Source organism: Hibiscus syriacus, unplaced genomic scaffold (genome assembly GCF_006381635.1).
Source record: "Hibiscus syriacus cultivar Baekdansim isolate YM2019G1 unplaced genomic scaffold, ASM638163v2 tig00112912_pilon, whole genome shotgun sequence".
In the NCBI taxonomy this organism is placed as follows: Eukaryota; Viridiplantae; Streptophyta; class Magnoliopsida; order Malvales; family Malvaceae; genus Hibiscus; species Hibiscus syriacus.
In genome coordinates, this window is record NW_024063418.1 from 850,676 (window position 1) to 922,764 (window position 72,089).

Below are 72,089 nucleotides of genomic sequence, written 5' to 3' on the forward strand. Positions count from 1 at the left end.
ATAATCAAGTGCCTTGGAAATATGAGTACCAGGTGGAAGCTATAAGCGAGGTGGGGCACTTAACTAGAAATGGGAGGTGTTACTCTAAAAAATCCAATCCACCACAAAAGAGAACTTGAGTCATTCAAAGGAGATGAACCAGTTATTAACAAGCTTATAAAGGAAGACAAAGCTATGGAGTTCTTGAGGTTTCTAAAGCACAGTGGATATAGCATCGTGGAACAACTACACAAATTGTCAGCTCATATTTCAATGCTGACATTATTGCTGAGTTCGGAGTCACATAGAGAGACATTGCTAAAGGTCTTGAATCAGACATTTATGCCAAAATACATACCAATTAACAAGCTAGATCGATTGGTTAACAATATCCAGGCATATAATATCATCTCATTTTTTACCATGAGATTATGGTCAAGGGTAGAACCAGAGACAAGGCATTCCATATCACTACCCATTGCAAATGACATGTCTTTCCCAATGTGATAATCGATAATGGCTTCGCCCTTAACGTGATGCCCCTGGTCACTCTTAAGATGCTGCCAGTAGATACCTCACACATGAGATCATGTTAAAATATGATATGAGCATTCAATAGGATGAAAAAAGGAGGTGTTCAGCAAGATTGAGACATCATTAACTATTGGAACTACTACGTATAATATAGAATTCCTTATAATGGATACAATGCATTCATACAACTGTCTCTTAGGAAGGCATTCGATCCATTAAGTTAGAGCAGTGCCATCAATGCTGAACCAAAAGTAAAGTTTGTTATCGATAGAACTCTCGTGATTATTAATTCTGAAGAAGATACAGTGGTAAGTGTGTCCACTGATGTACTATGCATTGTCGTAGACGAATAAGCTCTGTAATGCTCATTTCATTCATTGGAATTATTCAATGCCACTTTTTTAGTTGAAAGGGGTAAGATCTCTATGCCCCTGCTATCAAATTACACCAAGATGGGGATCAAACTGACCTTGGGAAGAGGTGCCATGATAGGGAGTGGTTCAGAAGACGTCTACAAGGATGGAACAATCTCATTTTCCCTACTAACAAGCTGGATTATTTTGGACTTGGCTATCAACTGAGTCCTCAACAAACAAGGAAAAAGATCCAAAAGAGCCAATACAAAATGAGCCAAGTTTGGTTGGTGAAGAGGTAAAATGGGAACCAAGGTCTTCATTTTTTATAAAACCTTCATGTCTGGGGTTATATGTTTGTAGGTTATATGTTTGAGGGGAAGCCAGTGATGACCCTACCTATTGTGGAAGATGCTTTGAATTATTTGGATATTAATGCTATAATAGAGGATACTTCCAAAGAGATAGATAGATCTGGGATCCATCTATTACCGTCGGGGTCCGTGCTTAACAAGACTGCTGAAGAACTATATGTGGTTTTCAAATATTTTTCAGAGTAATGCTCAAACTTTCCCATTTTTTCATACTCAAGGCAATAGGTGATCCTTTGTAAGGGTAAATGAACTAAATTTATTTACTTTCAATAAAAAGATGCATTCCATGTTTTTATTTTGGCAAACATATTTTCCATTTATTTTTCTTTATGTGCATATGTGTGTGTATATATTATTTGTTTCTACTTCCTATGTGAGATGTTTCTCTCACATATATATGTATATATCTCCCCCCCCCCCGCTTTTCTTTAAGGTATATAGATACCAATGGTATGGATGACAATGACTCTAACCCGAAGATTGATTTCAAGCAATTCACGTGTATCGGGGAATCAATGAGTATGACAATACAGAAAAATGTGACTTGTCTTTTGAGTTATTAGGGGTGGTGAAAAGAGAAGACAAATAAATTATGTCCCATAAAGAAAAGATTGAAGTTTTAAATTTGGGGTCTGAGGAAGAGAAGAAAGAGATTAAGACCATCACAACACTTTCTATTGAAGCATGACAAAGCTTTGGTAGAATTGTTCCAAGAATATAAAAACGTGTTCTCATTGTCATACCAAGATATGACAAGACTGTAGACAGATATTGTAGTCCATAAATTATCAATCAAGCCAGAATACAAACTCGTGCAACATAAATTGAGGAGGATGAGATCGAAAATGCTTCTAAAGATGAAAGAGGAAGTCAAAAAATAGTTCAATGTTGATTTTCTCCAAGTGAAAAAATATCCAGAATGAGTGGCTAACATAGTGTCGGTACCAAAAAAGGAAAGGTGCATATGTGTTTCAACTACAGAGACCTTAATAGAGCAAGCCCAAAAGATAATTCCCGCTGCCACACATAAACACTTTGGTGGATAACACGGTTGAAAATTCTTTGTTCTCATTTATGAATGGCTTCTCATAATACAATTAAATAAAAAATTCATCTTGAAGACATAGAAAATACCACATTTTTTATAATGTGGGGAACATTCTGTTTCAAGGTGATGCCATTTAGGCTAAAGAATGTCGAGGCAACATACTAAAGAGCCATGGTGACCTTGTTTCATGACATGATGTATAAGGAGATTGAGGTGTATGATGGAGACTTGACTTTTAATGCTCAAACAGAAGAAGAGCACATCAAGAATCTAAGAAAACTTTTCCAAATATTAAATAAGTTTCAATTGAAACTAAATCATAGCAAATGCACTTTTGTAGTAACATCTGGAAAGTTGTTGGGCTTTGTGGTCAGCAAGAAGGGAATTGAAATTGATCCAGACAAGGTCAAAGCCATATGGAACTTACCTCCCCAACGCACAACAAAACAAGTTAGAGGTTTTCTAGGTATGTTAAACTACATTGCTCGGTTCATCTCATAATAGACTGATAAATACGACTTGATTTTTGTCTCCTCAAAAAAATAATTATGCGACATCAGACGATGATTTCCACGTATTCGAGAAGATAAAAAAGTACTTATCCCGTACTCTATCCTAATATCACTCATTCCATGCAAACCATTATTTCTCTATTTATTAATTTTTGAGAACTCAATGGGATGTGTTTTGGGACAACATGACAAATCAAGAAAGAAAAAAGAGCCACTTACCACCTTAATAAGAAGTTTATCGATTGCGAGGCTAGATATCCACCAATCGAGAAGGTATGTTGTGCTTTATTATGGGCTACTTGAAGACTCAGATAATACATGTTATACATACCACATGGAAGATTTTCAAACTAGACCTATTAAAATTCATGATGGGTGTGCCTGCTCTTTTTGGAAGATTAGCCCTATCAAATTTTGACATTCAGTATGTGAGCTAAAGGCCATAAAGAGATCATCTGTCAGTACGATTTTCAAAAAGAATCATTACTAATAATGCATCCAACTTGAACAATAAAATGATAGAAGCCACATGTGAGCAATTCAACATAAAGCACCACAACTCCACTACTTACCAACCAAAGATGAAATAAGCGGTAGAAGAAGCAAAAAAGAACATCAAGAAAATAATGGAAAAATGATCGAGATGTACAAAGATTAGCATGAGGAGCTACATTTTTCTTTGTTTGCCTATCGAACTTCAGTGTGAACTTCGACTACGGCAACAACATTTTCTTTGGGATATAGAATTAAGATCAACATCACATCACTCTGAGTATTTTCATAGGTAAAATTGGATGATACAAAACGGAAAAAAGCTTGATATGATCAATTGAACTTAATCGAAGATAACAGGTTGAAGGCCATTTACCATGATTAGATGTATCAAACACTAATGATTCAAGCACATAATAAGAAGTAAGCCAGAAAAGAGTTTTATGAGTGAGATTTTGTGTTGAAAAAAATCTTATGTATTCATAAATATTTCCGAGGGAAATGGATGTTAATTTGGGAAGGACCTTATGTAGTGAAAAAGGCATTTTTTGGGGGAGCATTAATCTTGAATGAGATATATGAACCAGCACTACCCAACCCGGTGAAATCAGATTTTGTCAAAAGATATTTTGCCTAAAGACATCCAAAAAAGAGGGAATCAGAGTTAAACCCCGAAAGGGCTCTCTAAGAAAAAATATTTGAAAGTATTAAGGGAAAACCCAAAAAAAGGCACACTGGGTACAAAAGAAGAGAGAAATAAAAAAAGGTGAGAAAAAAAGATGGTTCAAGATGAAAACCAGCAAAGAGCGTCTTGAAACTAAAGGAGGTCTCACGTTGAAAACTCGAAAGGGCGACTTGAATAATGATTCAGGATTTGCACATGGGAAGGTCCTGAGTTAAGATTGCGTCATTGGTAAAGACATTAGATTTAATTATGGCATCTAGAATCTTAGAAGACTTGATGATTTGGGATAAAATTTACACCCTTCATGCATTGTCACAACCTTTGAGGTCACATCGACAGAAGCTATACTCCAGTCATTTTGTGATATGCCAGTTCAAAGGATTCCAAATCATTGATATCTAGGGCACTTATTTGCTTTTTATTATTCTTTTTTCAAATGTTTTCTATGTACTTTTCGAAGACTCATTTCACTTATATAAAAATGATCATTTTTCTTTGGGAACTTGATTTCTTTAGCATCTTGCAATAAATTTTAATACAAATGGTTTATTCATTTTGAAAAAAGATCATTGTGAATTACTATACAATTTTTTGTTGTTGAAAAGTATAAGCACTTGGGGGCTAATCTGGGTTCTGGCACGAAATTAAAAGGAATGGATTGGACACCATTTTGAAAACCTTTTTCAACTTTCAAAAGAAAAGGAATGCATTGATTGGAGTCAATCACGAGACGTCATAGGGTCTAAAAATGGGAGAATATCAAGATTGGCAAAAGAAGATCGTGACTTATCTTTGAAATAAAAAATCCCAAAATAAAATATTTGCGTATACATTTCAGTCATACCTAATGACATCACATTCATAGCATTACACACATGTGTACAATTTGTCAAATTTTTTGGAGTCAATTTTAACTTCATAATGAAGGATATTGAACTTGAAAGATACTCGAGACCGAATTAATATAGCTTAACTCAACGACGAGGAGCTATATTCTAGCCAACTTGACCCACAGAGGGTCGACATATTATTCGAGTCATATTTCAACTATAAGAAGAAGGATATCAGGCTTAGATAACATCCAACCTTAACATAACTTCAAGACAAAGGAGTCATCCACAACATAGCTCAACTCAACAGAGAGGAACTATTTTCAAACCAAGGTCTGCAAGTCAAATTTAAACTTCACGACGAAGGATATTGAATTAGAAGAATACCCAAAATCGACTGTGATTTAGCTTAACTCAACAACGAAGAGTTATTTCCAACCTAAATTTTAAGTTAGATTTTAACTTCAGGATGAAGGATTTCAAGCTCGAGTCATCCAAGATCGAATTAAATTCATGATGAATGAGTCATCCACAACATATTTTAACTCAACAACGGACATGTATTTTCTAACCAAGGTCTTCAAGTCAAATATCAACTTCTCAAATAAGGATATCAGGTTAGAAGAAAACCCAAAATCGACTGCGATTAAGCTTACTCAACAACGAGGAGCTACTTCCCAACCCAGATTTCGAGCTAGATTTCAACTTCATAAAGAATGATATCATGCTCAAGTCATCCAAGATTGACTTAACTCGCAAGGGATGAGTCAACAACAAAGAGCTATTCACATCCATAGTAACCCGAAAAGGGATTGCTAGTCTTAGGAGTTGTTTGTTTACTGCTGAATGTTAAACCGTTCAGCATTCAATGTATTTGATTCTCACCTCTGAATGAAGATTGTGTTGAATGATTCAGCAAAACACTGCTGAATGATTCAACATTAAAATACATTCTGAATGATTCAGAACCATTATCAAACAGCGTATCACATTCAGAGCTAATTCATACAGAGCCTTTGAATCATTCAGGCCATTGAATCATTCAACGCTTAATCATTCTGATTTAATCAAACAACCCTTTAATTTCAACTCCACAACAGAGGATATTAGATGAATAAGTCATCTACAACATCGATTCAAATTTCAACTTCACAATTAAATATATCAGACTCAGAGAACATCCAACCTTAACCCATGACAATGAACAAGCATTCACTCGACATCATAGGAGCAGACTTGCTTTCAAAGTCCATTTAATTTAAATGTCAAACAAAAATTTATTTTTTATCTCTTCCCTATTTCGTTACACGATAATGGACAAAGAGGGACAACTATAGACACTCGTTTTTGTATGGGACTTGTTTTGAAAATTTCATATTATATGTATTATATTATTATTATTATTATTGTTATTATATATTATATATTTAGCATATATTATATAGTAGTAGGTGTTATTATATGTATTATTATATTATATAATATTTTATAGTATATGTTATATATATAATATTTACATTATATATTATATAGTATTTATATTTTATTAGTATATTTATATTTTATTTATTATTAGCATTATTTAAAAAATGGTTGTCCCTTTTTTCCCATATGTATGGGGGTAAGGGGGAGGTAAGATAGTAGGCTGCCCCCAACATCAGGTTGAGAGCAGCTTCCGTAGGAGACCTCCAAATTATGAAATGCCCTCCGTAGGACTTGATCCCACGACCTCAAGGTTTAGAACCTTGTGCTCTACCAACTGAGCTGGATGGTCATTTTATTATTAGCATTATTTAGTACCAATATTATTATTATTATTATTTTTTAATTTTTTAGGTCCAAATCTTATCTAATAGTCTAGATGAAGTCAAAAAAGAAGTCCAAAGGATTGATAGGCAAACCTAACCCAGCAAGCCTTAGAACTAAAAGCATCTAGATCCGATCTATCAAGGGTGTATGAATGAATCCCCAAATGGAACAAGCTTGCCTGACCCAACATGCAAGCCAGACAATTAAAGCCCTTGTGTTCAGTAGATTAGGGTTTGAAACTTTAGCATCAACACCACACGACATATGATCGTTGGATCGAGCCTTGATATGATGATTTATATTATAAAAGATTAGGGTTTTAAATCCTATAAGTTATGCCATCATTGTGCAGCCCCACGAGAGTCATTGGATATGGCTCTTTGATCCAATGGCTGAAAGAGAACCCAAACTCAACGTTTGACCGATTTATAATCTGGCGTAGTTTTAACGTACCGACAAAAATAGATCACACGTACTGGACAGAAGCAATTACAAAACCTTTCCAGATGATTTTCCTTTCCCAAACAACAATAAAATTGAACCAGAAAAGGAAAACATTTGATATTAATTGCAAATCAAAAGCAAAAGGGAAGTTAATCCCTTATCAATAACCCAAATCAGCGAAAAATGACAACAGAACCAAACAACATGCAACCGAATCAAATTAGAAGGGAAAGGGAATAATCCCCTGAATCAATAATCAAATTTCGAAGGTTTTGGGATAATAAAATCTCTGGATAAAAAGAAAATGGTCCCCTCACCATGTTATATAAACCCCTACAAATAAGAAAAAGAGGCATCAAGTTTTTGAAACCCATTCAAAAATTCACAAAAAAAGTGAGAAGAGGTAGCTTAGTTTTTTTTTCTTCGGGAAAGTGAACGGTCACCAGGAACTCGAAACGTCGCTGGTTAAAGGTAAAGCCATGACCTTTTTTGTCGATAGGTCGTTTGTTTTGGGTTTTGGGTAGTAGATTTAGTTTAAGGTTGCGATAATTCTTTTTTGAGCTAGAGTTTAGGTCTCCTACCACCATGGGAAGTGGATGGAGAAGCGTCGGACGGTGGGGCTTAGTCGAGGCTCATGGTCAGTTTTAGGAGACGGGGAGAGCGTTTTGAGAAAGTTGAGAGTTTTTTAAGGGTCGTGAATGAAAATTAATTGAAAAAGGGAGTAATGGTTATTTATAAGAGGGGCATGAGTGTAATTAATAAATATTTAAATTATTTATGCAGTCCCTATAATTATGATACGTAATTTATTTTGGTCACTACTTGTAATTTCACCCTTAAATTTAAATTTTAATTCAAGTTAATTTTTTTTTATTCTATTTTATAAATTGGTACCCTGACTCATTTGTTGTTTTGCAATTTTTATTTATTTATTTATTTAATATTAATTTTATTTTTAAAGGAATCCTTTTAAATTCCAAAAATTCATCAAAAGTAAGTAATTTGAATCGAATATTTAAATTTTCATCTAAATTTAAAATTTCGTAATTAAGACAATCGATTAATCATGTTGGTACCAAAAGGATGTACGATGGTGCTTATCCTTCTTCAATTGTAATTGGCTCCAGAATCTAATTAATTTCTGGTAAGATGTAGATACGGTAAATTATAAGTTTAAGGTGTTGATCGACTTAACTTAAAAAGATCGCTGGCAACTTCATCACATCAGCCAAGTCAATATGTGAACCTAAGACCACTCGAAGAACCATTGCGACAGAATGTCTCCGTGAGAAACCACGGAGATACTCCTAGCTCAGGTGCTTAGAAAAATCACCTGTTATGATATCTTATAATGTTTGAGCAACTAATACATGCATGTATTGGAATTTTGATACCACTGCTTCAGGGTCGAGCCCTAGGTATATTTATATTATTCACCGTTGTGTTGCCAGAATGAACATGCCTCCATTGTCTTGCCATAGTAGGGATGCCTCTTTTTTGTCCAAGAGCATTGAGTTGCCTCCGCTCTAAGTTAAGATGACTCCACTCAGTTGCCAAAAAAGTAAAGATGCCTTCAAACACGAAGAAGCTTCCGCGCACCAACTATAGAACCATTGTGTTGCCTTCGCACCTACAGAACGGTGAGTTGTATCCAAGGGCATTGATTTGCTTTTTGTAACACTCCAAAATCCGGTTTAATATTTTTTTTAAATAATATTTTCCAATATTAATTAGTTTGAAATTTTATAATTATTTTTTATCAAAATGAGATTAAATTTGAATAAGTGTTAGTTTAAAGGAATCAAGATTTAATTTTAAAAAATTAAGTTGAGAGAATTAAAAATTGGGTAGTTGGTAATCATTTTGCGAAGACAATAAAAATTAAGATTTGCAGGGTTAATAAACCAATTTTCATTAGGTGAGAGTCGACTATAGAAGTGTCACCATATTTGAATTTATGGTAATTTCTAAATAGGAAAAATGAGTGAAGTATTAGCTAACTTTGGGGGTAAACCAACGCTGAGAGAGTTGGGAGGAAAGAGATAATTAGGAAGCTTCCTTCAACCTCCTACCCCGGCTGTGAAGCTTTGTCCTTGGAAGCTTATCCATTTGTTTGACTTTTAAACATCATTAAATTGTTTTTAATCAGTGTGTAAATGAAGGTGGAACTAGGGTGCGTAAAAAAATACGACGATTAGCCTGAACCGTTGATATGGTGATCCGATTAAAATTTTTGGATAACCGATATATTTTTTTATTTTTTTGGATAATTTGAATATTTGAAAAAAATCGAAAAATCGGATCAGATATGGATCAGATAAATTTTTAATTTTGAATTATCCAAAAATTCGAAAAAAATGAGTTTTTAGATTTTAGATACCTTTAGCCCCAACAAATGAGTAATCCATTAACCCATTAAAGTCCTAACCCATTAAAGTCCTAACCCAATAAAAATTAAAATATTTAATTATTTATTGTATATGAGTAATTATATATATAGAGAGAGAGTAGAGGTATCCAATAAGTTACATTAAATTATAAAAATAATTTTTTTGTCAAATTAAGTTTTAGATTCAAATCTGGATATCCGATCCAAAAATTCATATATTTGATATTTCTGATCAGATATGGATTAGATCCAAATTTGCACGCCTGAGTGGAATTACAGATTGATGTAAAATAGAAGCTAAATCAGCAACATGAAGCCAATGTATACCGAATTATGGTTTAAAACGCATTGAAGCTGATAGAAACACAAAAGTATTTGCTTAAAATCACATTCAGTAATAGATTTGCAAAGGGAGTTAAAGTTAAGGCTATAAAAATGTTTCATGGAATTTAAGGTACCTTACAAACCGAAAAGGGAAATCAAATGCATATGAGAACGGTGTAGTGATTCGAGCCACACCATGAACTAAGGATTCCGGTGAGTATATTTGCATGATTAATGTTGTAATAATATTTTGGTGCATTTATATGATTACATGATGTGTATTCATGTCTTTTATTGAGCTCATTTAGAGCAATGGAAAACATATTTCAATATTAAAGTAAGTTATTTTGAACTATGATTCATTTATGTTATGTGATATGCTAAAGTCCAAGTAATAATTTTGTAAGTTATGTTGCAATGTGAAAGTATGAAACAAGTTAAAATATGATATAAAGGCATGAATAAGTATGTTATGATATGATAAGGAGCAAAGATTCAATAATATTACTTTGAAGCCACGATAAGTTTTCTATGTGTGACAAGGTTGTCGAAGTCCTGCAAGAAAAAAATTAGTTTTTACTAAATTAACTTGTAGTAACAGTGAGATCAGATCAAATCCCAAGAAAGCTGAAATTAGAATCTCAAAGTTTAGGCAACAAAAGTAAAATGAGGGTTTTGGTTTATCAAAATAAAATTGAGAAATAGAACTAAAAATAAAAATAACAAAAATCAATTCTTACCGAACTTCCAATTCAAAGGTGTGTACTTTGTCCAACTATAATTTTGATCATAGGCTTAAAGATCGATTTTCAATATCCAAGTAATTAGTCACTAAACTCGGAGTAGTAACAATTATGGTTATCTTTTTATAATTGATTAGCTTACTCATTTGCAACAAATATTCAAATCAAATCTTACCATTAATTATAGCATTAAGAATCGTGGGAACAACTAAATCAAAATCAATTAATTTTGTACCTTTATTTCCCCGCAGACTATCATGTGCGATGCAAAGTTCAAAAAATAGACCGTAACAAACACAAATCATGAGACTTACCCCTTTATTTTTGTATCAATCGTTCATTATAATTACATATCACAAACTTACGAATAGATAGAAAACTCAATATTGAATTAAGGCATCAATTTAATCAATATCAAGAATTCATAAAAATAAGAAGAAATAAAAATTACTTGGATTAAAGGAGAAAAACTAGTTTAGCAGAAGCCTCACAAAATTAAAGCAGAATCGTTTCACGCTTGAATCGAAAATAAAAGCTTAGCCACTCTAGGTGGAATGAAAACAAAAAAGTTGTGTTGTAGAAGATATCCTAAAAGATGGCTAAGAGGCTCTTTATATAGAGAGACAAAACCAAAAAAGAAAAGTTAATATCCTTTAAATGAGTCTAAATCAAATAAGGAAAACTAGAATAAAGAAAAATCAAAATAAATAAAGTCCTAATTGAAATGAGATTGATTCTTGGTTATATACATTCAAAATAAATGAAAGCATCCATAAAGGTGAGCTTCATCCGGATTTGACTCCAAAAGTTCGAATTCTTCTTAACAGCAAACAGTTGCGTGTTAGTCACAAGGCGTGGTCACGCCTTGTCGATGATGCTCTTCTGTCCAGTTCCACATTCTTCCAAAAGACTTGATTCTCACTTAGAATTCTAAAAATATGCTTTTGAGCTGATTTTCACCATTTCACCATATTTCACCTTCTAAATCAAAATAAACATAATTTCTACAATTATGCTCAAATTCTAATAAAAATATGAAAGAATTAATCATAAAAAGATGTATATAATTACAACTTATCAATGTGACAAGTTAAAATTAATATGCACTTGGATGTTAAGTTAGTTTGGATACAATTGACATACCATAAAGTCTATTTGAGCTCATGTTAGGGTTTGGATTAGTTTGAGTTAATCGATCAAGGGAAGTAGCCAAGAGGCGGGTGAATTGGCAATAAAAAAATTGTTGGAAGCTTTTGCAAGAAGTAAGAAAATTGACACAAGAAATTTAGAGTGGTTCAATTTCCTAAATGAAGTCTGCATCCACTACTTAGCTTACACACTAAGGATTTCAACAAATGCATTAATTTGTTCTAACCTTTTAGGACAAAGTGTAACCTTACAATACACTTAGACTTATACCCCAAAGTCTCAAGTGTACAACCCTTTTCAAGAAGAAATTACAAAGAAGAAAACTTTGAATATCCTCACAAAGATAGATTTATTTCAAAATGAATCTCTCACACACCCAAGAACAATAGAATAAAAATTACAATGAATGCAGTAGTGTTAAAAGAAAAAAAATGTTGAATTGAATACAAATTTGACTCTAATAGTTCTTTGATTTTTGGAATACGTTTTTATCTTTTCTTGGCTGTTTGCAGACCTCTTTTATATGTTGTCATTGATTTCTAGCCGTTTGAGGTTGTTAGAGGGAGTTTGGAGCTATTTGAAGCATTAAATTCGTGTATTAAAGGCTACCTACAGAGGAAGTTTCGAAGCCTTGAGGAAAGTTTTAAAACCCTTAAAAATAGGAAAAAAATGTTTTTGTCACACCCCAATTTAGGGCCTAAGTTTTAGAAATTATAAGTATCGAAATAAAGTGGTATTTTGGAAGAAATTGAGGATTAAAGTGTAAAATCGCAAAGCTAGCAGACTATTTTTGGAAGTGAAGGAAAATTCAGGGACTTGATCTTGAATTTTCCCATTTTCTAGACTCGGCGAAAAATATATTACCCAATTGGGTAAACTCAAATTATTTTTCCCCCAAATTTAACCAAATCCCTCTCCCCGTCGACCTCCCTTCGTAGCCTCGATCCACCGCCATCCGACCACCGTTCGCCACTCTGACGCCACATATAGACATGTCGTCGACCGAACGAACAAAGCCCAACCCCAAATTCACCATAAAACGACATTTAACACAGTGAAATCCGAAATAAAGCTTCAAATTTTCCTGATGCGCCTCGATTTATTTGGCGATTCTGCTCGAACCGACGAGCGTCTAGTCTCACCGTCCTTTCCCTTGTGTTCTCCGATCAGTTTTGCTCAAAACCCGACCGGTGGGTCGAAGCATTGCCTCCATTTTCACCGACCACTGGCGAGGGTAAGTATTTCGAATCTTTTCTTCTAATTACATTGGTTTTGGTTGATGTTTAAGGTTGTTTTGGATTGATTATGGTAAATATTGAACCAGGGAGTAATCGATAGCCCAGAACAGCATTGCCGCCGTCTTACGCGCCACCACGCGTCGTCGCGAGCACGTGGGGCTTGTCACGCTCTAGGGAAGTCTCCAAGACCAGCCCGAACCGAGTCAACTCGTATGCCCAATTCGTCTACCCGACCCAAACTGTTGACATGAACCGAATCGTTAACTTTGACCTAACCTGTTGACTTTGGTCAGAGTTGACCATTGACCGGTCAGACCGTTGACTTTGACCGTTCAGACCATTGACTGTTGACTTTGATCGAAGAGTTAAAATTTCTAAAAAGCCCTATTTTATGTTTTTCAACGTCCTGAATCCGAATCTGAAGTCTGTTTTACCAAATTCGCATCCGGTAAGCCATTTTCAATGTTTTTTATTCAGATTCAATATGGTTTCTCAATTAAATTTAGTTTCTGACGTAAATTTGGTTGCTATGTATTCGAGGAATTATTGGATGTTGAATTCAAGTTCGAGGGTGATCTAATGGAGTTTAAATGGTAGATCGATATGTCACGAAAATCGAGGTAATACAAAACTACATGTTTCATTCTTTTGGAACATGTTAGTATTGATTCCTACATGGATAAGTATAATTGGTCATATGTATGTAGTGATTATTTCCTAACTCGATCCAAATACTATAAAATGTCGGTAACCAGATAATGCTTTAATGGCTCGCTTAAGAAAGTGAAAAATCAATCGGAAATAATAATAAGCTCGGTGATTCAATAATGAATAAATTTACTTCAAGATCTATAAATTTTGATTAATTTCTTTTAAGGTTAAATACCGGAAATATCTAGATAATATGTTACCTTAAAGAGCCCTAAGGGATAAAATTATGAAAATACCCTTGTACTGAAAAAGGATCAAGACTTTCCTTAGTGGTGAAATTAACCTCTAGTGAGCAAATGAGCAAAGTAGTCTGAACTTTAATGGCACTGGAATACTTTAAAGTTGAAGTTATCTGAAGTAATGCCAATGACAGAATTGAATGAAATTACGATAACACTCTTAAAGAGTAAAAAGCAATAAATGGCTATTGATAATGGAGGCGACCTGAGAGCTCATGTCTTGATTCACTTGAACCTTAGAATCATCGATTGAAATTTCAGATCTATATTGGATTTATAAAAATGTCATAAAGTGTAAAATGACCAAAATGCCGCTAAAGTGTAAAATGACCTAAAGTATTTCCAAGACCTGGAATGACTATGCCCTTAAGCTCTGAAATGAATAAATCAACCTCGAATACCTATATGACTATATTATTTGACCAAGTTAAATGGAATGGAAGTATTGTGTGTATTCAAATTTACGGAAACGACCGAATTACTCAGGAAACTCATAAGCGATCAGGATAGCTTTAAATACTAATTGAATTAAGTACCTCGATGACCTTGAATTAAGTGAATAACTTGGATAAGTCTAGAAACACTATCGATCTTACATGATGTATTGTCCCTATGGGTTATGAACCACGACTTATAGTACTTTGACAATTCCTGATATTGTTGCAATATGAAAATGAGATAAAGACCATTAGAACATATGTTCCTCTCCTTAAGATATATTCAACTATGATTCTAAAGGTGATCAATGGACAAGAATTCTTGGTATTAAAGAGTGAATACCATTGAAGGGCAACGAATGGACCAGTCGACATGCATTAGTTCCGGGAGTTGTTAACCTTTAGTTATTTCGATAATCTGACAGATCGACATAGATTTTAAATGTCTTGAACCTTCATTTCTCCCTTATTAGCTAAAACCACTCAGGTCATATATGAACACTCAAGAGTAATGCAGATGCAAAGGATACTAAATACCCATTTGGTTAAATTGGACTTAAAAATCCTGATAATTCAATGCATAATCTCGAATATCCCTGATTGTTTGGATAATGAAATCACTCTCAGTAAATCTGAATATAGAATTATTATGTATAAAGGTCTCTAAACACCTTCCTAATTCACCTGAATCCTAGCTGAATTCTAAAGTATCAACTTTAAATGTCTGATTAGTTCCATTAATAATAAATTCCTTTCAATAAGACCTCATCCCTGGAATCCGATTAAAGTATATAAGTTTCACATTTTCCTAATAACTATTCAATGCTTTGAAAAAAAAATACTTGGATCCTCTAGTGTGTTCCATATGTACTGCATGCCGGTTTTATATGCTTTGAAATGAGTTTTAACAAAATTATTGATTTACTAGTTTATGAACCATGGCAACATGGTATGTGTTCTCCGATTTCGATTTTCACCGAAAAATATGAATTGTTTCTGATTTATGGAATCATGAAATTTACTGAGTTATGAACTATGGTTTCCTATTTCATTGGTTATTACTTGAATAGTTTTATTGGGACATTATCTTGGTAGACTAGAGTATGGAGGTATAGCTCTGATCAAGCTGGCAAATCCTTACGGACTAAGGTGATTCTTGGGTAGGCTCTCAGGCCCCAAGGTACTCCCTTGGGTTAATCATGGGACTACTTATGGTGTACAAGTGGAGATCAATTATATAGTTTATTTCATTATTACGGTTATGAGATATTACTGGATCACAATCCAGATATTACAGGTTATGGTTAAAACTGGTTTCTACTGGATTTTTATATGGGTAGGATTCTGGAGTATGGAGGTACAACCCTGATCCAATTAGTAAATCCTTACGGACCTAAGGATACCCTTGGGTAGGCCCCAAGGCATACCCTTAGGTTGGCTCCCTTTGATGTGTGCTTAGGGTAAGCCCTTATGGATGCAGTTCTGGGGAACTGCATAATGGAGTTTGGTTGGAGGGTTCCATTATGGTTTTAAAAGATTTATATCTTTTCACTGGTTTTGATTGAAACACACTAGAAATCCTATTCGATCTTTTAAAAATTTGATACTATAAATGTTTCCTATGAACTGAGATCTTCATGGCTTCTATTCGATGAACTACCAGTGAAACACATGTTTATCCCGAAAACCTATATATGTATGTTAAATAAGAAAATTTTATGGTTTTTCATTTATCTGTATGCCATGTAGCATCAATAGGTAGTTATTTATTACTGAGCTTCCTAAAGCTCACTCTGTTAATCACCATTTCAGGTTAAAAGAATCGTACCAATAAAGCTTTCGACATCAGTAAGGGAGTTCCACTGGCGTTGCTTGCGGAGTACGGTGCATGTGATTAGGGGGTATGTAGGTTATAATTTGTTTTACATATGAGTCTGAAATTTGTTTTACTTTTGAATACTGTAAAATTTTACTTTCGTATTTATAAATAATTTTATGATTATACATGTTTAAATAAAAATAATAATAATTTTTTTGAGATTTACTACAGTGGGTCGCTTCGGTGGCCCTAATGTGATACCCTAGATCGGATCGAGCGACCCGTATCGGTCTGAAGGGGTTACATTTAGTGGTATCAGAGCCTAGGTTGAGTCAAATATTTCTAGATAGACCGACCGGTCGAATGTCAAAAGATGTCTGGTCAGTACATGCCCCTAGACTATAACCGTACTTCTCTAAGGCGGAAATCCAAGGTCGAGTCCCTCTTTGTAACTAGCCAACCTAAGTTTTCTATCCGTTAGAGCTCAACCTATGCATATATGAACACCAGTAACGTTTGTCGAAATTCTGTAAAGTGTCTCATGAGTAATGTGAGAGTTACTCATTCGAGAAATTCTGACCCGACTCTAGAAGTGAATTGGGTTATGTTACCACTCTATGAACCTAACCCCATTACTAAGGTCAAATTGATTCCACAAGGATAATTTCGTTTGATTCTTTTAATAGAATGAAGAAGAGTCTTGACGAGAAGGTATACTCAGTTGATTAAATATTAGTAGAGGATTCGTACTTCTGTAAAAGCTATTGGAAGATATGGAAGAACTGATGGAAGCCTCATTTCTATATTTTTGTGACTTGAATAAATTTCGAGGATGAAATTCTTTTAAGGATGGGATAATTGCCATACCCTAATTTAGGGGCTAAGTTTTAGAAATGATAAGTATCGAATTAAAGTGGTATTTTGAAATAAATGGAGGATTAAAGTGTAAAATTACAAAGCTAGCAGACCATTTTTGGAAGTAAAGGAAAATTCAGGGACTTGAACCCAAATTTGCCCATTTTCTAGACTCTGTGAAAGAATATATTACCCGATTGGGTAAACTCAAATTATTTCCCCCCAAATTTAACCATATACGTCTCCACGTCGATCGACGAACAAAGCCCAACCCCTAATTCGTTATGAAACGACATCTAACACTGCGAAATCGCATCGTAAAGCTTCAAAATTTTCCCCGGTGTACCTAGATTTTTCGACGATTTTGGCCGAACCGACGTGCGTCGAGTCTCACCGCCCTTCACCTTGTGTTCTCCGGTTGGTTCCACTCAAAACCCGACTGGTGGGTCGAAGCATTGCCGCCGTTTTCACCGACCGCCAAAGAGGGTAAGTGTTTTGAATCTTTCATTATAATTTTGTTGGTTTTGGTTGATGTTTAAGGTGGTTTAGATTGATTATGGTAATTATTGAACCAGGGAGTAATCGGCCGCCTGGAACAGCCCTTGTCGCCATCTCAGGTGCCACTACGTGCCACCGCGTACGCGTAGTTCTTGTCCACGCTCCAGGGAAGTCTCCAGAACCAGTCCAGCCGGTCTGGATCGGCCCGAATCGGTCAACCTGATTTGAACCGAACCGAGTCAACCCACCTGCCGACCCGTCTACCCGACCCAAACTGTTGACCTAACCCGAACCGTTAACTTTGACCCAACCCGTTGACTTTGGTCAGAGTTTACCGTTGACCGGTCAGACCGTTGACTTTGACCAGTCAGACCGTTGATCGTTAACTTTGACCAAAAAAGTCAAAATTTCCAAAAAAAAGGTTCTATTTTATGTTTATCGATGTCCCGAGTCCGAATCCAAAGTCTGTTGTTCCAAATTCACACCTGGTAAGCCATTTTTCAATGTTTTATCTTAAGATTTAATATGGTTTCTCAATTAAGTTCAGTTTTTCACGTAAATTTGATTGTTATGTATTCGAGGAATTATTGGACGTTGAATTCGAGTTCGAGGCTGATCGAATGGAGTTTAAATAGTTGATCGGTATGGCACAGAAATCGAGGTGATACAATACTACTTGTTTCATGCTTTATAGAACATATTAGTATTGATTCCTGAATGGATAACTATAATTGGTCACATGTATGTAGTGATTATTTCCTAACTCGATCCAAATACTATAAAATATTGGTAACCGAATATGACTTATATGGCTCGCTTAAGAAAATGGCAAAATTAATCAAAAATAATAATAAGCTCGGTGATTCAATAATGAATAAATTGACTTTAAGAATTTTTAATTTTGATTAATTTCGTTTAAGATTAAATAACGAAAAATATATGGATAATACGTTACCAAAAATAGCCCTAAGCGGTAAAATTACGAAAATGACATTGTACTGAAAAATGATCAATACTTTCCTTAGTAACATCAAGTGAGAAAATGAGAAGAGTACTCTGAACTTTAATGGAACTGGAATACTTTCAAGCTTAAGTTATCCAAAGTAATGCCAATGACGCAATTGAATGAAATTACGATAATACCCTTAAAGAGTAAAAAGCATTTGATGGCTATTGATAATGGAGGCGACCTGAGAGCGCATGTTTTAATTTACTTGAACCTTAGAATCATCAATTTAAATTATGGATCTATATTGGATTTATAAAAACGTCCTAAAATGTAAAATGACAAAAATGCCCCTAAAGTGTAAAATGACCTAAAGTATTTCCAAGACCTGGAATGAGTAATGCCCTCAAGCTCTGAAATGAATAAATCAACCTTGAATACCTACATGACTATATTATTTGACCAAGTTAAACGGAATGGAAGTATTGTATGTATTCAAATTTACAGAAACGACCGAATTACTCAGGAAACTCCTAAGGGATCAAGATAGCTTTAAATACTAATTGAATTAAGTACCTCGATGACCTTTAATTAAGTGAATAACTTGAATAATTCTGGAAACATCGCTAATCTTACATGATGTATTGTCGCTATGGGTTATGAACCACAAATTATAGTACTTTGATAATTCCTGATATTGTTACAATGTGGAAATGAGATAAATACCATTGGAATATATGTTCCTCTTCTTAAGATATATTCAACTATGATTATGAAGTGATCAATGGATAAGAATTCTTGGTATTAAAAAGTGAATACCCTGTAAGGGCAACAAATGGACCAGTCGACATGCATTAGTTCCTAGAGTTGTTCAGCTTGAGTTATTTCAATAATTTGATAGATCGACACAGATTGTAAATGTCTTGAACCTTTATTTCTCCCTTATTAGCTCAAATCACTCCGTTCATATATGAACACTCAAGAGTAACTCAGATGCAAAGCAACCTGAATACCCATTTGGTTTAATTACACTTAAAAATCCTGATAATTCAACGCATAATCCCAAATATCCCTGATTGTTTGGAATCACTCTCAGTAAATTCGAATATAGAATTTTTCTATATAAAAGTCCCTGAACACCTTCCTGATTCTCTTGAATCCTAGCTGGATTCTAAAGTTTCAACTTTAAATGTCTGATTAGTTCTATTAATAATCAATTCCTTTTAATATGACCTCGTTCCTGGAATCCGATTAAAGTATATAAGTTTCACGTTTTCTTAATAACTATTCAGTGCTTCTGAAAAATACTTGGATCCTCTAATATGTTCTACATGTACTACATGACAGTTTTATATGTTTTGAAATGAGTTTTAACGAAATTATTGATTTACTAGTTTATGAACCATGGCAACATGGTATGTGTTCTCCGGTTTTGAATTTCACCAAAAAATATGAATTGTTCCTGATTTATGGAATCATGAATTTTATTGAGATATGAACTATGGTTTCTTGTTTCATTGGTTATTACTTGAACTGTTTTATTGGGAAATTATCTGGGTAGATTAGAGTATGGAGGTACAGCTCTGATCAAGCTAGTAAATCCTTTCGACCTAAGGTGGTCCTTGGGTAGGCTCTGAGGCTCCAAGGCACTCCCTTGGGTTATTCATGAGACTACTTATGGTGTACAAGTAGACATCAGTTATATGGTTTATTTCATTATTACGGTTATGAGATATTACTAGATCACGATTCATATATTATGGGTTACGGTTAAAACTAATTTCTACTGGATTTTTATATGGTAGGATTTTAGAGTATGGAGGTACAGTCTTGATCCAGCTAGTAAATCCTTACGGACCTAAGGATACCCTTGGGTAGGCCTATAGGCCCCAAGGCATACCCTTAGGTTAGCTCCCTTTGTTGTGTGCTTAGTGTAAGCCCTTATGGATGCAGTTATGGGGAACTGCATAATGGAGTTTGGTTGGAGAGTTCCATTATGGTTTTAAAAGATTTATATCTTTTCACTGGTTTTTATTCAAACACACTAGACATCCTATTCGATCTTCTGAAAATTTTATACTATGAATGTTTCCTATGTACTAAGATCTTCATGGCTTCTATTCGATGAACTACCAGTGAAACACCTGTTTATCCCGAAAGTCTATATATGTCTGTTTAAATAGAGAAATTTTATGGCTTTTCATTTATCTGTATTTTCTATAGCATTAATAGGTAGTTCTGTATTACTGAGTTTCCCAAAGCTCACTCTGTTACTCACCATTTCAGGTTAAAAGAATCGTACCAGTGAAGATTTCTATATCAGTAAGGGAGTTCCACCGGCGTCGCTTGCGGTGTATGGTGCATGTGATTAGGGGCCATGTAGGTTGTAATTTGTTTTACATATGAGTCTGAAATTTGTTTTACTTTTGAATACTGTAAAATTTTACCTTTTTATTTATAAATGATTTTATGATTTTACATGTTTTAATAAAATTTTTAATTTTATGAGATTTTCTACGGTGGGTCACTCCAGTAGTCCTAATGTGACACCCCGGATCGGATCAGGCCACCCGCATCGCTCTGATGGGGTTACAGTTTTGACCGTTGCAACCCAAAGTTTCAAAGTTTTAGGGAGAGTTTTAAAACTTCTGAGATAGTTTTAAAACTATTGAAAAGTATTAAAACTTTAAAGGATTATTTTTTGCAAGTTTCGAAACTTTTGATATTTAAAAAAAATCTAACTTTGAAAATTGTTCTAAATAGTTTGAATGTTATTTTTGACACAATTTGAACTTAGAAAACTTATTTTAGGGATCGGATAAATTTTAGGGACTTAAAATGAATTTTATAAAAACTATATGTAAAAATATATATTAAGTTATATAAAAATAAATAACTTTTTTGTAAAAATTTCATAATTTAAAAACTTATCATTAATTTATCAAATTATATATCATTCAAAATTAATGAAAATGAGGTTTCAATTGGCTCCCCTTTCAAAAAAAGATTTTAAGGCTAAAAAATTAATCAAAAATTATATAAAAAACAAAGGTTTAACCAAAAGTGTTTTTGATATTTTTCTCCCCCTTTTTGTTACGTCAAAATCATTTAGCTACAAGAGAGAATAAAAGATTATAGCATAAAAAATAATAAAGCTAATATATAATTCGACATAATATAAAGCAATGTAGTCAAAGTAAATATCCAAAATAAGCATCCAACATCAATAAAACAAAAAAGAGAAACATCCAAAGTATAATAATATCCCAAAAGAAAGTCTAATTATGCCAAATGTATCACGAAATACTAAATGATATGAGATAATCAATCCTTATCATCCAGATGAAAAGAGGGACTCAGTGGAGGATAAAGATCTGTAAAACGAGACCCCAAGGAATTAAAAAAGTTAATAACATTATGAAGAACCTCATCAAAGCGAGTCACGTGTAGTCATAGAGAGAATCCAAAGTGACAGGAGGAGGAGAAGAAACATCTTCATGAGTACTATGCTTGGCATCACCTCCAGGAACTTCTCTGAATTGACCTTGGAGGGTACAAATCCATTCACAGTTGATGAATTCATATTCGGACTTGTGATAATAGGTAAGGTCGATAGTGCTCGTGAGGGGTACGGAGGTGTCATGAGCAAGGGTGATCCTATACTTGGTGAAGATGTAGATAAGCACACAAGCATACGGTAAGGAACGTGTTAGATTATTGCCTTTGGTCTTGAAATTGACAAGCTCGGTGAAGATAATGTGAGCGAGGTGAGGAAAATTTCAAGATCGAAAATAATAAATCAACCAATAATCAATGTCCCACATATGAGTGGTTTTTCAACCCTGAAGGGCGGAGAAACCAAGTAAAAAGAAGATCCAGCTTCTCAAAAGGTTTAAGACAGTATCCATAAGGGATACCTAAATCATTTGCAATGGATTCTATGGTAATATTTAAGACAATATCCATAAGGTACAATTGAATATCTATGACTTTTTTGTTGTATCATAAAGTAATACGACAATGTAAAAGAAAGCTCAGACAAGATTAGGATATATTTTATCGGGAATGCACAAAATATTAAGTCATCTCCAAGTGGTAAAGAGCTCAAGAAAACTAAATTTGTAAATGGCAGAGAGAATGAAATTAATATCAAATTTCCTTTTCAATCGAATGACTCTATTATGGTAATGGTTACGGAACCTACAACGATCATCGTCATATTCAAAACAAAAGGACTCAAAGGGATTTGAAGTGGTGGTTAATTTGTTGACTGTATGACGTTTGTTGGATGTTTTAGGAGCCATTTAGGTGACAAAAATAGTGTCTAAAGAGGGTGAATTTTTTTGGGTAATTTTTTTATCGAATAGTTTGTGGGAAACCTAAAAAAAGGTTACGAGTGAATTTAACAAATGGTAAAACCTTATACAACAAGAAAAAATATATTTGGCATAATAAACCAACCCAATTTTAGCAATTTCATTCAAATTTTTGCACAAACTAAAGAAAATTTTAAACCCTAGTGGCAAACTTTTTAAATATTTTTTTAGTAAAACCTTAAGATTTAATGATTATAAAGAGTGAAATAAAGTTTCGATACATTTTAGCAAAGAAATCATTCCTAAACTGGATTCAAAACTTGCTTTTAAAAGAGAAATTATATGATGTGGGGTTTTAGCGTTCATCAAAAATACCTTAAAATGACTAAAGAGAAAGCAAAGAGGATGGAAGGTGGTCAGTGACGAGACGATGCCCGGAGAGCGAGGCTAGCCTCCTTGGATCAACAAAAGGAAGATTTGGTCGAATGATTATGGTAAGGGTCGAACAGTGCAAGAATAAAATAAGAAATGGTTTTTGAAAAAAAATAGAGTTTAAAACCCATTTGAAACGGTTGCTGCACAACGAGTTTCAAAACTTTACAAGGAGTTTCGAAACTTTGGCAAAGTATGGAAACTCTTGGAAAAGTATTGAAACTCCAAAACACATTGTTTTTGGAAGTTTTGAAACTATTATGAGAGTATCAAAACTATGGGTGCAGAAAAGGCAATTGTGCTGATTTTGAGTCCTAAATGCATTCAACATATTATTCTAAAATGTATGAATGTATTGCAAGGTAGAAATCCTATAAAAATAAGATTGAAATTACATGGAACTGAATTAAACACATTTTCTATATATATGAACATAGAAAGTCACATTTAAGCATACTTGACAATTTTAAAGGTTCAAAACTAGTCTAAAATGGCATGAAATTACATATATATCTCCCCTCACTTTTGCAATGGAAAACCATATAGAACTATTTAAGCATGCATATCAATCAAATTTAAGCTAGCAAATAATTCAAAAGCATAAAAGTTCAAAATTTTGGACTAAGGCTTAGGGAATGCTAGAAAGTCCTAACTCTCTCCTAAGTGTCCAAAACCTTTCTTTGTCTAAAGGCTTAGTAAAGATATTAGTTATTTGATGCAAAGTATCAACATATTCTAGAACTACATCTTTCTTAAGGATATTATATTTAATGAAATGTTGCCTAATTTTAATGTGTTTAGTCCAAGAGTGTTGGATTGGATTCTTAGTGAGACAAATTGCACTTGTGTTGTCACACTTAATTGGAATGGCACCAACATCAATTCCATAATCTAAAATATTTTGTTTCATCCATAAAACTTGTGCACAACAACTATCGACCGAATTATATTCCACTTCGGTGGTAGATAATGTGACACCATTTTTTTTGAAAAACATTAAATTAGCATATCTCCTAGAAATTGACATGTACCAGAGCTGCTTTTTCCATCTAATTTGCAACCTCCAAAATCTGCATCCAAGAAAGTATGCAAGCTAAAGTTTGAGTCTCTAGAATACCAAAGGCCTAAACAAGGAGTGTCTCTAAGGTATATAAAGATCCTTTTAATGACATGTAAATGAGATTCCTCAGGACAAGATTGATATCTAGCACAAAATCAAACACTAAACATAATATACGGTCAACTTGCGGTAAGATAAAGCAAAGAAACAATAATTGACCTATATAATTTAACATATACACATTTTCCTTCCTCATATTTTTTCAAGCTTTGTTGAAGTTCTCATATAACTTAAGGTTTGACGTTCTCTAAGCCAAACATCTTGGGCATGTCCTTTATGTATTTAGGTTAATTGATGAAGATGTCATCCTTCCTTTGGTTGATTTGGAGTCCCAAAAAGAATGAGACATCCCCCATCATGCTCATCTCAAATTCACCTTACATCAACTTAGAAAATTCTTGGCAAAGAACATCATTACTAGTACTAATTATAATATAATCAACATAAATTTGTACTACTAACATGTCATTTTCTTTTCTTTTAATGAAAAGTGCAATGTCTACCTTCTCTTTAGAAAAAGCTTTTTCAATTAAAAAAGTTGACAATATTTCATACCAAGCTCTAGGAGCTTGTATAAGACCATACAAAGCTTTTGAATGTTTGAAAACATGGTTTAGAAATTTTGAATCTTCAAAATAGAGATGTTGTACAACATACACTTCTTCATTAATAAAGCCATTTAGAAAATAACTTTTAACATCCATTTAATAAAGCTTATAATTATTAAAACATGCAAAAGTAAGTAATAACGTAATGGTTTCCATCCTAGCTATGAATCATATGTCTCATCAAAATCAATTCCTTCTTCTTTAGTGTAACCTTGAGCAACTAATCTAGCATTATTTCTCACTATGTTATCACTCTCATCTAGTTTGTTTTGATAAACACATTTAGTACCCATAATAGACTTATTACTAGGCCTTTCAACTAATATCCACACTTGACCTCTGTCAAATTGATTTAAATATTCTCGCATAGTCATAATGTTCATCATTTAATTATTTCTTGATATTCTTAGGCTCTATGCACGAGATAAATACAATATAATTACAAATATTTTTAAGAGAAGAACTAGTGGTTACCCCTTTGGATGGATCACCCAAAATTTCATCATCCTTGACATAGTTATACTCCTTGGGTATGAGACCTCCATTTCCTCTAGAGTTAGATTATTGAATGCATCTTGAGTTTCCTCATCCTTTATTTCTTTCAATGATAATTCACAAGATTCATTTGGATTTATGATACCTACGTCATCATCAACACAATAATCCTTCGTCGAAAGGGGAATATCATCGAAAACAACATGACTCTTCTACCATTAGATTTATTTATTAAAGACATGATAAGCTTTAGAATTTAAAGAGTAACCAAGAAAAATCCCTTCATAACTTTTGCATCAAATTTGTCAAGATTGTCTTTTTCATTATTTAAAACAAAACACTTGCATCTGAAGGATGAAAATAACTTATGTTAGCCTTTTATTTTTGAAAAGTTCATATGGAGTTTTTTTTTTAAATATGCCTAATAATTTCTTGTAAAGTTCTATTTTTTCTCCCAACAACTCCATTTTGTTGAGGGGTTATAGGGGATAAAAAATTATGGTTAATTCTATTAGAGTTACAAATTTTTCAAAAACCTAAGATTTTCAAATTTGGTTCTATGGTCACTCCTAACACTTCAAATTGAATAACTTTTTTCATTTTGGTTTATTTTAGAGAAAGTGATGAAATTTTCTAAAGCTTCATATTTTGTACTTAAGAAAAAAACCCAAGTAAATCTAGAGTAGTCATCTACCAATACAAACACATATTGTTTTCCACCCAAGCTTGTAGTTCTAATAGGCCTAAAATGATCTATATAGATTGCTCAAGTTTTTGTAAAACACTCATGCTAACATGTCTAACTTTCCTATACGACAACCAATAATCATTCTCATCTATAGCAACCAAACATACATTAGATGCACCATATAAATATTTCCTATCTTATGACCAACAAGAATAATATATCATATTAGATGCAATGTCAACAATTTTGTAACCATTAGACTCAAATAAGGCATTGTATCCCTTATCACATATTAATTGATACTAAGAAGATTATGATTCAAACCATTAAAATATTAAACATTTTCAATAAGAATGGAAGAGTTGTTACCAGTAGAATCATTTCCTTCAATGTGACCTTTTGAGTTGTCACCAAAGGTTACTGCTCCACCACATTTAACTTTAAGCTCCAAGAACTGGCTCTTATCATTGGTCGTGTGTCTTGAGCATCCACTATCAAAGTACCATGGATTTGAACTTTTTTTATGCATTTTAGTAATGCTCCTCCACCTACAAACATAGATCAAGTTTTGATTTTTAGTACCTAAATTCTTTTGGGTCCATAATCTTGTCACCTTTGGTAGTAGTAAGTCTTTTGAAGACCCATATCCTTCTAATGACCTTTCTATTTGAGGTTATTTGGGGACCTCCATGTTTTTAATATAAAGTTATTTTGAACATAGTTAGGTTTTGAATGATCACCTTTTTCAAATCTTTTTTGTCCCAACATGGTTAAAATAAGCTTTAAGATCATCATGCTTCTTTTGATGATCATCATGAAGCCTTGAGAGTAAGTTATGTAAATTTTGAATTATCTTTTCAAATTCCTCAAGTTTGACTTGCATATCCTTGACTTGACTTTCAAGTTCATGATTGGTATTGAAAGGAGATGTAACACCCCCAACCCGTACCCGACCCGGATACGAATCTGAGATGTTATATTGACTTTTCAAAACCAGTACTTGTACAAACTAGTGAATAATTTTAAAACTTTTATTAAAAAACTGACTAAATTACATAAAAGATATTCATATGATTTTATAAAAACTAATTAGAGCATATCAAATTCAAATCTTTACTTACATGCCATTAACCATCCGTATTATAAAATACATATTATACAATGTTTTTCTGATCTGATCTTTGGAAAGGAGGAACTGACTGTCTTGCTTAACTTTTATCATTCTTCCTCTTCTTGGTACCTACGTGTGAAACAATCACACACTAAGTCATTGACTTAGTGAGGCATATAAAACATATAATAGAAATCATAGTACATTTCATATATCAAAATACATACATGTACATATACCATCATTATCGAAATATCTATTTATCATATGATCTTGTATTTATCATTTCTATATATCATATACATTTATCATTTCACAACTAAACATACATAATATCATATAATTCATGGAACATATTCCATATCACCAAAAGCATATGCATCATATGTATTAAATTTGTTATTGTCTTTTTATTAGCCCATATACACCTGTGAGAACTTAAGGTATGTGCGTACATTGAGGTTGTGCACTAATATTGTCACCACAGCTCGTATAAATTCCCTCATGGGGCACCGAACATTTGTTCAATATTCGTCCCAAAGGACCACTATGTCCCGAAGGATCACTAGATACGTCCCGAAGGACCACTGGATACATCCTGAAGGACTAATATACCCTCGACTCTTGGCATGCCAACTATACCACTAGCTCTCATATCATATAACATGGGCATTATCATTTATACTTTTCATATCACTTGTTCTTGCTCTTCTGTCACATACCATATGTATGTGTAACCATATATTTCATATCATATCACATGTATCACAAGTGCATATATTCACGTAGATCATTTCATATGACTTATATCATTCCTCATTTGTTCATGTAAACTCGCATGTCATATCTTGTTCACATATGTTCATATATACATCACGTAGCATATAGTATAACATATAAACTTATACAGGTATCCCATATACATACTGTCATATACTTCGAATAACAATGCCCTATAACTTCTAACAGTTTTACCTAATCACTTATTTCACATTAATTATATTCTAGTTTCATATATTACTTAATTAAATTTCACGTAGCTTGTTACCTATATAAATATTTTCTCATAACTTATCATCACATAGTTCCCATAACATTTTCCTATAGCTTCATAAATCTTTACCATATGACTCGTATATTATATATTCAGTTCAGCTCATAAATCATCTTCGTATAACTTATTTTACATGTTCATATAATCACTTCTGTCAATGTCTCCTAATTTATATATTATTCTTATATTGTCCTATAAATCAATATTATTTAACTTATCTCACTTTTCATCTAATCTCATAAGTTGGTTATACAAATTCCTATATATATATATATATATCTAACTCGTGTAATTTATATCCTTTCTCTTGTTATCACATAAATCATTGCTATTTTACATAGTTCATGATCCTATAGTCACTTATAATAGCATGTGTCTATTTTATCTCATATCATATAGTTCTTTAACTTATGTCTTAAATCACATATTTATATTACATAACGTATATAATTACATCCACTACTTAAACCAGTTCACATAACTCATCACACTAACATTTATTCACTCAATTCATGTAACAGATGCAATACATATAACATATGTACCCATTTTCATGTACTCATGCAAACATAAGAATCACAATTCAAATAACATTTTAGAAGTCCCTTCTTACTATAGTAACTCCATCACTGGCTCATCGCAAGCCAATCTTTATTTGATACATAAGTACAATTTAAATTGCACTCACCTTAGCATTACTTTGATTCGATTCTAATCCTTCGATTGTTCTGGAATGAGATTACGCTCTAAATCTACATAGTAATACATTGATACTTATCAGCATACGAATTGATATATTTCAAACTATAAATCCTTAGGCTAAAAGAAAGCTATTTCCATCTCTTATTGAAGGTATGCATCGATGCACTACACCATGTATCGATGCATCCCTTGACGGGTACATCGATGCACTTGCATCGGTGCATAAATCTTATTCGATGTTTGTATTTTAAGCAGGTTCATCGATGCACTCTTTATGCATCGATGCATAAATGGAATTCGATGTTAATTTAATTTAAATGAGTGCATCGATGCACTCCTTATGCATCGATGCACCTTCAACAAATTCTGGGATTTAATCTTGATGCATCGATACACATTGAATGTGCATCGATGCATTCTGCCTAGAATCCTCTTTTTTAATCCGAAAGTTCATCCATTTTTGCTTAAATCCTTCATGTTTCATCCCTTTTTTCATTCTTAACTCCAGTACACATACTTAAACCAATCTATACTCATTTATTTCATCTTAAACCTTAAAATCCTATCCTTCATATGAAATTCAAGAATTACCTTAATTGTACAACATGTGTTAATTCCACTTCTAACACTTCGTATGTCTTAACTAGATTGATGACAAGTCAAATTTAACTTTCAATTCTTATTATAAACTCTATTCCAAAATTTCACTCAAGAACTCCAAATATTTAATCTTCTCTAACTCCTTTATCTTTTTATTTTTAAGATAACTTAAGTTTTACTTAAACTTAGTTATCCTCTAATGATCAAAACCCATACTTAAAATCAACAAATAATCAACTAATCAGAAAACTTACCTTTGCTATGGAGACACGGGAGGAAATAAAGAAGAAGAAGAAAAGAGAGTTTCTAGAGAAATCTCGCAAGCTTATCTCATATAAATCATTATCTTATCCTTTTCAATTCAAATGACCACTTTTCCCTCTAATTCATCTAATAATTACTAACAAATTTTAGGATTTATTTCCAAATAAATCATTGAACTGATCCATTATTCTTCTTTAGTTACCAAATTCTGAAACTTTACAATTTGATCACTAACCAGTATTGAGGATGTTACAGGAGAAGATTTTCATTTTTCAATTTTGAAATATTTTACTTGTTTTTAGAAATCATATTCTCAAATTCTGAGTCTAATTCATCAAAAAAAATAATCATTTGAAATAGATGAATTAGAGGTTACCATAGGATCATCTTATATGTCCATGAGACACATGTTGGCTACATCTTCCTCATCTTCATTTGAGTACTCATCATCACTCCATGTAGCTACATGTGCCTTGTTTTTCTTCTTGGAGGATCCATTTTTTTATTTGTGTTCATTCGATTTTGACATGCCGATTTTTTGCACTCATAGCAAATTATAGGATTTTTCTGATTGAATTCATTCTTGAAGCCTTGTTTTCTTCGGAATCTTCTTCCTTTGTTGGATTCATGAATCTCTTGAATCTTTTGGCAAATATTGACATTTCTTTATCTTCATCTTTATCTTCATCTTTATCTTCATTATTTGAGTCACTCTCTTCTTTGGTAGACTTGAGAGCAACACCAATCTTTTTTCTTTTTCTTCTTCTCTATTTCCTTATTTTCTTCATCTTTCTTCTTTTTTTCTTCTTCTTCCTTTACCATCATCTCAAGAATAAGAAAAAAACCCAATGAGCTCATCTAGGGTGAGGTTATTTAGATTATTTGCTTCAACTATGGTGGTCTTCTTAGATTTCCATGACTAGGGAAAACTATAGATCATCTTACTAATAATCCTCTCATTAGGAATGAATTCTCCAAAGACTTTGAGACCATTAACAATAATCGAAAATAAATCGGTCATGACCTTAATGACTTAATTCGGTCTCATCTTAAAGTTTCCATAGTTATAATTGAGAAGACTAATTTTGGTTTCTCTTACCTCATTTGTTCCTTCATGAGTAACTTCAAGTTTATCTTACATCTCCTTTTCTTTTTATCAAGGTGATACTCTCACATATTCATCTAGGCCAAGTGTACAAAATAGAATGTGTATTACATTTGTATTGATCTAGAACAATCTCTTTTCTTCTTTACTACACTTCTCCATTTATCTAGTTGGAGTAGAATGACCTTTCATCATGATGTTTCATGCTTCCAAATTACTTTCTTGAATAAAGAGTTTCATCATATTATTTCAATAGGAACAGTTGGCTCCATTGAAGTATAAAGTCTTGTTGATGGATTGGGAATCACTAATAATGTCAAAACTTGATGTAGAGGCCATGGAAGACTTAAATGATGATTAACCTCTTCTAGGATCTTCTCAAGAGGTGTTTAAACCTTCCAATGAGTCTCACTCTGATACCTATTATTGAGTTAATTGATTGATGAAAGTGGCCAGTAGGGGTGAATTGGCAATAAAAAAATTACTGTAAGGTTTTACAAGAAGTAGGAAAAATGACACAAGAAATTCAGAGTGGTTTAACTTCCTAAATAAAGTCTACATCCACTACCTTAGCTTCCACACTAAGGATCTCAACAAACTCCTTAATTGTTTTTAACATTTTAGGACAAGGTGTAACCTTACAATACACTTAGACTTATACCTCAAAGTCTCAAGTGTACAACCATTCCCAAGAAGAAATTACAAATAAGAAAACTTTGAATATCCTCACAAAGATAGATTGTTTTCAAAATGAAGCTCTCATACACCCAAGAACACTAGAATAAAAACTAAGATGAATGCAATAGTATTCAACGAAAGAAAGGTTGAATTTAAAACAAATTTGATTCTAATTTCTCTTTGATTGTTGGAATAGTTTTCTTGTCTTTTCTTGGTTGTTTGAAGACACCTTTTATATTATCTCATTGATTTTTAGCTGTTTGAATAATTAAATTCACGCATTAAAGACTACCTGCATATGAAGTTTCAAAACTTTCAGTAAAGTTTTGGAACTCTTCGAAAGAGGAAATAAAATTTTTTGACTGTTGCAACCAAAAGTTTCGAAACTATAGGGGAAGTTTTGAAACTATTGAAAAGTATCGGAACTTTAAAGTATTTTGTTTTTACAATTTTCGAAACTCTTAGTCAAAATTTGATTATTTTTATATTTTTTTAAAATTATAATTTTGAAAATAATTCTAAATAGTTTAAATGATATTTGACATAATTTGAATTTAGAAAACTTATTTAAAGATCGCATAAATTTTAAGAACTTAAAATTAACTTTACAAAAAAAATATTAAGTTATATCAAAATCATTTATGTTTGTCACATTACGATTCTTATTTGGCAAAGTTAGAGGTATGTTTATGTTTGGTCATTGAAGATGTTAGAGGGTGCGACCATCTATGTTATGAAATTTGGCGACATTTTGATTGGAGATTCGTGTACCCATAGCTACTTAGATTTCAATGGACTAAGAAAATGAATAATTAAGTTAAAGTTAATGTGGAAATAAAAGTTCATACATGTTTTGATATGATTACTTGGTATACTTAATTATGTAAGTAAAATTTATGGTTATAAGCCTTTGGCCATTATAGTATCAAATTCGTGCATATTTCATCTTAATGGCATATCATTCTTAATAAGTATAATGTTTAACTACCTCACTAAATTTTATGCTTACTTTGTGTATTAAATGACTTTGTAGGTGGTGGCATTGATATATCGACCAAGATTGTATTATGGATGTTGCAAGTCACATCTAAAGTAATTCAATGTAATTTTATATTTGTCTAAACTCTTAGATGGTGACATATGTTTTGTTTTATAATTAATAAGTAACAAAATTTGTATATTAATTAGTTTAAGTTCAAAAGTCTTCTATTAGTTGTATATATGTTGGTTACGATAAAGTACTTTAAATGTTTTTTGTTAAATGATAAGTTTTTTCAAGTATTCCTTGATGCCATAAGGTATGTCCAATGATTTCATATTCCATGATTTATGTCATTTTGATAAGTTAAGTTGCATGAAAGATTGATAGCATGGGAAATGTTTGAATATGATAAATGATATGGTTGTTTAGAAGTACAAGGTTTTATAAGCTATATGTTAAGTGTTTCCATGTTTTTTAATGATTAATATAATGAAAGTTAAGTGAGAATCATAAGTGTATCATGTAAATTTGGTTCTTTGGTATGAAACCATGTTATTGTTTGTATGTTGGTGATCAAGTTGATATGAACATGTAAAGGCATGCATTTAATTGTATGTTCATTGATAAATACATATTAATTATGATTTTTATGTGATTTTAATGATCCATAAGGTTTCTTGTGGATTAGGTCATTAAATAAGGGATTTATTGTGTTAAAAGTAAGCTTTTTGCATATTTCAGGGCAAGAGTTTCAAAATTTTGCATTTCATAAACTTTTGTAGTATGGTTACTTTATGAAAGTTTCAAAAATTTAGGGGTGAATTTCGAAACTTTCACTCCCTAGTTTTGAAGCTCCATGTTTGGAAGGTGAAAAATTGCCTTTTTAGCCCCTATATTGATGGTACTTTGTTATTGGTTCATGTTAACAACTATTAAGCAATAAGAGTGAACTTTAAAGTCTTATATGATATAAATACATGTGAAATTTATGAATTATTCATTTGAAAAAGATAATAAGAAGTGTACAGTTAGTTTCAGGATAAATTCTCAATCTTTGAATAATTATAATTTTAGTCCCCAAATTTTTATAACATTATAAACTAGCCCTTAATCAAGATTTAGGGTTAATAAAGTATTAATAATATGGAATGTTTTAAGAATATTATTTTTAAGTATTATTTTAGATTAGAAGTTCTAATTTTAAGTTAATTTATGATTAAGTCCCAAATAATTCACAATCATAAGTTATGAAAGTGTAAATTACAAGTTTTAAGTTTATCTTGGACTAATTTTTAATATTAAAAGGTATTTGATATGTTTAATATGATAAGTTTATTAAAATATGAATAATTACATTTAGGTCTCTAAACTTTTGAAAAGTTTCAATTTGATCTTTAAGAAAGATAACATTTTCAAAATTATTAAGAATTGTGATAATAAACGTGAGAGTAATTAATGGATTCTTATGTTAATTTTTGTTCTAGGAATGATCTTTGTATTTTACAATAATTTCATATAGATATATGAATTCAGATAAATTCAATTGGTCTTTCTTATAAAGCTAAGTTATGAATTAATAGTATTTGAAGAGTAATAATATAATTTTATATTGGTGTTAATCATACTCTTATGTGAATCAGTTAAGTTAAAGTTAGTAAGTTTATAAATTTATGAATTTATATATTTACATTTAAGTCCCCTAAATTTTAGAAATGTGAAAATAGCCCCTAAATATGAATTAATTTATAATGTGTTAGTGATTGGCTATTAAATGATCAATCCAATTATGTGATTTAAATTGTGATGATTTTAATTTGTTTTTATGATTGTAAGTTAATATTATGCTCGTTTGGTGACTATTTTATTTTGGTTTAAGTTCTTAACACCCTCGATCTAGTTTTCATCTAAATCGGGTTGAAGATGTTACACTTTTACCCTATCTAACGAACATGGATTTACTTGACGGGTGGAGATGCCTCCGCTTTAGTGTTGATATATTTCTTCATTGTTTTAGCATAGAGTCCATTTGAGCTCATGTTAGGATTTAAATTATGATCCATAGATTATGAACCTTATTTGGCAATGTTAGAGGTATATTTATAGGTGGCCATTGGCAATGTTGGAAGGTACAAACATTTATGTTAAGATATTGACGACAATTTGGTTGGGGATTCATGTATCTATATAGCTACTTAGATTTCAATAGGCTAATAAAGAAATAATTATTTTAAAATTAATGTGCAAAGCAAAGTTCATACATGTTTTGATATGATTAATTGATATACTTAGTTATGTAAGAAAGCAAAGTATGTCGTTATAAGCCTTTGGCTAATATAGTATCAAGTTCATGCATATTTCATCTTAATGACATATCATTCTTAATGTGTATCATGTTTAACTACCTCACTAAGTTTTATTCTTACTTTTTGTATTCAATAACTTTGTAGGTGGTGGTATTCATAGATTGATCAAGATTGTAATTAGGACATTGTAAGTCACATCAGAAATAATTCAGTGTCATTTCATGTTTGTCTAAACTCCTAAATGGTGACATATGACTTGTTGTGTAATTAATAAGTATCTAAGGTTGTATGTTAATTAATTTAAGTTTGAAAGTCTTGTATTGGTTGTATATGTGGTGTTGGTTATGATGGAGTCCTTTAAATGCTTGTTGTTTAAGAATAAGTTCTTTTAAGCTTGCCATGAATCCCTAAGGTATGCCCAATGGTTTCATATTGCATGATTTATGACATTTTGATAAGTTAAGTTGCATGAAAGATTGATAGCATGAGATATGTTTGAATATGATAAATTATATGGTTGTTTAGAAGTAAAAAGTCTTATAAGTTTATAATGTAAAATAGGTTCTTTCGTATAGAACCATGTTCTTGTTTGTATGTTGGTGATCAAGTTTATATGAACATGTCGAGGCATGCATTTTATTGTATGTTGGTTGATAAATATATTTTAATTATGATTTTTATGATTTGAATGGTTCATAAGATTTTTTTGTGGTTTAGGTCATTAAATAATGGATTTATGTGTTAAAAGTAAGCTTTGTGAAGATTTCAGGGTATGAGGTTCTAAACTTTTGGACTAGTTTCAAAACTTTGCATTCTATTAACTTTTAGAGTATGAAAACTTTATGAAAGTTTCAAAAATTTAGGGGTGAATTTTGAAACTTTCATCCCTAGTTTTGAAACTCCACATTTGGAAGGTAAAAATTACTCTTTTAGCCCCTAGATTGGTCGTACCTTGCTTATTGGTCCCCATTCATGACTATTAAGCAAGAAAAGTGAACTTTAAGGCCTTATATGATAGAAATAACATGTGTAACTTTTTCATTATCCATTTTATAAATAGAATCAGAAGTCTACAATGACTTGAAGGAAAAATCATTAACTTTTGAATAATTACCAATTTAGTCCTTAAAGTTTTATAATACTAAAAATTAGCCCCTACTCAAAAATTAGGGTTAATTAAGTATTAATAAGATTGAATGTGTTAATAGTATTATGTTTTATCTATGTTTGAATTATTTTTAGGCTTAAGTTTTGATTTTAAGTTAATTTATAATTAAGTCCATAATAGATCCATAATAAGTATCATAAAAAAACTTTGCGATAAACATCAAGACTCCCTTCTACCAAAATAATGCCATACAATCTTTTGAAAATATTTCAGGGAGTATTAAAAAATGTATCTACTTCAAACAATTGAAACACATTCGCATCTAGCGTCGATGACTTACTCTTAATCTTTGGTAAGCACTGAAATAATTTTGCTCTAGTGTATAGAGGGGTGTAGAAATAATTTCACTCGCATTTAAAATCTAAAATACAGTAGGATGTGTTAACCTTTCTCATTACTCCTACCACGAAAAAGAATCCCATGCCCATCACTCGAATCTAACTCAAGGTGTTGAGTTGACTCCTCTTCAACCAAGGATCTTGAAAATCTCAACCCCATCTTTTGATATAACGACTCTACCACTGCCACATGTGTTTGGTTAAAAAAGTTGAGGTACCTCCGTAGCAATGAGAACTGAATGTCCTCTCTTTTTTCCTATGCATGAGATGCTATCGTTTGTGAAAGAAGTTATCTTCCACATAAAATGTTATTCTTTGCTAGACACGTCAACCTATGCATAAGTATTTACCTTTTGGGTGAACTTATGCCTCCTGAGACGTCTTTCGAGATATCTTATATCTTTTGGAAAAGTCATAACTCCTCTACTAAATAAGGACTTCCTTCACTGTCAAAAGCATTAAGAGGTTCTTACTTTTTTATTCCCATAAAGATGCCCTCGCTCATTGTCTGAGCTTCTTTTTAGAAATCCTCCGTTAAGATACAAGCATATCATTTATCATTTCACTCAATGTTAAGATGCCTTTGTCGATGCCAAGACGATATCGCCTACCGACTAGGTCCATCTAAAAAGGGAAATGAGTTTTTCTTCTGATGAGAATAAAAGTGTCTAAATGCCTATGCTATTGAACAAAATTGAGAGATGGACATTATACTTTCCATAATAAGTATTGTATAAAGCCACATTATGGCATTAACTGAGGGGGAATAACATATTATACCATTAGAGATACCTTAAAAAATGTTAGCTCTCAATCAGCCAAGACCTTCAGATAAGATTTCTTATATCAACAGAGCTTATAAGAAATAAATATCATCTGGGCACAAGATTGTCATAGCCTTTGGGCCAGCTACAATGCACAGAAAAGACATTAGACAGGTCCACGTGACCTAAAAAAGAAAAATCCAAGAATCTGACTACTAAACTTATCTAGCTAGTTGACTTACAAGTAGTACCCATAATAACTCTATTTTTGATACCATTAGTAAGAGTCACTATTAAATACCTCTCAGTTATCAATGAGAGGGGGCTACTTCTCCAATATCTCCTCGACCATCCTATCCATTTTTCTTCTTTTTACACCTATGTTTCCTCTTATTCTTTCATCCCTCTAATAGAAAAATACTAACCAACGGTCATTTTTATGTCAACTGCAACTCTATCCAAATAAAAATGATGAACCATTAACAGTTAACGAAACATGTTTGTTCTCATCAACAAGTTTTTTATACCTCTAGAGATGACCTTTGAAAGTTGTTAGCTCTTCGCCAGCCAAGACCTCTGAATAACACTCCTTTTATCACTAGAACTTCTAAGGAATACATAACCTTTAGACATAGGAGTATCATAGCTTTCAAGCCAGCTACAGTATATAGACAAGACCTTTGACAGGTTCACGTGATCTACCAAAGCGAAATTCAAGAATTTGACTATCAGATCTATCTAGTTGGTTAACTTATGAGCAGTAGCCATAGTAATTCTATGTAGAACACCACTATCTATAGTCACTGTATATACTTCTTAGCCATGAACGGGAGGGGGACTCTCTTTCTCTAAGATCCCCTCGACAATCCTTTCCATTTTTCCTTCTCCTTTACACCCATGTTCACGCTTATGCCTTCATCCTTCTTACATAAAAAAAAAACAGACCAACGATCGTCCTTGTGGTGTTCCAGCTCTCCATCCAAATCCAAATGGATGAATTGTCAATGACTGGAGTAACCTATTTGTTTTCATCAGCCTGATTTACATATTGTTTGGTTAAACAGATTTGGTTGAAGCTGTCGACTCCTTAGGAAACCAAGTTCAAGATTTTGCAACTAATAAAATAAGATCATTCGTCTAGTGCACGTTTTTATTTAAATTTTGGTTTTGAGGTATAAAAAGTTATCAATTTTTCTGGAAAAATAGTTTATTTCTTTTTTCTTAATTGAGCCATTGAACTAATAATTTTTTAATTGAATCTTTTTTATCAAAGATTTTTATCGTTGATCGTTATTGTATTAATATGTCTATTAATCTTGATGACATGATTAATAACCTTATAAATGTGATAGCCAATGTGTGAATGATGTAGGAGAGAGATTTGATTGATTTTTTTAAAGTTCTAGGGTTTATTTAACTCTTAGAAAATATTAAAAATATATATGATAATTTTAAATAAATTAAAATATTAAAAAATTAAAAAAATATAAATATTTTTATAATTTATTAAAAATTATAAAATAATTGAAAATTTTATTAAAAAATATAAAATATTCAAAAATATTTCAAAAATTTCAATAAAATATTAGAATATAAAAAATCATAAGAAATAAAAATGAGTTTTTTACAAGACAAGTCTTTGCTCCTGCTAACTTGAGTCTATTATCATTTATTGAACAATATTTTAATGGAATCAACCTTACATTTGAGCAAGTATATCTTATGAGGTCCTCTCAAATGATTTAAAATTGATGAGATAAAGACTTTAACTAAATGGTACTCATGACTTAAGCCAATGTGGTCGTGCTAGGTTAGTTGCTATTGAACAATTAAAATTTGAGATCCTAAGTAAGACTCGTAAGCACTAATTTATTATTGTAACTCCCAACACCCTGTCAAAAAGATTCAATTAAATGTTGTCCCACATCGATCATCAGAGAGATTTAAGTAAATGGATCTTGAAAAAGTGTTTTCCGTATAAAACATGCTATTGAATTAAATTACCACATTATAGTCTTTAAAAATGATTTAATTAATTATCGTGAAAATTTATGATTTATAAAGGTATCAATTAAAATCAAATGCGTACATAAAAAAAGTAAAACCGCAATTTTAAAAATGAATTATGAAGAATCTCCAAAGTTATAATAGTAAAAATTACCCAATATCATAGTTCAAAAACATAATTAGCAAAAAGTAAATACTTTAGAAATAGGGTAAACTAAACCATTCTTCACTGAACTTTATTATCTCTCCTATTTCTCTCATTGTATTTTCAATTTTATCAATTTACTCATTGAACTTTTGAATTGCTCTTATTTTTGTCACTATAAATTACTTTATTATTATTATTAAAATAAATAATAAAATAATATTTTAAGTTCTCCACCATCTGCAACATCACCACTGCCCTTTCTCATCACCATCGACCATTGTTGGCCTTCGAAACTGATAATCGTTTGATCCCAAATTGTACCGAGTGACTTGCTTTGACACGCTGAGTCAAAATCTGGTGTTGTTTCACCGGAAAATATCCCAAAACCCGTGAAACTCGAATAAAACATTTTGATTTTCTCACTTTCGATCGCCTATTCGTGGTTTTCGGAGCATATTCTGACAAAATGGAGGTCATATTCAGACTTAACGGGTCGAGGTCAAGCGATCCATAAAATCTGAGATGAACAACCACCATCTAAGGTGGTCGACGACGACCGATATTCCAATTTTCCCACTTTTGATTGAATTTGGAGCATGTTCTGACAAAATAGAGGTCAAGTTCGACCTCAGGGGTCGAGACGAAGCGTCCAATGATATCTGGGACCAAACAGCCACAACTACGACCGTCAACGATAGCATCCAACGCCGGTAAACAGTGAAAGGTCACCATATGTTTTTATGTTATATTTTAAATTATTATTATATTAAATAATAATAATAATTGTCACGTCATATCTAAAAAATAATTCATAATGACTAAAATGGAAGCAATTCGAAAGTTCAGTAAGTAAATTGGAAAAATTAAAATATAATGAATAAAATAAGAGAGAGAGTAAAGTTCAATGAGAAATGGTGTAGTTTATCCTTAGAAATATTATAAGGGAATTCTAGACTTAAATCCTTTAGTATCGATCTGATCCTAACGCCTTGAGAGGTTTAAAAAGGAAGACATAAATGAGGTAAGCTACAACATCCTAAATGTTGGAGTATGACCATTCCCTCAGGAAGGGACAGATGCATAATTTTAAGTTATGGGGCGAATTTCTAAAATTTTAAGAGGTGACGAACTTATAAAATTGTATGGGATAAAAACATACTTTCAATAAAACTTACAGAAAATTTTAAAATATATGATAATTTTAAATTTTCAGGGTCTTTCCTCACCCGCCCCTCGATCCATCTCTGCTCTCAGTGTTGGGAGCCCTTATCCCTTTCCATTGAGCCAATAGAAACCCCCATAAGAAAAGAACCTTTGAGTTATTTTTAGAAAGCTTGTCTGGTTTGAGTCATTGACTTTGACCAGGACCCATTTTGACTAATTTGACTAAAATCTCAAATTGATTAACTCGGTAAATTCTTCATCTTGTCATTATTCTAATTAATTAATGATAATTATAAAGGAAATGATGTTTTATAATATGTCATTGTGAGGTTCTAATCATGTCAATCTCAACTCATCCTTTGTTAGAGGAAAAGCCTCGATGCAATGATTCTAGCAATGTATTATAACACCTTCGGACCGATATCGGTGACCCGATCAGACCCAAGGTGTCACATTAAGGCCACTGGAGTGACCCATACTGAAAATTCAAGAAATTTAAAATTTTTGGTAAACCATTTAAAATCGTAAAACAATTTATAAATAAAAATATAAGTTTAGAAAATCATTCATATATTAAAAACAGAATTCAATCATATACAATATTTAAAACAAATTTCAGATTCAAATATAAAAACAAAATTTAACCTATATGCCCTCTAATTACATGCACCGTACTCCGCAAGCAATGTTGGTGGAACCCCTTTACTGATGTCAATAAAAGAACCAGATCAAATCCTTTAACCTGAAAATGATAAGTAACAGAGTGAGATTTGGGAAACTCAGTAATATATAACTACCAGAATTATGCAATATGTCATCATGTATATGGTAAAATATAAATTTCCTTACTGATATAGGCATCGTCATACTCTATTGGTGAGTTCAGATTTCATTAATTAGTTTTTTAGGTAACAGTCGGAAAACTTATAGTTCGAAAGAAACTTCTGAGAGACAGATTCAGGAGGTTAAGTAGATGAGTCTAGTGTGTTCCAACAAACCAGAGAAAAAAATGTACAGATCTTTAAAAATAGTAGTAGTTTTAAAAACATGTTTTAAAATAATAGTAATACCCTCAAACCAATCATCAATATGTAGTTCTCCAAAAATGCATCTATAAGGACTTACCCTAGGCTCATTGGGCTTAAGAGCCAACCTAAGGGAGCATCTTGGGTCCACATGGTCTTACCCTAGCTGAAGCATAGGAGCCCACCTGTTAGGGGTGCCCTCATGCCCATAAGGACTTACCCAATGCACACAAATAAGGAGCCACCCTTAAGGTCCATAAAGTCTTTCCACTAGGACCATTGGGCCTAAGAGCCCACCCAAAGGTCGCCTTAGGTCCATAAGGAATTACCATCTTAATCAAAGTTGAACTTGTCGATAAAGAACTACTAGCTTAATCTAAGTTGAACTTGCCGATAAGGATGACCAGTTTGATTGGAGTTGAACCTACAGAGACTTCATACTAGATCCCAGATAAACCCAGTAAACAGTAATATCAAAAATTAGGAATCATATATATTTTTGTATCAGAGCATAAATTAGAGATCATATTATTATTTCATATAATATAATCATACTTTTAAAATCAGAGAAAAATATCCATGTGTTTAGGAAACACGCTAGAGGATCCAGTTATTTTCCAGGGGTATTTATAATTTATCAAGTAGGGAACACAAAACTTTTGTAAATCGATAGAATTTCATAAATAATATTCCTATTAAAGGGGTTCAATAGCTAACGAATTAATCAGACTCTCAGAAAGTGTTACATCAGGATCATTTAGTATTCAGATATATCAAAAGGGTATTAAAGAACTATTGCATCAGAATTATTTAAGATTTGGATAATTCCTGGGATGATTTCATAAATCACAAGGGCATTTTAGTCATTTTAATTCATGAGAATTTTTTGGTACATATCCTAGTTCTAGCGAGACTTACCAGATATGCAAGAAGATAAGTTTTACAAATATTCATCTCTTTATACTGACTACACTATATAGTCGAACTAATTATTTTAAAACCATCATTTGACAAATCTTGAGGATACTAACAAGTACTGAAGTGGTATTTATTTCCTTCATGAACTGTAATAATATCAGAGTTGGTAGACATATTTAGCTTGTGTTTTGCAACCTTTAAGGGTGGTACAACATTTAGGGTTATTTGTATTTCCATAATGAATCCAAAAACATAATGAATCCAAAAACATTCATTTATTCTAGGTTATAAGGGTATTTAGGTCAGTTTATAGGGTTTAGGGGTATTTTTGTAATTTTCAATTCAGGGATATTTCAGTCATTTTGGTTTCAAACATATAAGGCACTTTCGATGTTTAGTCCTCACGTATTTGCTCAGAATTAGGTAATTTTGAGTATAGTGCCTTCTCGGAGGTGTTTTCTCATAATTAGGTGTTTTACCAAATTCAGATTGAGTTTAGAATTAGTTAACTATGTACATGTGGCCTAACACAATCATTCATACATTAGTCAATACCAACGTGTACCATAAAACATGCAAAAGGTAGTAATGTATTAACTCGATTTTTAAGTCATAACAATTGACCATTTAAACTCTATTCAATCTCTCTTGAACTTGAATCCAACGTCCAATAATATCTCATGTACAAAGCAAAACAAATTGCGTTAGGAACTGAGTTTAAACGCGAAAATTGTATCGGATAGGAAAGTAAATCAGTGAAAAATAGCTTCTTGGGTTCGACTTTGGCAAAATAGACTTCGGATTCAAACTCAGGATGTTGAAAAACATAAAATATGACTTTTCAAAAAATTTGACTTTTCAAAAAATTTGACTTTTTGGTCAAAGTCAACGGTCAACGAGCATGTGAATGGGCAAGTTAACGGTTCGGGTCAAAGTCAACGGTTCAAACCAGTTTGGGTTGACTCAGGCTGGTTTGAGTTTATTCAACCAATTTGAGTTGACTCGGACCATTTCTAGGGTATTCTAAGGCTAACATATAAGTCTATCGCGCGCTGTCGGTGCATGACAATGCGCGACGGGGCCAGCGCGACGGTTGAGTACTCTGAGATCACTAAAACATCATTTCCAACATATATCATACCCAAATCAAGCAAAAACTACAACAACAACTAAGAAAAATAATACCGGGACGTACCCAACGACAGACAAACAGATGAGCATCATCGGACGACCACCCCGGTTGGGTTTTGGTTGGAGATGGCCGAGGAACATAGTGCTAGGGGCGGTGAGGAAAACTGACATCGGGTTCAACCGAAATCGAGGAATATAAGAGCGGTGACATTTTGGGTTTCGACGAACCCACAATCAATCCTCCACGACGGACGACTGAGAAACACGATGAGTTGCCATCTGGATTATGATCAGAACAACCAGGCAGACCGAATGGGAGTAGCGGTGATGCTTCCTGATGCACGATGGCAGAGAATCGTGATTGGGGGTTCGAACAACTTTCTCCTTCTTCACGATGATCGATTGTCGATCTGGGTAAATCAGGGGTCGGGATTGGTTCGCAGGATGGCTTTGGTTCTGTTGGTGGCGGGGGTGACCAATATAGATGGTCGGAGGACAGTGGTAGGCGGTGGGGTGATTATTTGAGGAAATGGATTTTGGGGGATTGTGGTTGGTTCATAAACATGGAGGGGGTTGGAAAAGAGGTTGGGTTTGGGGGGCTTGGGTTTGGTTCACGAACAGGGGGTTGGAAAAGATGCTAACACCATTTTTATTTTTAGTTTAATAGATATTTTAATTAAATTAATCACGAATAGTGACTTAGCCTAATTGGTAAAGCTAATAGGGTTAGGGGCAGTTGATATTTTTAGCTGTAAGAAGGGAAAATTAGGGGGCTAGTCCCTAAATCATCCTTAGTTACAAATTTAACCATTATTTATTAATAAATTCTAATTTAGATCCTCAAAATTATCATAATAAAATATTAATATTTTTATCCCAAAATTTTGGGGCGTGACATATATTGTATAGGTGCGTATCTCACCATGTTACAATTATTTTGATACTTTTTAATAAATTTTAATTATTTAGTCTATTGAGTCTGAAGTTGATTAAACATTAATCAGTTTCAATATAATATATATAAATCTTTGTGTCTACTTGCGTTACTATGATTTGTGTTATGTATTGTATGATTTATTGGTTGGTTATAAAATGTCTTTGAATTATCTATTAGACGTTTGAATAACATGTTTCCTATACTTCTGCATGTACTTGTGTATTCTCTTGAAAGTAATCTGATTTTTGTATCACATGTCTTGTGTTGTTCGGTAATATGTATAAATATGGAACACATGTCTTGTTGCATGGGTTGGAATGTGAAGGAAAAAATTAAGTGGTCCACCGCTCATATTTTAATAGTTTACTACTCCTGGTGATGTGTTCGTGATGTGGTTATATCATATTGTTTTTTCATAACTTAGCGATTACCACTCTTATTTTTGTGATTCGTCTCATCATATTTAACGTTCGATTAACTACAATTTTTTTTTAAAAAAACTCATCCTGTGGAGCTTAGTAGATGGTAAGGTAATTAAGAGCTTAATAGCTCATGTATGCATTCTTGGTGGTCTGTGTCTTTAAATTTTATGTGTATGCTTATTTGAATTTTTTAAATATTTTATTTATCCACACATTTTAATTGCCCTAAGTGCTATAGCTCATCCTTATTTTGTGTCTTCTTTAAAAATTCCTTGATATCAGGACCGAATCAACATTTAGAGGATCAGATTCTATTTTTATAAATTTATCAATTTTAGATTCTCAAATATAATTATATTATTATAAATTTTTCTATTCTTATTTTATTGTAAATTGTGACATTGGTCGATATAAATTATTATTTTTCGAGATGATTTATTTTTATTATGTTAATTGATATTTTTTTAATAATATAATATTTATAAATTATTTAAATGTTCATTAGATTATTTTCTGAAAATTAATAATAAACGAATATTATCTAAATTTATGTTTACATATTGGTTTGATTCGAGCGGATGGCGTTAAATGATCATGTGAGCTGTTAATGGTGAAGTTGATTATTCAGATGCATAAAAAATAAATAATATATTTTCTCCATATAATATCAACTTTATTTTTCATATACATCTAAAGGAAATAATACAAATAAACTGTAAACATAAAAATAATTATCATTTAATCTTTATATAAATATTAAATTCAATGATATAGAAGATAAATTATTCACTCAATTTGTATGGGATCAGAAACTAACCCAACCAATCTTATTAAATTGATTTAAATAATTTTATGGGTAAAGTACACAAATGGTCCACCGACTATAGGATATTATTTTGTTGAGTCCTCCGACAATTAAAAGTTACAAAATAGTCTTCTAACTGTAGAGAGTTGCTTTGTTGAGTCTCTCTACTATTACAAGTTACAAAATGATCACCCAACTATTCATTATATTTCAAACTCGTCATTTTCCGTTAAAAAATAACGATCGTCTAAGTTGGACGTTAGCATGATGGTTGAGATATGATAGTCGTTTGAGATCATGAGATCAAATTTTTATCATATCTAAGTCAGTAGGTTAACGTCCAACTCAAATTACCGTTAATTTTTTAATGGAAAAGAACCAATTTTATACATAATAAATAATCGGTTGACCATTTTGTAGTTTTCAAATGTCGAGGGATTCAACAAAATAATATTGTATAGTCAATTGATCATTTTGTAACTTTTAATAATTGGGAAACTCAATAAAATAATATCCAATAGTCAAGGGACCATTTATGTACTTTACCCTAATTTTATTTACCTCCCATCAAACTCAAACGTCATAAAATAAACATAATCTAATAGAATTTGGAATTGAGCTCATTTGTCTGACTTAAATTCGACCTGACAACAACTAGGCCACAATTAATTTGTAATAATCCTTTCTCGGGAAAGAAGAAAAATAAGTAAAAGAAAAGGTTTCAATCTATCCAGGCAAGTTGAGTTTGCCTTATTTACAATGTGCAACTGTAACATACACATGCATAGTTGTTGGGAATTTTATTGCATTAAATCTTTGAAATAATCATTTTAATAAAACAAGGGTAAAGTGCACAAATGGTCCTTCCACTATAGGATAATGCTTTATTGAGTTTCATGAAGTTACAAAATGATCCCCTAATTATAAGATATTTGTTGGTTGAGTCCCTCAATTATTAAAAGTTAGAAAATAATTATCTGACTACTCATATTCCAAACTCGTCATTTTTCATTAAAAAATGATGGTCGTCTAAGTTGGACGTTAACATACTAACTAGAATATGATAGTCATTTAAGGTTATGAGATTAAAAATTTAATCATATCCTAGTAAATTAAAATTTTAATCATATCCTAGTAAGCATATTAACATTTAGCTCAGACTATTGTCATATTTAACGAAAAATGACGAGTTTGGAATATATGAATAGTCAGGTGACCATTTTGTAACTTTTAATAGTCGGGGAAATCAACAACGCAATGTCCTATAGTTAGAGGATCATTTTGTAATTTTTAATAATCATGAGACTCAATAAAACATCACCCAATAATCAGGGAACATTTGTTTACTTTACCCTAAAAAACAAAACTTTCAATATATTGTTATTTTTTGGTATAAACTTAAGAAGTATTAATATAAATAGCGCTAGCGATGCATGAATGTTTTACACATCCAAAGCTCACCACTTCTCTAAATCAATGGAGTTCCTCACAACAATATGTTTTTCACTTGTTTTCTTCATCATTTCCTACTTTTACAAAAGGGTTTATCAGACGACAAGCCATTGTTGTTACATGTTAGCTTACGAGTGTTTCAAAGCAACCGACGACAGGAAACTCGACACTGAATCTAGTGTAAGAGTTGTTACGAGAAACAGGAATCTTGGTCTGGATCAATACAGGTTTCTGTTGCAAACAATGGTGAATTCTGGTATCGGGGAAGAAACTTATGGCCCAAGAAATGTGCTCGCAGGCCGAGAAGAAACTCCTACTTTAAAGGATGCATACGAGAAATAGATGAAATCATGTTCGAAACTCTCGACAGGCTGTTCCTGAAGACTGGTGTTTCGCCATCCGACATCGATATACTCGTGGTCGATGTCTCGTTGTTTTCTCCGGCACCGTCGTTGACAGCTCGAATAGTTAACCGATATAAGATGAGGGACAACATTAAGACATTCAGCTTGTCTGGTATGGGGTGCAGTGCGAGCATGGTTGCGGTCGATCTCGTCCAACAATTATTTAAGAGTTATAAGAACGCGTTCGCGGTCGTTGTGAGCACGGAAACGATCGATCCCCATTGGTACTGCGGCAAGGAAAACTCGATGATGTTGTCGAATTGTTTGTTCCGATCGGGTGGATGTTCGGTTCTTTTAACGAACAAATCGTGTTTGAAACATCGAGCATTGATGAAGCTAAACCATTCGGTTCGAACCAACATCGGATCGAACGACGAAGCGTACGGATGTTGCATTCAAGTTGAAGACAAGCAAGGTTACAACGGTTTTCTTCTTACAAGAAACCTAACAAAAGCTGCCGCAAAAGCTTTCACTATGAACCTCAAAGTCTTAGTCCCCAAAATCTTACCGATTCGAGAACTTCTCCGATTCGCCGTCGTTTCGTTCTACAAAACCAACAAAAAAACCGCTAAACCCGAATCATCATCCCCGTCAAAAACAAGCTTGAATTTGAAAACCGGCATAGACCATTTCTGCATTCACCCTGGTGGAAAAGCCGTGGTCGATGGGCTGGGAAAGAGCTTAGGACTGACTGAATACGACATGGAACCGGCTCGAATGGCGCTCCATCGATTCGGAAACACATCGGCGGGCGGGCTGTGGTACGTTCTAGGGTACATGGAGGCCAAAAAGAGGCTTAAGAAAGGTGACAAGATTCTAATGATAAGCTTGGGAGCTGGTTTCATGTGCAACAACTGTGTTTGGGAAGTGATGAAAGACATGGAAAATGGAAATGTATGGGAAGATTGTATAGATAGTTATCCAGTTTCAAGGAAGAAGATGATGAACCCTTATGCGGAGAAGTACAGTTGGATCAATGACGAGTGTCTCAACTTTGTTAGAATGGATTTTCAAACCTCATTACTTCCTGATTTTAAGTAATTTGTTGCAATAGTTTTAATATTTAAGGTTTGTTTTATTCTTCATCAAGTTGCCTTTGTTTGGTTGTTGTTCGTTGAATGGAGTCGATGTTCTTTATATAAAATTGGTTTAAGCTTAATGGTTAAGGTAATCGTTATTTTTCTTAGAGGTCATGGGTTCGAGCACCAATAGGACTATGAGTCTTTGAACATATATTTTCTTGTACATATATTTTATTGTATTTACCCAGATGTATCAAAAATATATATATATATATATATATATATATATATATATATATATATATATATATATAACCTAATTATATTATGAGGTTACAGTTTGTTAATTTTTCGATCTACTTGTAATTCATTAATCCAACATAATTCATGAAACATATTTATATATAAATATATTTTTATAAATATTTAGATTTTATGTTAAACTTTTTAAAATTAAAAATTATAATTTATGAAAACAATTAAGAATTTAGAATTTTCGAGATCCAAAAATTAAATTATCAAAAAATATAATTATTTTTTTATAATTATAATTAGAAAAATTAATTTTTTAAAAAATATATGAAAACAATTTATTTTAAAAAATTAAAAAATTATATTAATATTTTTTAAATTTTTTCATTCATCAAATTATTTTGTAACTAACTATTTATTAATCGTGATTGTATTTGTAAAATTAAAAATTTATCATTTTTGAGATCTCCAAAAATTAAATTATCAAACAATGTAATTATTTTAATTAAACGATATGATTTAAGCATCTGATTTCTGTTTAAGAAGTTTAAACACAATTTTAAAAAATACATCCAAAAAATTAATGTATCAAATAATTTACATGGTATAAATTTAATATTTATAATATGACACTAAAAATAATATTTAATTTATTTATATCTATTTTTTTTTCAATTTAAGAAACATAATAAAAAATATTTTAATTAAATTAATAGAAAAATGAAATTTTAGTTACAAGTAAAGGGTTTTCTATTAATTTAGCATGTTGCATCACCTCTTTAATGATAGATAATTGTATTGTACCCATTTTATAACAAAATCTAAAGTTTAATGCTTATTATATAACTTTTGAAAGTTTGGTGTCTAAAATGATTATCTTTATATAGTTTAATGTCCATTTATAAAATTTACCTTATAAAATTAGTGATGAATACCAACGTTTAACATTCATTCTAGAATTTTCCTTTTTTAAGATATATAATGTCTCATCTTGTTAGATACATTTTTAATTGATTATATTTAAACTTTAAAAATAAATGATAAATAAATTTAATATTTTTTATTTATGTGATTATTCTCAATAAAAAAAATTTGAACAATATTCTCCATAAAACTTAAATTATATGGATAATTACATAACAGAAATTTCATTCAATAACATAACATATGTGTGTGTATATATTTCAAACTTTTGTTTAAACTATCTTTTGCAAAAAGTAGTTGTTGAACTTGAAAAAAAAAATTAAATTTAATATTTTTTATGATTTGTACCAACGTATTAAAAGTTTTTTTTCTTTAACGAAAAAGTTGAATATTGATTTTTCTGTCCATTTAATAAATTTTTAAATTATTTGAGGTAATTATAAGGTTGTATCAATTAAATTTTTTAATTATTGACAATACATATATACCTATAAATATAGTTGTTCGAATAATGAAATTATCTAATAAACATAATACTCTCTTCTATCACTAAGATCACTTAATTAATTATGTTCGTTCAATAAGTTATGATAATATATAGGAATGATCGAGTTTTACCCTTTTTGATCATAGGTTACATAAGAAAGAGCAGTTTCATCAACACTGGACGTGAACTTCTTTTTAAACTTCTATTTTTTCAACAAATCTGGCGATGAAATAAACATATTTGGACAACTATGATCGGTCGATCTGTATTTGGGTTGATTCGAAAATAAATAAAAAAAAAAAAGAAAAAAAATAGCAAGATAGGGAAAATAGAGAAAACTCTAACATATATGGGTAAATTACACTATTTCTCATTGAACTATATTCTCTCTCTTATTTTACTCATTGTATTTTTCAATTTTTCTAATTTACTCACTGAACTTTCCAATTGCTCATGTTTTGATCACTCTGAATTATTTTATTATTATTTTTGTATGACGTGAAATTTTTTTATTATTATTTCATATAAAATAATTGAAAAAAATAGAAGGTAGCCAGACGCCACCGTCGACCGCCGTAGATGGTGGCTATTCAACCCCAAATTTCATGAGTCATTTCGTCTCAACACCTTGAGTTTGAATATGCCCTCAATTTAGTTGAAACTTTCTCTAAAGTCCACGAATTAGAGATCAAAAGTGAGGAAGCCGAGACGTTTCAATCGAGATTTATGGGTTTTAGGACATTTTCTAGTGAACAACCACCAGATTCAGACTCAAGGGGTCGAGATGAACCGACCCATGAAATTTGGGATCGAACGGTCACCATCTACGGTGGTGGATAGTGGCGTCTGACCGCCTTCTATTTTTATTTTATATTAAATAATAATAAAAAAAGGTCACGTCATACAAAAAATAATAATAAAATAATTCAGAGTGATCAAAACAAAAACAATTTGAAAGTTCGACGAGTAAATTAGAAAAAAATGAAAGTACGGTGAATAAAATAAGAAGAGAGTATAGTTCAGTGAGGAATGATGTATTTTACCCTACATATATTATATAAAAATTGTTTTGTAACTGTAATAGAGCAAATCGATTTGAGTATACTTAAAATCTAGTTCTATTTTAATCTCGTTCAGGCCTGTCCATGTACAAGTGTGGCATGCGATACATTATAGACCACAAAATTTATGACTCTCCACATATGAATATCATTCAGATCTATCCACATGCAATATTTGTGCCTTAATGATATTTTCGTTCAACAAGAAAATAAATTTTCTGTTTGGCTATCGAAAAATTTGTAGAGAAAGTTGTAAATGAAGAGTTTGATAGTATCTTTAGTCGTTTTCTATGATGAATTTTGATAAAAAAACATCGTAATTTTTTTATAATTTTAAATTTAACAAATTAATATTTATTACAAAATATTTTAAGGGTGTCACTTTTAAAAAATAACATAAGCCTACAACTTTTTTGAGACGGGTTTATTTCAGTTCTTTCTCTCTCTTTTTTTGTAAATATATTTCGAATATAAAATTTATTGAAAAAAAATTGTAAATTTCGAATTTTTTCTATCTCTAATCGATAAAACTTTCCTCATCCTATCAAATGAAGAAACAAAGATACATGAAAAGGAAGTTTGAAAATTGAAAGAAGCATTAAATAACTATGATTTGGTGACAGTAAAGAGACAAGGAAATCTTGACCCATGTTGCCCACTTCATCATAATATTATGAGTAAATTATATTATTTTTCACTTAATTTTATTATCCTCATATTTTATTTATTGTACTTTTAATTTTTTTAATTTATTTATTGAATCTTTGAATTGCTACTGTTTTGGTAACTCTGAATTATTTTATTATTATTTTAGTATATCATGAAATTTTATTATTATTAAAATATAAAATTAATTTAAAATAAATAATAAAATAATATTTTATTATTATTAAATTGAAAAATATTTAAAATAATCATTGACGATCATTCAGTCCCAAATTTTATGGGTTGCTTCTTTTCAACCCCTATAGTCTGAATCTGGTGGTTGTTTCACCAAAAATGTCCCAAAACTCGTGAATCTCGACTAAAATATTTTTATTTCTCACATTCGATCTCCTATTTGTGGACATAGAAGTATGTTATGACAAAATAGAAGTCGGATTCAGAATCAGGGGGTCAAGGCGAAGTAACCCATGAAATCTGGGACTAAACGACACTCATCTATGGCGATCGATGGCGATTGGTGTTTCAATTTTCTCATTTTTAGTCATGTTAAGAGCATGTTCCGACAAAATAGAGGGCACATTCATACTCAAAGGGTCGAGACGAGTGGATCGATGAAATCTGAGACTGAACAACCACTATCTATGGCCATCGACAGTGGCGTCAAACGTCAGCGAACAGGGATGACCACCTTTTGTTTTTATTTATATTTAAATTTTTTAATATTACATAATAATAAAAATGCCACATCATACAAAAATAATAATAAAATAATTCAGAGTGACCAAAATATGAGTAATTCAAAAGTTTAGTGAGTAAATTGGAAAATGTAAAAGTACAATGAGTGAAATAAGAGAGAGGATAAAGTTCATTGAGAAATAGTGTATTTTACCCTAATATTATTTAAGTATCTAATTATAGAGTCCACATTGACTTTTTCTTTATATAAGTTTAAATACATTTAAATATAATTGTTTTTAATTTTGAAATTTTGAAAGTTATTTATAATTTAAATATTTATATAAGAACTTAGACCAGATTAAATTATTTAAATTTCTCTATCTACAGTATAAAACCTTTATAAATTAACAATGTTTGGACCATCTAATTTTATTAATTTAAAGAAGTATTAATTAATCAATAAATTTATAATTTATTAATTTAAAGAGATTTTTTTCGATTCAACGAACTTACATTATTCTTCATGAATAAAATAAATACATTGTAATGACTAATTGAATGATGTTCATGTACAATGGATGTCAATCACCTTTTGGATTATCCGAGTGAAAATGATACATGTTCATATGTTCAAAGTTTAGAAGAAATTATAACTAGTGTTATTGAAAATCCTATTAAGGATGAAATTGAAGATGATACAATACCTTTGCAACAAATTAGGTGGAATGAAGTACTCATAGCGACAACAACTCTTCACAATTTTTTGTTGCAGTATGAGAACGCAACACCAAAACTTTTGAATGCAATAAAGAAAGTTAGAGATGAATTACAACTAGATTTAAATTTTAAGACTAAGCAAACAACAATAGAATCATATTTTACTAAGTTGTCCTAGTTATATTTGTAATTTTATAGAATTATTAATTTATAGTATTGAAGGGACCATAAATTTAATATAAAGGTCTTCCGAAAAATTATTATCATATTAATTTATCAAAATTATTAATTTAGACATTGGGCCCAAGTTGGGACTGAAAAGAAATTATTATTTTAGAGAGATTATTAATTTATCGAATATTAGTTTATAGAGGTTCTACTATATAAATCTTAAGATAATACGTATTTAAACATGCTTATGTTCACATATTCTTCTATATTACAATAGCAACGGTACTAATTGAACCAGCGATGAATCGAAGGGGATGGGTGAGAGAGTCGCCCTTGAAATTTAAAAATTATTATATATATTTTAGATTTTTTCTATATATTTTCTATTGAAAATATATTTTCGTTTCCTAAGATTTTATAAGTTCTTTTCCTCCTAAAATTTTCGAAGTTTCCTTCAACATAAAATTCTAATTTCGTACCTAAATTTAACCAATTTGCAAACTGATTTTATCGATCTAAAATTAAGTCATATTTCAACATGTTTTAAACACAAATATAAAAAATAAATATTTAATAAAAATACGTATTAAAAAGAATTGGTGTAATATAAATGGATCCCATCCACTAAAACAAAATTCATTTACTCATGAGTACTTCTGATGCACAATAAATCTTCAACATTAAAGTGAAGCAGCTACCCCCTACTTTGTTTTAATTTGCTATGCCAAATTGCCAACAGGCTTCAATCACCGAACCGTAGCTAGCCTTTACCTAATATCATATACCTATATATATACTGACAAAGAATTAACATGAATTAAATATTTGTCTGAATTAACCCTGGAGTCCATGTCTTAATCAAAGGAGAAAACTGAATTATTGCAATAATTCCCTTCTAATAATTCTCTTTTGGACGCGGTTTGCATATGGGTACAATTTACCATATATATATATTACAAAAATGAACTCTTTATTTTTCGGATAAAATATATAAATAGTCTCTCGATTATAAGTTATTATTTTTTAGTGTCCCTCTAATATTAAAAGTTACAAAATGATTCATGATTATAAGATATTACTATGTTGAATTTCTTGATTATTAAAAGTTACAAAATGAGCACCCGACTATTCTTATGTTCCAAATTCATCATTTTGTTAAAAAATTGACATTCGTCTGAGCTGGACATTAATCTGTTGATTGAGATATGATAAAATATGATCACAAAACCATTTGAATTGTATAGTCGTTTGAGATTCTGAGATCATATTTTATCATATCTTAGTCAGCAGGTTAACGTTCAACTTAGACAATCATTAATTTTTTAACAAAAAAATGACTTGTTTGAAACATATTAATAGTTAAGTGATCATTCTGTAACTTTTAATATATGGGGGACTCAACAAAGCATCACCCTATAGTTGGAGGATCATTTTGTAATTTTTAATAGTAAATGAATTCAACAAAACAATATCTTATAGTCGAGGGATTAGATGTGTCTACAAGGTATATGTGTCGAGGGATCGGCTGTGTCTACAAGGTATGTGTGTTGTCAATGACTAAAAAAAATTATGAACAAATATTATCTTATAATCACCTTATACTATTAAAAAGTATTTTCATTCCCAAAAATGAAATAAATGAATATTTTGATTTTGATGGTCTTATGATTCAAGTTTTTAAATTCTAAAATAATTTTACAAACATAATTTATTTTTCTGTTAATACTAAAATTTTAAAGATGTAATAGTTATCAAATAATCAAATTTATATGTAATTAATTGTACTTTTCAATTCTTAGAGGACACTGACAATTAAAGTAATTATGTGTGTATTTAATCGTAATGATTTGTAATTTTTTTATTAATTAGATCTATTAAATATATATAATTATACTTAATCAATCAAAAATGGAAATAATTATAATCATTTATAATTTTAAGAGGATATGCCTTGTAATTATATTTATTTTATATTTATTTTGAATACGTGTTTAACGAATAAATTGAACTTCATGCGATTTCACTCATTTTCGTCCGTTCGTTGTGTTCCCATTCAAAATTTGTGAATTTTTTTATTTTATTTTAATATTTTCTTTTAATTAGATCCAATATTAATTATGATTTACATTTTAAATTAAGAGAAAATAACCTCAGTGACCAAAATACCTTATAATATACGATTTTAACCAATTTTTTTTGGATTTGTCAAAATGACCAACTAAATCGCAATGCGATCGATAATTCGCAACACGATCTCTGGTATCGCAAATTAGTTTCCAGATTCGCAACGCGATTCTGACTATCGCATTGCGATTTTCCAAATTCGCATTGCGATTTTCCAAATTCGCAATGCGATAGTCCAAAATCGCATTGCGATAGCACTGTTCACCGTTGCGATATCATTGTTCACCGTTGCGATAGCACTGTTTACGTTGCGATAGCACTGTTCACGATGCGATAGTACTGTTCACCATTACGATAGCACTGTTCACCATTGCGATAGCACTGTTCACCATTGCGATAGTGATCAAAATAAGAAGAAAAATAATCAATAATGATCTTGAAGGTAGTTTACCTGAAAATAAATATAGTTGAAGGATCAAATCGTGAATGAAACCGATTGTTATCTATGAGCATTGTTTATCATTCTATCTTAAAGATTTTTAATTATTGAGTAATGTTTTGTTTGTGATGATTATGATGATAGTGAGCATTGTTTGCGATTTTCCGAATTCACAATGCGATAGTTCAAAATCGCATTGCGATAGCACTGTTCACCATTACGATAGCACTGCAATTTTGGACTATCGCTTTGCGAATCTAGAAACTGATTTGCGATACCGAAAATCACGTTGCGAATTATCGATCGCATTACGATTTAGTTAGTCATTTTGACAAATCTAAAAAAAAATGGTTAAAATCGTATATTATAAGCAAGGTATTTTTAGTCACAGAAATTATTTTCTCTTAAATTAACTATTAAATAAAGCGAGTTTACCAATTAAATTAATTATAATTATATATTATATAGATATAAGATAAATAACTAAGTTTTTTTATTTTATTTTCAGATTACAAATCCCCACGCAATACAAATCAGGCCTAAATTGCATGTCCAAAACTTAGTTGGCCCAAAAGGTTACACCTAAAAGGTTCCCTTTCATGGCCGCCAGGGATCAAAGGAGTGGCCGCCGCCAGAGCCTTCATCGTTCGACGAGGCAGCCATGACGATCACCAGAGTTCCATATCGACGGCCACAACAGCAGGTCACTAGAAACCACGCGTGTGTTTTCACATGGAGATCTCTGTCCACACACCAAAGCACTGTTCATCGCCGCCTCGGATTGTGAACACTGGTCCCTTTCCCGTCTGCAAAAACTGAGAACAGCAGGTAATGTACGAGAAAGAAGACAAATTTCTTGTTCTCCATATAACCTGCGAAATCAAGAGAAGATGGAGGATTTTTTAGCAACCATTATCATCAACCAAAAAGAGAACAGAGAAGAACAACGTTTTTTTCAAAAAAAGAAAGAAAAATCGAGAGAAAACAGGTGAGAATTTTGTAAAAAGAAAACAAAGTGAGAATCCCTCTAGGGAAACCGAGGCCTTCTTTTAAAAATCGACAACTCTATAATCGCCTCCGGCAAAGATTTCGAAAAGAAATACAATTTTTTTAATTAGATCTACTCTATTTGGAGCCCCTTTTGCGAAAACGAAGCTCGGATTCGAGTTTAGGAGAAAAAGGAGTCGAAAAGTTACAGTTACCTTTTCCGTCATCGAAGAACGGCGGACGCAGTCGAGGCGCGACGGTTGACGCGACGGAGGAGCGCCGGTTTCTGGGTTATTGAATGAACACCAAGAACACGTTGAATATCTTCAGAGGATTTTAGGAGAGTTCATTTGAACCTTGTTTCGAGTATCTTAACTAAATTTTCAAGTAGATAAATTTTTAATGTTCTTCTGAAGGTTTTTTATTACTTTTTTTTTCCTGAATTTTCATACTTTATTTTTATTTTGTTCTTTAATTATAAACTTATGGTGTTGTATCCGTTTGTTAAACATTTTTTTAACAGCATCTACAATATTATAATAAAAATTTAAAAGACACTCCTTATATCTTATTTTATTCAATCAAAAGTATTTATTATTTTTATGAAAAAAAAAATCATCTTGATTGATGAAAATATTATATTTTGAATTATGTATTTTGTTAACATAAATTTTGAAGGTTTTTTAGAACATATAATTATACTAGTTTTAATTATTAAATTTTAAAACTGAAAGATTATGTATATGAAAAATATTATATAAACTTTTTATTATATTTATGTTGGTCTAGTTAATAATATTTTTCTAGATTTGCAATTGTATTTTCGGTCAATATGGAGAGCCCATAGATCCACACTTTCTCCTTGGGTATGTTATATTTCTCTCCACAATCCTTCGCTGTTTATAGAAGTTTTATTTTAGTCCTATATGCTTTTTATTTCAAATTTTGTTGCTATTTATATTTCATGCATGATTCTAATAATTTTTAACTTGGTCACGTATAACAATTTTAGTACCTACGTTGTGTGATATTTGTATTTCTTCCATGATTCCATGTTCTTATCTTAATCCTTAATGACCTATATACGTATATAGGTGTATGTTTTTGATATATTGCTTATAATTTAGTTTGTTCCATATGTATACATATTAAATATATTCTATACTTTAGTTATAATAGATTGTGATTGTGTGTATTAACATATATATATATATATATATATATGTTTGTGTGTGTGTGTGTGTTTTTACCATTTTTTACTAAGCATAATATATTGAGCATTTCCCATTAATCATCACATGAATTAATATTAAGTGTATTTGTTACGTTTTTTTAATATTTGTGTATACATATATTTTTAGTCAAAATTAAAATATTATTAATTATTTTAACATGCATATAAATCATATTTGTGCATATAAATATTAATAATAGTATTATTAATTATTAATTATTTTTTAATATTAAGTGTGTTAAGGCATAACTTTACTTGATCAAATAATTGGATTAAGGGTAATATCTTTTCACTTTACGATTGTTGTGAAGTGATTGTCTTAAGACATAAGAAAATTATTTCCAATAATTTTAAAATGAAAGGATGTCTTGCTAAGTGAAACCTTAAAAAATGATTTCACCTAAAATTGGGGAACGAGAGAAAAGAAAATATTCGTCAATTTAAATTCACCAAGAAGGACCGTTAGAACGCATAAAAGGTTTGATCTCAATGTCTTTAAATAGTCGAACATCCTTATTCTTTCTAAAAGAATTGATGATAAATAATTAATTTGTTTTACTTATTTATTTTATTTTCTTTTATGCATATATTTGAAATATGAATAAATAACGATTTTTGAATGGAATATTGACATTTCTCCATTTCAATTGGAAAATGAACTGGCTACTTTAAGGCATGGAAGACCTTTTATTTTCGATGAGAAATAATTAAATATCACTATTTTTCCTTTCCAAGTTCAAAAAGCATTTTTTATGTGCTTAAAAAGGATCTTAAATTAAACTGAATTTGAATTCTTAAGTTTTATTGCAAAGACATCTAATTAATCAAGTAGGTATCGATTTAGGACGCTATGAGAATGTTAACCCTTCCTCGTGCGTAATTGACTCTTGAACTTAATTTTTGGTATGCAAGCTTTAAAATGTTGTTTTAATAATTTTAAATTAAATTTTATTAAAATGAGAAAACAATTTGGGTGCTCAATCACACTCTAATCAAAGATTGGTGGTGACTCATTGAACCATTTTTATATTTTGAAAAGAAAACCCCAAATTAGTCGAGACAAGCTCTTAATTTCTCTAAAATTTTAGATCGTTCTGACGGCTTGGCGACTCCAGTAGGATATTTAGAGATTTAGGCCGTTAGTCAATTAGTTAGTTGTCTTTGCAATGAAAATTAAGAATTTGTCCTAATTTAATTTTTGATTCATTGTGTGATTAAATAAATTTGTGCATACAGTTTGATTAACCATTAAATAGTTGGACTAATTTGTTTGCTAATGTTTTTAGATTAAATAATTTTAAGGGAATTGAGAACTCATATTTGTGTTGGTTGATTGTGTGTTTTTTCTCGGTTTTCCTAACACAATATGCACTTGCATCACCATGAAGTTGAGCTAAAATCTCTCCATCCCATTTAAGTGGGAGAGAGAAGCTACTCCATCGTTTTAAAGCTTGATTTTTATGTTATTAAGGTTTTAGATTAATTTTCAAGCTTATGTGATGAGTAAAATTTATTGAAATTGCATATATAAGTTTCGGCCAAGCTAAGATTCATGGAGATTGGTTGAATTTTGATTGAATTTGGTGTTTGGATGATTGAAATTGCATGAATTTAATCATAGGAGCTTGAATTCATGCTTGAAATTGAATGAAAAGTATATTATACCCTAAATTCTTAATTAGGTTCGGCTATGGGGAAGTTATTAGGAAAAAATGTTCAAAAATTTTCTATGGTCTATAATTGATACTAGACGAGTTCTACATGCTTTGGAAGTATCAATTTGGAACGTTGAGATTGTAAAAGGACTATTTTGCAAGTTTTGGGAATTATGAGACATTAAAGTGAAAATTTCCAACTATAATTATTCAATGTTGAAATTTAATATTTGGGTGCTGAATTTTAAGTTAAAATGTTGATATAGTATCCAATTGCAAATTTGGTAAAGTGTGATGGTTGAATTCGAATGGATTAGGAAATAAGGGATTGAATTGCAATTATGCAAATGTGAAGGTATTGAATTGAATATACTTTACAATGATAGAATTTTTGGGATTTACTTGAATAAGTAAAAATGATGAAGGATCAAGATGCAAGTTGTAAGAAGTGTTGAAGAAATTAAGGATGCAAAATAAAGAAAACTGTTTAGATTTTTGAATTTGGCAGTAAGTTTGAAAAATCATCAGAAAATCTATAAAAATGATTAGGAGATGATTTTATACCATTGTGTTTGTATGTTAATATAGTTTTGTTTAAACAATCATGGATCGGTTTCGAATCATATAATGAAATATATGGATTTTTTTATTGATGATAAGTCATAAAACAGGGCAACAGATTCTGCTCAAAACAAATTCTGGAAATTAGATTAGAAAAGTCACTGTAAATTGTACAAGTCAAATAAGAAGGATGGTTATATTCTTATTTGAATCTAGTTTCAAATGAAACAAACTGAATTAAATTCCAGTGTGTAGATTATTATAGAATAATGATTCTTTAAGAGTAGTGCAAGTTGTTAGAATATGAAAATTTAGAATTGAAGTGGAAATGAATTAGAAGTTGAATAGTAATGTTTAAATGTATTATTATAATTCTTGATTATGTTTTTGGATGATTGAAATTAAATTTAAATGGCAAGGAACCATTTTGAATAAATTGGAAATGTTGAGAAGAATTCTAAAAGAATTCATTTTAATGGTTGGATGGTGGAATTTGAAATGATTAATTGAGTTATGAGTTGACATGAATGATAAGAGGATTGAAGTTATATTTTAAGTGTTATTGTTAGCATTGACATTTTGAAATGGATTTAGTATTGAATAGTATCGATAGAATTTTTATGAATTTATTACTAGATTGTGCCTATGTTAGTAAGATATTAATATATGCTTTGGAATGTATGTGATGTATAAATGATGAACACAAAGATTGAGATCAAAGAAAGCTTAAAGCTAAAGAAAAAGTTCAAGAGTGAAGCTAGAATCGCTAAGTAGGTTACTAGTGAGGCATTTCCAGGTGAGTGCATTTTACTTATTCTATATAAGTATGACATGAGGAAGACTTACTATGAGTCAACCTCGAATGACTTGAAAAAAATTGATTTCAATTTGTTTTAATATATTTCATATTATTTTGATTAATGATTTCTTATGAATGATTTTGGGTATGAATTGCCCAATGCATTTTAATATTATATTTTTTATATATTCGTATTTATGAATACTTTGATATTTAAATGATATATGATTTTATTGGAGAAGCCTATTGTATGTGCATTGAGAAATATATTATATGATACTTTATTTAGTTGATATTTAAATATATCATGATAAATGAATGGTATATGATACTTGATAGTAATGATGCTTGAAAAGATTTTGATAAGAGAATGATAAACGACTTAAAGAAAATGCCCATTGTAAATGCATTGAGAGTCATAGGTATAATTGGCATGCCATAGAGTTGGAGCATTATATTTAGCACGTGTCTGATGTCACTTATGTGAAGGTGGTGTTACTAACAGTTGTGTTATACTTAGCACGTGTCTGACGTCTGTGTGACAGTGGTGCTACTAGTAGCTGCATTATACTTATAGCACGTGTCTGACATCTGTGTGACGGTGGTGCTACTGTATGATACTTAGCACGTGTATGTCGTCTGTGACAGTGGTGCTACTATATGGTACTTAGCACATGTCTGACATTTGTGTGATAGTAATGCTTAAGTACTAGGAATACATTTTATGGCACGCATATGAAAATGATGTCTACACATATGTGATGATGGTGCAATGTAAGTATTATTATTGGCACATTGAAATTGTGTTCTACAGTACTTGTGCAAAATATGTAAATGCTCATCTGACTCACATACCTTGCATTCTCAGTCGTTTACATTGGGCTACGAAATGAAAAAGTGAATAGTATATGATATGAAATGAAAGTGAATGATACATGCTATGAAATGAATTAAATGAATGATACATGCTATGAAATAAATGAAATGAATGGAAGATGCTATGAAATGAACAAAGTGAAAGGTACATGTTTGATATGAAATAAAAATGTACTAGTTGATTGATTTGATTGAAAATGAGTTATATGACACTAAAAATGCAAATTGTTTACAAGGCAGATAAACTACATATGATACTTACATATGATCCATGTGTTATGTATTCTCATTTATCATACATTGGATTGTGATATGAAATGATATGTGAACATACAAGTTTAATATTGAATATCTTATTTATGGATTGATGAATTACAAATAAATAAATTTATGTAATGCTTTCATATTTTGATATTTATGCTTTGTTTTGCTATACACATGTTTTACTTTTATTATTATTAGAATTATAATGCCTTACTAAGTGTATACTTAGCGTGTGATGATTTTCACACGTAGGAAAAGAAGAGTGTTCAGAGTAAGGAGCTAGGCACAACATCAACTTTGAAGATCATATCCGCTTCAGAATCAATATGGCATCCTTTTGAATATTGATAGTACTAGTTGACATGTATACTATGTGGTTATGATATCTTAAATAAATGTTGTTGAAACATTTTAATATTTCGATATAACAAATTAAGTTAAATGAATTTTAAGATTTTCCAAATGATTTTCTAAGTATATTCGATATAACTATTCGAATATCAAAACATTACTCCAAATATTTCAAAAATCATTTTTGATCCTTACTTAAGTGTAAAATTAAGTTTTAATCATAAAACAATTTCAAAATATTTTACAAAGTATTTCGAACCAATTCAAAGCCAAAAATTCCAGAATACTCAGAGGGAACCGATTCCCCCCCATAGGAGGAACCGATTCCCCCCTGAATGGTTTGGCTCCGAGATTTCCAGAATGCTCGAGGGAACCGATTCCCCCCAAGGGGGTACCGATTCCCCTTGTTCAACGGTCGAAATATTTGAATTTTACACTTAGGGAACCGATTCCCTATGAGAGGGAACCGATTCCCCCCACTGTCCAAGCTGTTTTATTAAATGTTTTCACACTAAAACGGCTATAATATCTTCTCTAATTATCCCCAACGTTCAGAAGTGATCCAAGGTGTATTTAAGCAAGCTTAGAAGCCATTGATCAACAACAAGAAACATCAAACAACTAGAATCAAGAGAGAATCAAAGAGAAAGCATCAAACCTCAAGTTTGAGCATTTCAAGCCCATTTTCATTCAATATTCATTTTGCTTTCAAGAACACTTTTTGTGCTCAGTTGTATTCATCTTTGAGTGTTCTTTTCTTTGTTCTAGAATTGTGCAAACATCTTACCTTGTGAGGTTTTCTTGTAAGTTTGCAAATTTGTAATCTTCTCTTTGAGAAAAGAGTGTTCTCAAGAGTTGGGGTATACTCTTGAGGGAATTGTAAGGTTATCTCTTTGGCCTCAAAAGAAAGAACAAATTAGTGAATTTGTTGGAAAATCCTTAGTGTGGATAGCTAAGGTAGTGGACGTAGACTTTGTTTGAGAAAGTCGAACCACTGTAATCGCTGTGCAATTACTTTCAATTTTCTGCAAAAGCTTCCACAAAATTTTTATTGCCAATTCACCCCCCTCTTGGCCAATTTCGTCATTCGATTAACTCAACAATTGGTATCAGAGCCTAACTCATTTGAAGGTTTAATCGCCTCTTGAGTCGATCCGGGAAGAGTTACATCGATTACAAAGTCATCAATGGCCTCCACTTCAAACTTCGACTCCGGTCTCGATTCGATGCCCGTCAACAAGCCTCCTTTCTTCAATGGAGCTAACTATGCCTATTGGAAGAATAGAATGATGTACTTCATTCAAGCAAGTGACATGGGAGCATGGAATGCTGTAGAAGAAGGATACATCAAACCTCTCACTCATCCAAGGTTGTGGAGTGAAGGAGAGACAAGAATGTTCCAGCTCAACTCCAAAGCCATCCATATTATTTTTGTGCTCTTGGACCAGATGAATACGGAAGAGTTTCATCGTGTACAACCGCCAAAGAAATATGGGACAAACTTCAAGTCACACATGAAGGTACAGATGAGGTAAAGAAATCAAAAATTAGTATTCTAACGCATAGCTATGAAAATTTCAGGATGAAACCAAATGAAGACATCAAAGCTATGACAGATAGATTTTCAACGATTGTCAATGGTCTCAAATCATATGGAGAGATCATCTCAAATGAAAAGCTTGTGAGGAAGTTAGTCTACTCCTCCCAAAATCATGGCAATCAAAGAAGACGGCAATCATCGAGTCTAAGGACCTATCGTCCTTAACTCTTGAAGAACTTATCGGTTCACTCCTCACTCATGAGATGATGCTTGAAGATGAGGTGGACCTTGATAAAGTTGAAGAGACACCAAAGGAGAAGGAAAAGAAGAAAAACATTGGAGTTGCTCTCAAATCCACAAAAGATGAGAGTGATTCTAATGATGATGATGACGAGGAAATGGCATTGTTTGCCAAACGGTTCAGAAAATGATGAGACCTTACCAAGGAAGAAAATTCAAACGAAACGAAGGCCTAAAAATGAACCAAAAGAGAAGGACCCAATCATTTGCTATGAATGCAAAAAGCCGGGGCATGTCAAATATGATTGCCCACAATTGAAGAAAAAGGGTCAATCAAAGAATAAGCACAAGGCTCATGTGGCTACATGGAGCGATGAAGAAGGTTCCGATGAAGAGGAACAAGAAGTAGCAAACTTGTGCTTGATGGCATTCGGGGAAGATTCTAAGGTAACCTCTAACTCATCTGATTTTGATGATTTATCTTATGATGAGTTATTTGAGGAGTACAATGGGTTGGCTTCGGATTATGAGAAATTGTTTTTTAAAATATAAAAATGATGTTTCAAAATTGAAAAATGAAAACAAACTCATATCCAAAACCAACAACGATCTTGAAAGTAAAATCAAAAATTTGCAAATCAAACTAGAAGAGTTTGAAAAGAAAAATTTAGATTTGCAAAATTTACTTTCAAAGATCAATGATGATCATCAAAAGAAAATTGATGATCTTAAAACTTCTTTTGATAAAGTTGGAACAAAACATTTTGAAAAAAGGTGAAAATTCAAAATCCAACTTTGTTAGAAAAAGTTTAGAAACTACAATCATAGAGGTCCCCAAAGAACCTCTAATGGAAAAATCATTAGAAGTGTGTGGGTTCCTAAAGAACTCATTACTACTAAAGATAAAAATATGCTACACAAATGGATACCTAAAGGGACTAGGATTTTGGAAACTAATGAATATGGACCCAAAAGAATTTGGGTACCAAAAATCAAAAATTAATCTATGTTTGTAGGGAAAGGAGCATTGCTACAAGGCACGGGAAACAAATTCAAACTCATGGTACCTTGATAGTGGATGCTCAAGACATATGACCGGAGACAAAAGCCGGTTCATTGAGCTTAACGCCAAAAATGGAGGAGAAGTGACTTTTGGAGACAATTCAAAAGGTCACATTGAAGGTATTGGTACAATAGGTAATACCTCTTCCATACAAATTAAGAATGTTTTATATGTGAATGGATTAAAGCATAATCTATTGAGTATTAGTCAATTATGCGATAAAGGATTCAATGTCTTATTTGAAATTAATGGTTGTAAAGTCATTGACATTGCATCTAATCGGATTATGCTTGTTGGTCATAGAATAGGAAACATTTACATGGTGCATTTAGATTCTATGATATGACTAATTTATGCCTAGTTGCTAAGGATGAGCATGATAGTGGTTATGGCATAGGAGACTAGGTCATGCTAGTATGAGTGTTTTGCAACGGCTAATTCAAGGTGATTTAGTTCGAGGGTTGCCTAAGCTTAAATTTGATAATGATAAAATCTGTGATGCTTGTGCTAAAGGAAAACAAAAACGAGTTTCTTTTAAATCTATTAATGATGTATCAACTAGTAGAGTATTACAATTGATCCATTTAGATCTTTTTGGGCCAACTAGAACTACTAGCTTGGGAGGAAAACAATATGCATTTGTCTTGGTAGATGACTATTCTAGATACACTTGGGTTCTATTCTTAAGTACTAAAGATGAAGCATTAGAAAATTTCATCACATTTTCAAAAATAATCCAAAATGAAAAAGGATACTCTATCACTAGTGTTAGAAGTGATCATGGAACTGAATTTGAAAATCTTGGATTTATTGAGTTTTGTAATTCTAATGGTATTAGCCACAATTTTTCAGCACCTAGAACCCCTCAACAAAATGGAGTTGTTGAGAGGAAAAATCGAACTTTAGAAGAAATGGCTAGAACCATGCTTTGTGAAAATAATTTGCCAAAATATTTTTGGGCGGAAGCCACAAATACCGCTTGTTATGTTATAAATCGAGTAATGATTAGGCCAATTTTAAAGAAAACTCCATATGAAATTCTCAAAAATAAAAAGCCTAACATTAGCTATTTTCATCCTTTTGGATGTAAATGTTTTGTTTTAAACAACGGTAAAGAAAATCTTGGTAAATTTGATGCTAAAAGTGATGAAGGAATTTTTCTGGGTATTCCTTAAATTCTAAAGCTTATCGTGTATTTAATAAAAGAACTTTAGTTGTAGAAGAGTCTATACATGTTGTTTTCGATGATAATCCCCTTCCGAGGAAGGATTCTTCTGTTAATGATGATGTAGGTATTGTACAAGCAAATGACGTTAGATATGACGTTGGATAATCATCATCAAAGGAAGAAACAAAAGATGAGGAAACTCATGATCCCCTCGAGAATCCAACCATTGAAGAAAGGGAAGTATCTTTTCCAAGAGAGTACAACTATGTCAAAGATGGTGAAATTATAGGTGATCCATCAAAAGGGGTAACTACTCGATCTTCTCTTAGAAATATCTGTAATTATGTTGCATTTATTTCATGCATAGAGCCTAAGAACATCAAAGAAGCATTAAAAGATGAACATTGGATTATGGCTATGCAAGAAGAATTAAATCAATTGAGAGAAGTAAAGTATGGACATTAGTTGAAAGGCCTAGTAATAAATCTACTGTAGGTACTAGATGGGTTTTTAGAAATAAACTTGATGAAAGTGGTAATATAGTGAGGAACAAGGCTAGACTTGTTGCTCAAGGCTATACTCAAGAAGAAGGCATAGACTATGATGAAACATACGCTCCCGTAGCTAGGATGGAAGCAATTAGAATGTTATTAGCATTTGCATGTTTCAATGAATTTAAATTATATCAAATGGATGTTAAAAGTGCATTTTTAAATGGTTTTATAAAAGAAGAAGTGTACGTGGAACAACCTCCAGGTTTTGAAGATTCAAATTTTCCGGATCATGTTTTAAAATTGACAAAAGCTCTTTATGGTTTAAAACAAGCTCCTAGAGCTTGGTATGAAAGATTGTCAAATTTTTAATTGAAAAAGGTTTTTAAAAGGAAAGGTTGACACTACATTGTTTTAAAGAGAAAAGGTAAAGATTTATTAGTAGTTCAAATTTATGTTGATGATATAATATTTGGTTCTACTAATGATGTTCTTTGTCAAGAATTTTCTAAGCTAATGCAAAGTGAGTTTGAGATGAGCATGATGGGGGAGCTCTCATTTTTCTTGGGACTCCAAATCAAGCAAAGAAAAGATGGCATCTTCATTAATCAAGCTAAGTACGTCAAAGATATGCTCAAGAAGTTTGGACTGGAAAATGGGAAACCTCATAACACTCCAATGAGCTCTTCAACAAAGCTTGACTTAGATGAAGGAGGTAAATGTGTAGATGTTAATTATATAGGTCAATGATTGGCTCTTTGCTTTATCTAACTGCAAGTAGACCGGACATTATGTTTAGTGTTTGCTTATGTGCTAGGTTTCAATCATGTCCTAAGGAATCACATTTACTAGCTGTTAAGAGAATCTTTAGATACCTTAAGGACACTCCTAGTTTAGGACTTTGGTATCCTAGAGACTCTAGCTTTAGCTTGCATGCTTTTTCTGATGCGGATTATGGAGGATGCAAATTAGATAGGAAAAGCACCTCCGGTACTTGTCAATTCCTTGGAAATATGTTGATTTCTTGGTTTTCAAAGAAACAAAATTGTGTTGCATATCTACCACTGAAGCAGAATACATTTCAGCCGGTAGTTGCTGTGCACAAGTTTTATGGATGAAACAACAACTTTTTGATTATGGAATTGAAGTAGTACCATTCCTATCAAGTGTGACAATACTAGTGCTATTTGTCTCACTAAAAATCCCATCCAACACTCTAGAACTAAGCACATTGAAATAAGACATCACTTCATTAGAGACCATGTCACTAAGGAAGATGTAGTTCTAGAATTTGTTGATACTTTGCACCAATTAGCAGATATCTTTACAAAACCCTTAGACAAGGAAAGATTTTGGACACTTAGGAGAGAATTAGGTTTGACCAACCTATCTTCACTTAGTGTTTAAAATAATTTTAGCACTTTTAATAAAGCTTGAAAAATGCTTATAATATAATATTTGATTGCATTCTTGCTATTAGTTAGGGGGAGTTTGTGATTCTTAATGAAAATTAATTTTATGTTCAAAAATCAATTAAAGATTAATTTAATTATTTGAACATAATTAATGTTTGATATATGAGTTGCCAATACCACTAGAAAAGATTAATTTAGCATTTTGTGCTTAAAAATTCGGATTTAGCATTTGGTGCAGAGGAATCGATCCCCCCATGAGGGAACCGATTCCCCCTTTGAAGGGGAACCGATTCCCCCCACAGGGGAATCGATACCCCCTGGGGTTCTGCTAAAATCGGGCAGAATAACCCCAAACTCTCCAAAAACCCTCTTCCTCTCTCTCTTCGCCGTTCTCACCCTCTAAACCCTCAAATCTCCATTTTTGCCTCAAATCAACCATATTAATCGGAATTTGCTTCATAAATCATCTTCCAAACCTGTTGGAATCATTAAAATCGTGCAAACAACATCTAAATCCCCTCAATCTTCATATTTCAAGGTAAATTTTTTCTAAACTCTTTTTTTCATTATTTTGAACATAGGATTAGTTTCAATTAGTTCTAGGTTGAAATAGTGATCGGGCATTGATTATTTAGTGATTAGAAATAGATGTTACAACTAATTTCATCAAAGACACAAGAATTTTTCAAATTTTTTTTTTTAAAAAAATTTTTCGAAATAATAAAAAAAATTGTTATTTTTCAAATTATTGTGTTTTGATCAAAATTATATTGTTGTTATGAAAAACCATACATATATTGTTTCTCAAAACCATATTTTTCAAAAGTTTTTCAAAAACTTTGCCCATTAGGATTGATTTAGAGAATCTTGAAATATTGAGGACTCATTTGAGTTTTGGGATTAATTGAATTGCATCACTTGTTTTAAAATTGCAGGTTATTATATCTATTCCGATTTCCTTCACCATGTCAAATCCTAAACGTCCTAGGTCTTTATCTAGTCGTTCCGTCGTCAACCAAATCCACCTCCAAATCCTCATTCTATTCCAATTTCTAATCCCAATCCCACTGATCCTAACTTGACTATCCAAAATTCGTGTTTCAATCATCCTGGGTCTAGAAATCACCGATATTGGTATTATCAGTATTTCGATTCTTACAAAATCTGGGAAGAACGTATTCCTTCTCGTCAAGCTATGTTAGCTATCAATTTTAAATATCTTCCCATTTTACAAGAATGGAAATTTGATAAATATTTGATCTTGAACCCATCGTTTACCATCAACTTGTTCGTATATTCTACTCTAATGCCGTATGTGTTAAAAACCAAGCTGAAACCGAAACCATAGGAATTCGTTCCTACCTTCTAGGACAATTCTTATATTGACCCGGCATATATAGCCAATACTTTTGGATTAGATAATGATGGTATTTCGAATGAAAAACAAATCTTAGGTTCTCGTTATAAAAGAAGAGATAGTGCGAGTGTCTTAGACCTACATGAGCGTTTTCTTCATCTAATGATTTCTTGGTGGTTTCGACCATCCGGAGGTCGTTATTCTACTCTTAGAGCTTTGGATCTTTGGTGGTTACATTGTTTCGAAAACCGTATTAAAATTAACCTACCTCAGATTATTTTTGCTGAAATTGTTGAAACCGTAAATCTTGTTCCTAACAAGAAACACTGTTCATCTCTAGTTTACGGTTGCTTTTTGAGTAATCTGTTTTCCAAAGCTGGGCTTAGAGTCGGTCTAGATGCCGTTTTCCTCTTAAGAAACAAATAAATCTTCTTTCCTTAACGAGAGCGGGATGGTAAAGGACAAAGAACCGGTGAATGGGTTCGTTCTTCTACTCCGGAGCTAGCTCTTCACAAGCTCCACCCGAAGCTGACGAAGATCCCGAGTTTGACCAATTAATGAGGATATTGATGAAGCTGAAGAAGAACCTGAACTACCCGAAGAGCAGCCCGAGGAGCAAGCACAACAAACGCATCAAATGCCTCCATATTTTCAATCCTTTATGGAGACATTCGATTTCCGATACGCTACCATGGACTCGCGTTTTTCCTCTATAGAGTCTCATTTATCCACAATGGGAGCTCAACAATTAGAGATTCTTCGGGAGATGCGTGCAAACATGAATCAACCAACGCTCGTATAAATGAACTCACACACGAGATGGCCGCTATGCGAGCCTGTTTTCCTCCTACCGATCCGGATGCTTGATTTTATGTTTAGCTTTAAAACTTTGAACAAAATGAATATTGTTTCAACATTTGATTTGTTGATTTTGTGGATTTTGGATATATGAATGGTGTGAACTTATATGTTTGGTGTGTTTTATACATTTCTGCATTATTTACATTATCATTAGCAATATGACCAATTTTGCCATATCACATATTTATGAATATTGATTTATGAAACTAATGGCTAACCTCTCTTTTGATTGTGATCTTAGCAGCTTAAGCTTATAATTAATAAATCAATTGGCTAAATGATTTTCAAAACCTTGTTTTACAATGTCTTTTTGATTTAACAAAAAGGGGGAGAAGAATAAGTGTTTAATGTTTTACATGATAAATTGAAGAAGTGTTTAATGTTTTACATGATAAATTGAAGAAGTGTTAAAGTAAGGGGGAGTAATTTCAAAACTTGATTTCAAAAATCTTAAAATGTTTTGTTATATCAAAAAGGGGGAGATTGTTGAAACATTTTAATATTTCGATATAAAAAATTAAGTTAAATGAATTTTAAGATTTTCCAAATGATTTTTAAGTATATTCGATATAACTATTCGAATATCAAAACATTACTCCAAATATTTCAAAAATCATTTTTTGATCCTTACTTAAGTGTAAAATAATCCTTACTTAAGTGTAAAATTAAGTTTTAATCATAAAAACAATTTCAAAATTTTACAAAGTATTTCGAACCAATTCAAAGCCAAAAATTCCAGAATACTCAGAGGGAACCGATTCCCCCCCATAGGAGGAACCGATTCCCCCCTGAATGGTTTGGCTCCGAGATTTCCAGAATGCTCGGAGGGAACCGATTCCCCCAAGGGGGTACCGATTCCCCCTTGTTAAACGGTCGAATATTTGAATTTTACACTTAGGGAACCGATTCCCTATGAGAGGGAACCGATTCCCCCCACTGTCCAAGCTGTTTTATTAAATGTTTTCACACTAAAACGGCTATAATATCTTCTCTAATTATCCCCAAACGTTCAGAAGTGATCCAAGGTGTATTTAAGCAAGCTTAGAAGCCATTGATCAACAACAGAAACATCAAGCAACTAGAATCAAGAGAGAATCAAGAAAGCATCAAACTCAAGTTTGAGCATTTCAAGCCCAT

The 72,089-nt window shown here is 31.8% G+C and overlaps 1 pseudogene; it reads left to right on the forward strand.

Moving 5' to 3' along the window:
- The first annotated feature begins 47,160 nt into the window (after positions 1 to 47,160).
- Positions 47,161 to 48,590, forward strand: LOC120184488 (annotated as a pseudogene).
- Positions 48,591 to 72,089: the final 23,499 nt, after the last annotated feature.